The sequence below is a fragment of the Malania oleifera genome, chromosome 1, assembly GCF_029873635.1.
Source record: "Malania oleifera isolate guangnan ecotype guangnan chromosome 1, ASM2987363v1, whole genome shotgun sequence".
Classification (NCBI taxonomy): Eukaryota; Viridiplantae; Streptophyta; class Magnoliopsida; order Santalales; family Ximeniaceae; genus Malania; species Malania oleifera.
In genome coordinates, this window is record NC_080417.1 from 36,233,098 (window position 1) to 36,305,186 (window position 72,089).

The 72,089-nt window shown below is 35.8% G+C and overlaps 1 protein-coding gene across 1 annotated transcript; it reads left to right on the top strand.

The window, feature by feature from the left end:
- Window positions 1-13,028: 13,028 nt before the first annotated feature.
- On the top strand, window positions 13,029-55,538 carry LOC131146805 (uncharacterized). Its single transcript, XM_058096600.1, has 5 exons — window positions 13,029-13,631; window positions 16,909-16,990; window positions 47,431-48,243; window positions 49,365-49,625; window positions 54,687-55,538. The coding sequence occupies exons 1-5, from the start codon at window positions 13,214-13,216 to the stop codon at window positions 54,844-54,846; spliced, it is 1,734 nt and encodes a 577-aa protein (XP_057952583.1). The 5' UTR covers window positions 13,029-13,213; the 3' UTR covers window positions 54,847-55,538.
- Window positions 55,539-72,089: the final 16,551 nt, after the last annotated feature.

Sequence of the window (72,089 nt, forward strand, 5' to 3'; positions counted from 1 at the left end):
ACCGAGACCCAATTCACACATGTATGTCTTTGCTTCATAAAAGGACTTTGGAAGTGTTTCACCATCAGGTAGTGCTGCCTTAATGAGGCTTAAATGCATGTTGAATGCGCTCTGAGATAACCCATGTATTGTCTTTGCATGAAGCAACTTTATCAGAAACTCTAATTTTGAGAACTTTGTATAGTTTGGATATAAGGGCACCCATGCATCCCTCACGAGATTAGCAAATAGTTTACCAAGTCGATTTAACGTACTAGGATCGCAAGGTATGGTACCTACTGAAGTAGATTCATCACCGGTACGCGACACACTAACGTCTTCCATGTCCACTATAATCCCCCTTTGTAAGTCACCTAACATTTCGATTAACCCTTCCGAACGTGTATCACCACCTACTATATTTGCCCCCTTATCTTCATCATCATCATCATCGCTCTGAACTGCGTAATCATCACCATGGAACACCCATCTTGTGTACCTTTTCTCCATTACAAAGTGTAATAAATGTGAATAGACTAGATCATTGTGTTTGAATGTTATGTTTTGATATTTCTTGCAAGGAAACCTTATTCTACTAGCACCATCAGCACGAGGACGTGCGAACTCTATGAAATCATGTACCCCTTTCACGTATTCTGGAAAAAACCTACCCCGAGCGTTCATCAAACTCTTATCCATGTTCATTAATTCCCTATAACATGTTCAAGTAAATTGTGTTGATTGCATTGTCAGAATGTTTATGAAGCATGCATTGTGAATCCTATAATCAACCGCCTTCCATCTAAAGGGTACGGATCCTATCCCATTCAGGAATGTTGCAATTACATTGTGATCAGTTGCTCAAATTCCTTCGTCGTAGTCATTATAAATTTTAGCAGTATCTCCCCATGGCTCTCCAAGTACACAAGATGGGGGAAGTGCACATCGCCTGCTAGTTTTCCATCACTAACAAATTGTCACCACACCCCACTATGCACTCACAGAACACAAGTAGAGACGCGATCGAAATATATAATGACAATGACGAAAGCGTGAACGATGACAAGAATGTAAATACAACTTCCTATACTGTCCACATCGGACAATTCAATAATGGTTGAAATACAAACATCACTAATCGTAAATGAAACAAATAATCAACATGTTCAATTGATTATTAGTCTACATAATATGATTAATAATCAATTGAATTTTAACAATTGATTTGTCCCACATGTACGATGAGGCATGAATGTATAGTAACCATTCTTGAATGGGTCTAAGCTTCGATGCACATATAAAATGACAATAATTAATTTTGCATAAGGAGCCCATTATTTGGTATTCATAAGAAGCGCTAAACTGGACAATTTAAGCTAATTATATATACTTTCCATGAAAATCTCTATTTGAAAATCATAATCGTGGTTAGCTATCATTGCCAAAATTGTTGAATTCGTATTGGGCTAGGCTAGTCATTTGTGGGGATGGGCTGCCTGGCCCAATGTATACATCAAAATATATTCGCATTCGATTTGGGCCCTTAATGTTCACATTAGACTTTTATCACACGCTGGATGTCGTTCCCCATTTCAAGTAGTTCTCTTTTTATTTTTTTCTCTTTGTCCAAATACGATAACACACTGCACAACTTTTCCTATATACATGCAAAGCATGCTCCTTTTTCATGATATGCATTTGGTTTTTTTTTTTTTTTTTTTGCTTAATTACATGTTTGCTATATAAAGAGGGAATGAAATTAATACTAAGCACAAAAATAATTATTTATCAGAAGGTGGGGAAGAACTATTATCCTTAAAGTCAATTTTGCGTTTACGAAGAAAATATCTCGATGCATATAGTCACTGTGCACACGACCTCTAGTATCACACAACGAACTTGGTTTTGTCTAAACTCACAAAAGAGGTATAGGATATGTAGTGTCCTATAGTTGCCCAACAAAATGTAAATCATAAGAAGGAGTAGTTATTGGAAGCAAAAATGTTCTATGGCTTAAAGCTAGATCACACCTTTTATGCACAAAATTAAAATAAATAAATAAATAACATCTAGCATAATAAACATGAAACCATAAAAACAATAGCTAACATTTGAAAAATCATCATAGCTAAAATATTAAATTTAATAGTAAGACTCGATTTAAATTCACATAATAAAATAAGGTGGGAATGGAATAGTTATTTATAAGGTGAGTCTGTCTTAGTGACTAGGTTAGACTAAATACCCTCACCCTATGTTTGAATAGTCATTGAATTTGGATAAGATATAATAACAAATTGTATTAAAATTTATCCAGATTAACCAAATCTAAATCTAAGATTTAAAATTCACACTTCCAAACAAAACATTAATTAAACTATCCTTTATCCTCAACATTTACAAAGCATGGTATATAAGTAATTTAATAAAAAAAAAATTAATTTTATAATTTAAAAAACATTTATAACTATCCTTTATCTTCTCAATGCCATATCATCCCATAATAATAGGAGTAATGTGTTTTAAACATGGCTTAAAAAAAATATTTTTGCACCACTTTAATAAACTCAAAATAACAAAATATTCTATTAAAACTGACCAGACTGAAATATGACACATGTTACAACGAATCAACAATAATCTATGGGGGCATATGGTAACGTGAATGTAATGCTTGACTATAGGGAAGGAAATAAGCTGGCCAAGTAAATGGGGCTCATTCTAAGAATTTTAGTTATAACTATATATTTTTCATAATAACTCTGCCTTATGCATTAGAGAAGACCCTTGAAAGTGTCATTAGAGGTCTCTCGAGTTTTTTTTTCTCCCTAAATTGTAAATAATTGCCATGATTTATGAATCCATATATAGGTTAGATTTTTGTTTTTACTTTGCATCCTAAAATTGCAGCATTGACATATCAACACAAACCCATCAAGAAACAACAATAGCATCTCATTGTATCCCAAAAACATGCATTAGTAGGGCTCAATTATAATGAAACCCAACAAGCTACTAGTAACAGAGAACCTAAAAAATAAAATAAAAATTTGCAACTCACCTCCACGGCTCCACCTTTGGTCCTCTGCGTCTGTGGATCGTGAAGGAGCTTGATCCGTGAGGCTTGAGGGAGCTTAATCTTACCGTGGAGTAGTTGGAGGCTGGAGGTGTGGAGTCAAGTCGTCTGTGGAGCTGGGGATGACTGATACCTGTGGCTGTGGTCCGTGGAGCCTAGAGGAGATGACGACTCGAGCTGGGGATTGTTCGAACTTCGCAGGCTCGCAACACTAGCAGGCCCGGCACATAGCAGCGCACCAGAGGAGAGGAGAGGCGACTCAGGAGAAGAGAGGATTGAGATTTGAGAGAGTGAGAGCTAAGAGGTCAAAGATGAGGAAAGGGTAAGAGTCACGGCGTGGGTTAGGGGGCCTTAGGGTTTTTTTGTGTTAATTGAAGTCTGAAGTAGTAGTGGCGGTTTCAAAATCGTCACTAATGTCCTATTATTAGTGATGGTTCTCCCAAACCGTCACTAATACCCTTAACTAATTTTTTAAAATAATTTTTTAAATGAAAACACTAGTAGTGATGGTTCAAAACCATCACTAATACTCCCTTATTAGTGATGGTTATCCCAAATCGTCACTAATACCCTTAACTATTTCTTTTTTAAAATTTTTTAAATAAAAACACTAGTAGTGACGGTTCAAAACCGTCATTCATACCCCCTTATTAGTGACGGCTCTTCCAAACCGTCACTAATACCCTTAACTATTTCTTTTTTAATATTTTTTAAATAAAACACTAGAAGTAACAGTTTCAAAACTGTCACTAATACCCCATTGTTAGTGACGGTTCTCCCAAACTGTCACTTATTCCCTTAACTATTTCTTTTTAAAAATTTTTTAAATAAAAACACTAGTAGTGATGGTTCAAAATCGTTACTAATACCCCCTTATTAGTGACGATTCTCCCATACCGTCACTAATATCCTTAACTATTTTTTTTTAATATTTTTTAAATGAAAACACTAGTAGTGACGATTCAAAACCGTCACTAATACCCCCTTATTAGTGACGGTTCTCCCAAACCGTCACTAATACCCTTAACTATTTTTTTTTAAATATTTTTTAAATGAAAACACTAGTAGTGACGGTTCAAAACCGTCAATAATACCCCCTTATTAGTGACGGTTCTCCCAAAATGTCACTAATACCCTTAACTATTTCTTTTTTAATATTTTTTAAATGAAAACACTAGTAGTGACGGTTTCAAAACCGTCACTAATACCCCTTTATTAGTGACGGTTCTCCCAAACAGTCACTAATACCCTTAACTATTTCTTTTTTAATATTTTTTAAATGAAAAGACTAGTAGTGACGGCTTCAAAACCATCACTAATACCGTAGAATCGTCACTAATATTTTTCTGGAAAAATTTTCGCGGGAAAATTGTTTACCGCGCTAGCGCTATTTTTAGTGACGAAAGTATTAGTGACGATTCTTAAAAACCGTCACAAATACCATAAATACCAACTTTTAGTGACGAAATTGAATTTGTCACTAATACTTTCGTCATTAAAAACCAGTTTTTTTGTAGTGATAAATACATGTTGATTTTAAGAATTAAACAATAACTAGCAAGCACATAATATAAATTCCAAAATACTACTACTGAAATTTTCTGAAAGCTATTGCTAACAAAGCCAAGGTTTTTCTGATCTTTTTACATTGAGAATTTCAATTCTAAATTAGAAATCCGATAACAATTATATAAGCTTCATCTTTCTATTTTGATTTTGATTGAAGTATATTGTAATATTCAATTGTACTAATCTACTTTTGTTGAGAGTATTACTTGTACACAAATTGTTTTTTTTGTTTTTTAACGGTTCAAGATTGTTGAATCGTTGGACTAGCAAGAAGGGGTATTCTTGTTAGAGAGAGATTTGTTTTGACGGTTTAGAGGATTGAATAGTTGCCTAGCGGGAGGGGATTCTCGTTAGAGAGGCGAACACCACCTTTGAGGAAGAGAGGTTATAACTTTGGCTTAATAAAGAAAGTTGGAATCCTCACAGTGGTTGCTTGGGGCAAGGACGTAGGCCTTGGGCCGAACCTTGTAAAAATCCGGTGTCTCTCTCTCACTTCCCTATTCTCTTTAATTTTCTACATATATAAATTGTGTGGATGCTTACTTAATTGCTAGAAATTAATTTGTTATTGGGAATTGCGGAAATCTTAATTAAAGGGAATACGCTGATTGATAAATATCAAAGCTCATTAACTTATTGATTAGTTACACACTTAAATTCAAGTAACTTATTTGATATCAATGTTTGAATTTTGGAGGCTTGCTAAAATTTCTATTTTGTTTCATATTGTGAAATCAAGCTCACCTTGTTGATTAGATTGATATATTCAAAAGGTAAATTGAGTTTTGATTTAAATTGCCGAAAGGAATATTAATAAAGTTGCAAAGCATTGTAAAATAAAATCTCTGAAATTTTATTCAAGTTGATATTTTCATTCATAAAGATTTAATCTTAAATTGGTTCTTAGCTTTACTTGTGATTGCAAATCAATTATACTTGTGTGATTGTTGAATCTAAAATAGTTGGGAAATACTTAATAAAAAGATTTATAAAGAAATTTTTAAATCCCAATTCATCCCCCTTCTTGAGAGTATACCTTACTTCTCAACAAGAGTTCCCCAGAATATCTTCAATCCTCTCCCATATATGGATTTAGGAAAGATACAAATTGAGCGGAATGATTCACATGCCCATGAAGGCTCATGCCTCATAGGAGCTAATGCTAGTACACTCCTATCTAATCCTAGGAGGGTAGAGCTTGGGTATAGGGCTTGGGAAAGTGTGTGTTGGGCGCAAATGAGTGAATAAATGCAAATAAATAAAGCAGAAAAACAAGATAACTTTACAAAATGAAGGAATAGCAGATCTTGAAAAAGGGAACATACATAAATGTAGAACAATAACACATATATATTACAATATTCACAAGGCATACAAAGCTAATGAAATAAAGATAACTACCAAATAGGTTATACAATTATTCACAAAAAAAAAAAGGAGGAAGGCAACACATACAAGTGGCTCCACTCTCTTATGTCTCCAACAGAATCACAAAGTTGTCGATGTTGGGTCTTGCCTGAGGTGCTGATGAAGAGGGAATGACGATTCCCCAAACAAGAAAAAAAAATTCGGATGAAAAAGGGTAAAATTATTAAAAAGGGAGTTGCCACCTTTTAAAAAAAAAAAAAACATGGAAATGAATAAAAATCCTACAAAAAAATCTGCAAAAATCAAAAAATGAGTTCAAGACTACATTTGTGATAGGGGAAGGTATTAGCACCTCCTATGACATCCGTTAGCAAAATGGTTACCACAATTACATAGGTGTTGCTTTCGAAAAAGAAAAAAAAATGAAAGATAGAAAATGCCCCTTTGGTCATCCAATGATGAAATCACTGTCTAAACACTCCAATACGACTTCATGAAGCTCAAAGTATTGCTCTAAAAGGGATTGACCTCATAATCCTAAATTTTGGTGAAAATGAGATGTGGTGATTGTGATGACTAATAAATGACTAAAAACAATTGGTTTTGAAAACGTTGGACTTATACTGCCGACCTAGAAAACTAAAGTTTTTGAAAAAGGAAAACCCAGATTGTACTATTGGTAAATGAAATAGTGAGTTTGAAAAAAATGCTGATTTGAAAAATGTGATGAGATGCATGGGTTTTGAAAATTAAGGTTTCATTGTTGGGCTTATTTAAAATCAAGAAAAATGCCGCAAAAACATATTTTTGGGATTTTTTGAAAAATGTTTTTTTTTTAATTTCAATAAAGGCAAGAAAAAATATGCAGTAATACACACATACTAAAACACACAACACATGCATACACTAATATTACTAAACATATATATACTTGCATACATACACAATACTATATATATAGATACACACACACACACACACACATAACAACAACAACAACAAAACCAAGCTTTAAGTCCCACTAGGTGGGTCGATTATATGAATTTTTTTTCCGTTAATTTATACGATTGTGGACCATTTATTTTGACAAATTTAGGGATATTGAATCCTTATTCACTATCTCATTCCAAGTTATTTTAGATCTATACCTACCTTTTTTACTACCTCCCACAATAACTAACTTCCTCATTAACACACTATGTGGCCTACGTTGCAAGTGCCCAAATTATCTGAGTCATCCATCCTGTTGGAATTTGTGTGATCCCAAGAGGGGGGGGGGGTGAATTGGATATTTAAAACTTTTACGCTAATTTAAAACTTTTCGCCGATTCACCACAGTTCATATCCCATTCAACTTATATACTTGTATGTAAAGCGAGTTTAACGATAAAAGCAAACATACATGTGTGCAGTATCTTATTTAAATCAAATGTGTGCATGAGAATAATTTTGACATTAAATAAACATTCATATACATGCTGAAATTAAAGTGCAGAAATTTAAATAAGATGAAGAGAGCGACACCAGATTTATTGAGGTTCGGCCAAACCAGCCTACATCCCCACCTTGGGCATACCCCCCAAGGATTCCACTATACCTGCTCACTTAACCGGGTGGAGCAAAAGCCTTTTACATTCTCTCCTTACGGGGCGAGGAAAACCCCAGCTCAATTATTAGGCTAAGTCAAACTAGTCTTAAGTACGGGGCTGAGACTCCCCAGTTCAATTTCGGGCTGAACCGAACCGGTCTCATTTACGGGGCTGAGACTCTCCAGTTCAATTCACGGGCTGAACCCAATTGTTACATTAAAACCATTTTTGTACATGAAAATGTTTCTGAAAAAGTACAAGAAGAAATGTACACTTTAAAACTCTAAGATGTATGCACTCTTTTATTATATGATTTGAGCTCAGTAGAGTAACGAGTGCTTATCTGAATAAAATTTGCACACATGAAATGTATATGAAAAATGAGTATTATTATTCTTCTATACATATTTTTGAAAGTAAATAATATTTGGAGAAACTGGGAATTTTAAGCTTAAAAGAATTTGTGCAATAAGTAATTTTTCTTCCAAGAATATTTATCAAAGAAATAATCGGGAGAAATGCAAGCAATACTCTCAAAAATTGATCTTCAAAAAGTAAATAACAAGTGAGAGTATACGTGTAACAACCCGAAAAATAATAGTATTTAAATAATAATGAGGAAGAGAAATGGAAACAGAAACAGAAGGAGAAAAATTTCAAGAAATTGTCGGACTTCGTCGATGAATACAGGGATTCGTCGACGAAGGTCTTTAGGATCTCGTTGACGAGAAAATACCGAGTGAAGGATTGGGCTACTCTAAATTTCGTCGACGAAGGGTAAGGTTCGTCGACGAATTTATTGAAGGACTCGTTGACGAGGTGACGTGTCTCGTCGACAAATCTGGCCCTATAAGTAGTGAAAATAAGATTTTATCACATTTTTAGGCTTTTCTTTCTCTCCTCTCTCTCCCCTATGGACTCTCTCCCTTCTCTCTTCGATTTCGGTCTTGCAAGTCGCTGGATTGATGATCCAAAGCCACCACAACGCTCCTAGCAAAGTTCTCTACAAGTCTGCCGAAGCGGATCATTGGTGAAATGAAGTTGGAATTCATCCCAAATCCAGGGTAAGGTCTTTTATTCAGTTTTTGGCTTCTTGGCAATTGTAGGAAATGATGTAGGTTAAGAAATATTGATGTTTTATTCTGGGATTTATAGTTTTCAGGGTGTTGAGTGGAGAACCCTGCGGGTGTTAGACCCATTATAGTAGGAAATTTTTAGTGGGAAACAGGTAAGGAAAACATGTTATGCTAGGTTATATGAATATGTTTTTAGTATGAAATTATAAATGTTCCACCAAAGTATTGTTTACAGCAGGGATTTATTTAGTTTATCAAATGTGATTAATATGTTTTAAAATTACTATGTGGCTTGAGAATATAGATATAGTATAGAAACAAGGTTTACAGTATTTTCAGATATGTGTTTTACAGAATATGTAGACAGTGAATGTATTTTACAGCAATTACAGAAATACCATGATTATACAGTTTTACAGTACCATGACATACAGATTTACAGTTAATTACAGAGACACAGTGATATAGATACAATTTTCTACAGTGTCATGGTTTATACAGTTATTACAGAATCATGGTAAAATAGATAGTGATATATAGAGATGTATTATGTAGTATTAGACCTTGTTGGACCATACAGTTACAGAGCACGGTACCGTAGCAACATACAGTTTATAGAGTGCAACCACCTATTCAGATAATACGTGGTATAAAAGTCGATCGCATTAAGCCCATGAGTGGACAAGCTCCCTATCAGATATGGGTTGAGGAGGGCTGATCAGACTATGGAGTATAGTGATTTATTCCTAGTTGGCCAGTCAGGGTAAATCCCGCCTACAGGCCGCACAACCTTGTTATGAGGGGTTAAATCATGACACACAGTTATCCACAGGGAAGTTTACAGTTATTATTATGTTTATACAGCTTTATAGAAATAGAAAAGATATACATATACTAGCAATATTTTGAATAGAAACCTAAAGTACAGAAATGTTAAGCAATAGGTAAAAGATGAAGATTATATTTCTAAGTATTGTGCTTTACAGATTCAGTGATACATAACTATATAATAATAGATTTTCTCAGTATTGTAGCTCAATTGCCACACACTAGTAATAACATATTTCATCTTACTAAGTTTTGGCTCATCCCAATGTTGAATTATTTTTCAGGTGAACTAGTTGGGTGAGTGGACCAGACTTGCAGATAGAGAGGTCACAGTACTGCCTTGTCAGAGAGGGTGAGTATATTTTTGGGAGTATTTTTATATAGCCCTCATAGGTTGAGGATATTGGAGGAATAGTCAAATACGTGTATTTTGGGAAACCTGTAAGCACTCTGGTATTGTATATAATTATATATGGATATGTTTATTTGATTTCTGCTTCTTGCTGCTTAGGTTAATGATTGGGTTCAATCCATTATGGTATCAGAGCATGTTAAATATCATAGTATATATATATATATATAAAACCCAGTTAAATAGCAGGTCGTTACAATATGCATGTAAAAACAAATAATATGTCTAAAATAAAATACTCTCTTTAAAAATGATTTTGAGATAAAACAAATGAAAGAGAGTTGGAGAGATTTGTTTAAAATATTTTGCCCCAAAAGAATGATTTAAACAACAAAAACCTTTTTGGGGGAACTTTGATTAACAATCAATTAGAGATAAGATTTGGGTTAATTAAAGTTACTAATTTGGAGTTATGAGGGGGTATTTATAGATTTTCAACAAATCTGACCGTTGAGGGACACGCTCGCTATTTTGGAAAAGTTTAATTAAGTTTTAACTACATTTTAATGCATTTAAAAACATTCCAACCCAAGAGCTTCGGTCGACCACTTTTGTGGTTCGGTCAACCATGGAGCCAAGTTCGGTTGATCGGGTTAAAAATGAAGTAGCAGTTCGCTCAACCGGACTTAGTGTCCTAAGGGCGATTTTCCAATTTAGCGCGGTTCGGTTGACTAGGACATTTTGAACTAAGATGTTCGGTCGACCAGGGCGTTGGGACATCTCTTGAGGACTCTCGGTTGACCAGAGCGTTGGAGTACATTTTGGGTTCGGTCGACCAAGTGGTCAAAAAGTTGACTTCTAGGAGGTTCGGTCGACCGGGTGCATTTGAACTAATTGAGTTTGGTCGACTGTGCTATGGTCAATCTGTTGACCTGGTCCGGGTTTGGTCAACCGGGAACTTTTGAGCTAACAAGTTTGGTCGACTGAATGTGCACATTTAGTGCATTTCAGTCCCAATCCCTTTGTATATAAACCTTATTCATATAATGATTAAGTTTAAGAAGATAGGACATATTTTCATGTAGTATGGGGACTCTTAAGGTCAGTCTGGGTCATTTGAGGACACCGAAAAAATCCGATGTTGGTTGACCAAAGTTTTCATTTTTAGCCCCGATTTGGACCCTAAAGCAATTCCAAAAACTTTGTATGATTTTAGTCTATTTAGAAAAAGGTTTTTGGTGAAATGTGCTGATCCCTAGGGTCTATCTACGGTTGTTCTGAGCACTCAAACACATCATGCAGATACATGCATTATTACATACCAGAGATATAAAAAATTAAATGCAATTACATAAAATAAACGTCTTCTTCGTCTTTTTACTCTTTTGACTTCGTGAAATGCTTGATCGAATAACTTTTAAGTCCTGCAAGCTTTTATCACTGTTTCCTTATGTATGTGTTAAATAAATGGTCTTGTTCACATGCTAAATACACACATAAGAAACATGTGCTTTGTCATCATCAAAATAGGGATCAGACTCAAAAAGTCAACACATCCCTTATCTTATCTTCTATATAAGCTACACCTAACTTATCGTGAATATGTACATTCATTAATTTATATGAATATATATAAATACACACACACACATATATATAATCATATATACCCACATATACATACATTATATACATGAACACACAAACACACACACACAAACACATCCATGCCCATATCCTTACATCCATCCATGTGACCCACATGCACATCATGCTTATGCATCATACATCCTCATGCATCCATCCATCCATACATGCATGCATATATCGACCATGCATCATCATGCCTCCATACACATTCAAGCATGCATGCATCATGTCATAAAAAAAGACGCACATTAATGTAGAGTCATGCAGTAGACAAAATATATATGATAAACTAATAACCATACACATTCAAGCATGCATGCATCATGTCATAAAAAAAGACGCACATTAATGGAGAGTCATGCAGTAGACAAAATATATATGATAAACTAATAATAAATGACCAAAATTTGAGCAAAGAAGGCCTCAAGAATTTTCTAAAAATTTTCTTTATTTTTCAAGATTTTTCTGCAAATTTTAAAAAATTTAAGGATTTTTCTCACTTATTTATTTATTTTATTTTATTTTTAAATTTTTGATTTTTTGATTTTTTTTTTGGAGGGAGGCATGTGATAGTTTTTTATTGGCCAATTAAACAAGATTTGGATTAAAAATTTTGACTTTTGAATTCTTTCCTAAATCAATAGCTCCCATGATGATACATAGCACAAAAAGAAACATAAAATTAAAGACATAAGAAAGCACAATCCTATGTAGGTTTGGTGCCGCACCAGGGGGTCTGAAAGGCTCATTGGTGGCTGAAATTTCTATATAATAAAAAAAAAAGAAAAAAGAAAAAGAGAAAGCACAATCCTATAATATTATTAAAAATAAATTAGTTAAACTGCTCCAACTTCCTTGCCCTCTCCAAATTTCCTGTAATTTTTTTGAACCTTGCTTTCTTCCTTTATTTCTTTTCCTCTATAAAATTTTCACTTCTTCAGCCTCTTCTCAATCTTCACCATCTCGCTCCTGGAATTTCTCTCTTATGCTTCTCAATTTTTAGCTCTGAGAAGCCTTTGCTTTTTTTTTTTTTTCCTTCTTGGTAGAGTCCTGCCCATTCTTTTAATCTTTTTACCTCACTTTTCCATGTCTTTTTCTCAACATGAGAAATAAATTCTCCTTCACCTACTTTTCTTTACAAAGCTCCTATTTATAGGTCGAGGAGGAAGCAAGAAAGGGCCAATGTGATTTAGAGTGATTGATTGATTCATTGAGAGTGATTAATTGATTAGTTGAGATTAGTTACTGTGGAGGGTAATCGAAGGGGTAGAGATAAACCTAAAATAAGAAATAGTGAGTAATGATTTAATAACTCTGAATCTGTAAAAAAAAAAAGATCAATGCTTGCATAAATTGGTAGAAAAAGATTTATATAACCGATCCCACCTAATGAGATTTGAGACTTGATTTTGTTATTGTTATTATTAATAATGATATGATAATATTAATATTATTTTTAAAATTTATATAATTTATATTATATTGTATTAATATAGATTATTACATTATAATAAATACCATGTTTCTAAAAATCAGAATTTGATTTCAAAATAAGAGTCATCAATTAACAAAGGTGAGAATGGAAATCAACCAACTCATCATGGTGATGAGTTGATTCCCAATTACTATATTTCTCCCCTACTAATTACTATGCAGCTCCGCGTCCTCAACGGCACTTAATTTCAAGCGGCTACTGCCCTGGGAAGCAAGGGGTACCATTTGAAAAATGTCTGCAGAGCTTGGCGCCTCTACAAACCCTAGAAAATGGCGGTTCACTTGGGAAGCCCTTTCTCACAATCCCACCCTCAGACTACTACTCTTCGATTCGCACACCAAACCCGCCGACCAATGTAAGAATCTGAGCGTCGATTTGAATATCCAACAATCTCTGCTTCTGGTGAGCTGGCTGGAAGACGTTCAAGTCTCGCTTAGCGTTCCTATTCCTAAAGTTTTGGTTGACGTCGAATCTCCCATCAGTTTCAGAGCATTGGAGGATCACATCGAGGTTAAACTCGTTCTTCTTCTTCCCGTTGATCACCCTATCGTTTCCAACTTCGATTCCCTGTTGAACAATTTATCCGCATATAATTCTCAAGGGGAAGATGAATTATCAAACGAGTCACTGCCGCTTTCGTTGGATTCTGGTGAGTGGTCTGGAAATTGATTATCAATCGTTGTGCTTGTGGGTCGCACCTTTTTTTTTTGCACGTTGAAATTATGTAGTACTTCACTGTTTATATTTATTACTCGCTTACGAATTGAGTTTTGTTGCTAGCCCGTTATTGAGTAAGCCGAGTAGAAGTAATGAAGAAATTTAACTCAAAAAAAGAATACTACAGAAATGTGACGCCAGCAGCTCTAGAATGGCTAGGGACCCTAGCATGCCGTATGGCCTGACCCCACGTGCATACAAGGCTAGTTCCTGCTTTTGACAAGTAAACTAAAAGGATTCCACGAGCTAACCATAAGGAACAATCAGAACTCTAATAATCCTAAAACACCCAATTATAAAGAACAATAGGATTGGAAGTCAATAGCCCTCAAAAATATCTTTTAACTTACTAATGTTCTCAAACACCACCAGTTACAAAATCTAAATATGCCGAAGTAAATTATAAAACTCAAGTTCTTAACCCAAGCTAGTTCTAACACTCGATCCTCCACCTATGAACCCAAATAGTAACCAATTCACTGAAACTCTGCATTGCAGCTTTACAATTAGTAGTCTATCACAGCTAGCTGGACCAAGTACACATAAAAAAATTATTTAAAACACAAATATGGTTTGACTCAAAATGAGGAACTTTTCATCCAAATACATTTAAATCAAAAGCTTGAAATGACATATGAAGTAATAGTGTAAAATATATTCAATAATACAATATTTTGATATTAAAGTATCAAACATGATTAAAGGCTCATGTATTCTATTAGACAAGTTAAATAATATTCAGTAATTTAATAAATCATTATATCCAATGAAATTGAAATTCGATATTGGTAATTGAAATAGAGAGGCTCAAGTTGTAGTAGGTTATGACAACAATTGACTTCGTGACAATGCTCAGCAAACTACTATTAGCTCTGATGTCCAAGTCTAAAAGAAACTAGTTCTTGTACAATTTTTAACCCCCATTTACTATGACAAGGAACATGTTTATAAGTGTAATTATAATCTTATTGTTAGTACAAATGAATGTTGTTTTGATTTTTCCAACGATAAAAAGGTTCAAGAAAACATGTCATCTAAAGCACATCAAGGCAATTTTCATATTTGGCTGGATATTTTAATGAAACAGTATAGTTCCAAATGTCAGAAAGGTCATTGCTTTTCATTTTTCATTAAATAAGAGAGCAAAGATAATTTTCTATTGAAAAAAAAAAGAGAGCAAAAAATAATTTTCTACAGGAGCTCTTTCTAGAACACTGTGACACTAGGAGTGGTAGAATGTGACTAACTCATGCTATTCCACAATGAATCAAGCATCTGGAGTTGCTAAAAGTAAGAGCCTATGGAAATAAATGAACATCCATGACAAATAAAACAATAGAATTCAACACGGTGTGCTCATGCAACCCAAATAAACCTATGTCCAAAACTCATCCTGCCTGAATCCTGAACTCAAAACAAGTATAGCCCAATGTTTTCCATGGTACATAACACCTCAAACTCAATGGAAAAAAGAACACATAAAAATTGTTTAAAAATCAAAATCTATTTTCCGTATCATATACATTACTGCTCAATTGAATGCCGGTAGAGTATAAAGTTTAAACCATCACCTCCCACCGAAAATGAAAGAGAATGAATTTACAATGTCTAGATGCAACTTGGAGCCCCCTGACATAAGCATGGCTGCATGAGGCACCATGTGCTACCAACGTTAAAGATTCATTTTAATTTATTTTGAGAATTAATATAAAATTTAATTAAAGTCTTTTAAAAAAAATTTAAATAGGGGCCAATCTACATGATTCACTTGTGTGTTTGTGGGACCCACAAAATCCAAAATCTGATAAGATTTTTCCTTGCTTTGCTGTTGGTTTTTGGCAATTGTAAGTTTGTAACTTCTTCTATAGTGGTCCATTGCAATGTCCTACCCACTGCTGTGCGGGACTTGTGACATACTTTGCCATTGGACAAACTCCCAACTGGAAACATTTCTAGAAAACATTTTTCCAGTGGCTCAAAGTTTTCATATCACCATAAAACGTAGTGTGCTAAAAAAAAACTGAGCAATTTTGGTCTTGCAGAATCCTTGTCAGTAGAAAATTCCTTCCATACCAATTGGATTTTGAGAAAATGGTTGGCCATAGTCAAACTCAATGCAAGTCTTAAGGGGCAAAAAAGAAGAAGACAAACATAAAGCATCAAGAACTAGCCTAAAAATGTGATTAAGGTGCCACAATTCACTCTTAATCTGTGATTGTCTCTTTTCTTTCTCTCTCTCTCTCAATATTTAGGCTTCTATCAGTTCTATGTCAATAGGGGGGAGGAGGCTGTTAGCTTCACTTACACATTTTTACTAAAAGGCTTCTTAATTTAATAAATTTTAAAATACTTCTATAATAGGTAGAAGACACCTGTGCCCCTTGGCAGTAACATAATTAACATAAACATTTGGATTGGGTATAAAATATACAATATTAATCTCTATAATGTTTTATGCTATTCTCTATCAAGCAAAATAACTTTCCAAAGTCCTGTAGCGTAGTGCTCAATTTTGTGAAACTTTTGTTGATTCTGTTGACATTTTCTTGGCTATTAGGCAGTGTATATAATAAATATTTTGTGCAGGAAGTGTTTTTCTTTTTGGCCATTTTAAGCTTCAAGCACAGATCATAGACAGTTTTTTAGTGGGTAGAGTGAAGGCGATTTGTGTGATGTTTTGAACTGGGTGGAGCTTCTTGGTAGGCATTGAGGTGTGGCTTATAGTTTGAGGCTCCTGGATATCAACCCAACTGGTTGTCTTTTTTATTTTTGATTAGTTAATATTATCAACCGGAATAGCGCTAAACCTTTCTTTGCTTTTTGTTCTGTTTTTTTCTCTCTTTTTTTTTTTTTTTTCACTTTAATGAGGATGGAATTTCGGGGTTTTGGGAGGAGGAGTGTTTGGTTGATGGAAGAAAGGGTTCATAAACATTGTCGAATTGCCTGTGAGTATTAGACTGATTCTTCTTCAAACATCTCCTTTGAAAGGCTTGAATTTGTTCTAATATTGAACCCTGATGCATAAATGTGCTATTTGCTTGGTTGTTCTGTAATCGATGGATATTCTATGAATTCAGTTCTTTGTAGTCTGGATAAACGTTCTCAAATATATATATATATATATATATATATATATTTTAAAGGTGAACCTTCTCTTGCATATTGTTTATTAAATTGTTCAATTTATCTATCATGATTGTTCGATTCAGATTTAAAGAGCCTAACTTCAAAAGGAGGGGTGCACTTCCACTGCAGAAATTGCTCCACTAAACTGACTAAAAGGCCTATAAGGTAGATGCAGTTTCCTTCCAACACCCCTCCTCCTCATGGGGAGAGGTACTGGCTTATGACTTGGAGTTGTTTTACCTACTTTTCATCTGTATCCTGTTTATCTTTCCTTACTTTCTGTCATTTTAGTCATGGAGACCATATTTTCTTTCCGCAAAAGGTATGTGGATTATATTAGCAAAGGGAACTAAACAAAACTGTTACAACAAAGCCAAACAGGTATACCAGTAATAACAGGCCAAAGGCCAAAACAACAGCTTAACAGAAACATGAAACTCTAACTGAAAGGGAAAACTAAAACAGCCAAAGGATCTGCAGCAAACTAAACAAAACAGCTCTCTACAATTGAAACCAAGCCAGCTTCCTTTCACAAGCTGCTATGTCTGGTATTAACATCCTGAAGAACTTTGCAAATTATAGCTTCAGGATTAAATGCAATCTGATCATATATGAGAGAATTTCTAGCTCACCAAATTTGGTATATAATGGCAGTTCATGTCAGTTTTGAGTAATCATTCTTCCCTCTGAAAGAACATATCCATTCCAATTCTGATTTCCATGAGCTGCATCTTCTTCTAATACTATGTTTAGCATAAGTATCATTGTATATTTCCCTTGTGGCATCACAATTAAAAAACAGATGGTCTCTCTCTTCAGTATAATTGCCACAAATTCTGCATTTGGGGCAATTGACTAAACCCCATTTATGAAGTCTATCCAGTGTGTTAAGCCTTTTGAGAGTTGTCAGCCAAGAATATATGAATACCTTGGTGCATTGTTTTTAAATCATATTGCTGAATACCAAGTAATTGGTTCTTTTTATGCCTAATTTGATCCCGGGCTGAATGAAGAGAGAATTCCCCTGAAGATGTGCAAATCCAGGTTGATTTATTGTCGGCATCATATATTGAGATTTCTGCTAAACTGTTCTTAATTTGCACAACATTTTGAGTTACTCTCCTTGGCCAATTACATCTGTCATTTTTTTTTATAGAAGTTTATGACTTTTGCATTTCTTTGAATTCCCAACTCAATTGGTAGATGCTCCTTGAAGTGAACTCTTCTGTTTCTTTCATTGAATACTAACTACACTCTTAACTGAATGACTAACCAATTCCTTAAAATGAAAAAGGATTACAACAAAAAGGAACCTCTTCTACAACCACAAAAAAGAAATTTCTAGACTTCACATCGTATTGAATTGTTGGAATATAACAAAATCAGGGAATAAAGGTGTCCAATTATCATAGAAGAAGTATGCTTTCTTCCCATTTTCAATTTGTACTCTGAACCTACTGTAAACTAGCTGTCTGATCTTCAGGATTTTTTTCCATATTCATGTGCTATTTGAATTTGGTTAACAGACCAAATGCTATGCTCCTTCAGCTTATAAGTATGAATTGATACCATCCACAAGAAACCTTTTGCTGAAGCAATGCACCATAAGAGTTTTATAGCTGGTATCAATCTTCGGTTAGATAAAGATTTAAGGCCAAGGTGTCCTTCCTTCTCTAGACAACAAATATACCCTTCGAGTTCTACTCATTTCCTTTCCAAAGGAAAGATTTAAAAATTCTTTCCAAATGATCACATTTAAGTATAAATCAAGTATGGATGTATGCTCACAAATGGAGCATGAAAAAATAAATGATCACCCTAAGTATGAATGTGTAGATGTTTGCATGTTGATCATAGGCCTATGGATACCCTATATTGGGCATAAGAGATAGATGCTTAGGGATTGACGGATGCTCACAACTTGGGCATGAATAGATAGATGGTCACATTTAAGTATTGCTAATTGCTCTCACATCGAGTGTAGACTGATGAGCGCTTTATATTTGAGTATAAGAGATGGTTGCTCACAGGTTTAACATGGATAATTGCATGCTCATAGATTAAGCGTGGAGAGACAAATGTTTATAGAGAGAACATTTTTCCTAGGTGATGTCATGCCAATAGATTGAGCAAAAGGGATGTTCACAGATTAAGCATAATGCCATGAACAAAAGTTGCCTTAAACTAAACATGGATGGTGGGATAATGAGCGTTTAGAAAGGTATTCTAAATTGAACATAGGCGGTTACTGCAAGTTAAGCATAGAGGGTTTGAAGATCACAGATTGAGCTTGGAGAGGTAGATGCTTTTGGAGAGATCATTGAGTGTTGATGGTGTCATGCCAACAGATTTGAGTAAGAGGGACGCTCACAGATTGAGCATAAACAAAGGTGCTTTGAATTGAGCACAAATAAGGATGTTTCTGACTAAGCATAAGTGGATGCTTGCAATTTAAACATAGAAGGTCTCAAGCTCATAGATCGAGCATGGAAGATACGTGCTCGCAAATTAAGCACAGATGGATGGATGCCATAGATATGACAGAACAATGGGTTCCTAGGGATGTACTTGGTGGAGCATGAATGGATGCTCATAGGTTGAGGTCTCAAGCTCACAAATTGAGCATGGAATAGGTGCTCACAAATGGAGCATAGACCAATGGACGCTGCAGATGCAGGAAATGAGCTCATAGGGGGTTGGTCTCAAGTTGATCATGGATTGGCTTGATGCTTGCATACTAAGCCTAGATGGGTTAAGCACAAATTGGTGTTTATGAGTGGATAGATTCTCCCAGATGAGCACAACCAATTGAAAAGTAGATGCATGGACTAATGGGAGGATAGACGGGTGCTCATAGGTTGAGCCTAGCTAGCGGAGCGTGAGAATTGAGCATGAATAGTTGAGTTCTTGTAGATTGAGCCTTCACAATAAGGTGTCCTTGGATTTAAGGATCAATGGATGGATGTTCACAACTTGAGCATGGAATCATGAACACTCACAACTTAAGCATAGATGAGAGGGGTTCTTGAAGATCGAGCATGGATAGATGAGTACTTGTAGATTGAGCATGGGTAAAGGATGCTCTAGATGAGCACTAATGTAGGGGTGCCCCCTGCATTAAGGGGGGAAGGATGAGTGCTCATAGCTTGAGGATGGAATCATGAGTGCTCATAAATTGAGCATCAATTTGAGGGGTGTAAAGAGATGAGTGCCCACAGATTGAGCACAAATGAGAGAGGTGTTCCCCTAGATGAAAACATGGATGGTAGATGCCATAGAGTGTGAATATAACTGGAGTAGAACAAGGTGCAAGTGCCTCAATTTTTATTGAATGATGCACCCTAACTCTAGGATGTAATACTTCATAGATTAAAAATGATCACATCATTCATAATCAAGGGATTAAGCACACATAAGAAACAAACTCTGATACATAGGTATCCCAAGGTGGTAAACTCCCTAAGCATAGGTTTTGTACTCCATGGCTTTATCTTGTGGTTAGGATTTCTATGGCCCATTATGTGAGATAGGCTCTAAACCCTAACAGTCATAGGTTCCTAGTTTGTCTTTGCATTCGCTAAGGTTGGCAAAGTCCTTATCTGAACCCATTACAAGTTACAAATGGACAAGGTACATCCTGATTGGAATGTTTCATGTGCCCATTAGGAGACTCGTGCCTTTTAAAGGTCAATACTACCGCATTTTGAGCTAATTCTAAAAAGGAACAGCCCAGGTATAGGGCTTGTGAAGTGTGTGCAAGACAAACTTAGGAAACCCTCAACCCAAACACATGGCATGCAAGAGGTTCGATTATATATGCAAAGCACCTAAGTAAATATACGAGTATTTAGAAGGAATATCAAGACTTAATAGGTTAGACTCAAGGTAAGCGAGGTAAGCGAAGGCTTATCCTTGACTCGACTCTCTAATATCCCCAGTGGAGTTACTAAGTTGTCAACATGTTCCGAAGGCTTACCTTTATTGGGGTGAATATTCAAACCACCTCGATATTAGTGGTGAACTCGAAATGTGAAATTTGTATTTTGGGGATGAGATGTGGGTGAATAATATGTCAACGCAGTCACAACTAACCTAATTTATTCTAGGTGATGTTAGAATATCTTATGATTTACCATTGATAGATTGAAAATAGCTAACCTAGGGTCCAAGGAATCGATAGCCAATGATCTACGCACCAGAGCCAAGTTCGACAGTGCAGTTATGTGAAGGGAAGGTACTAGCATCCTCATACACTTGTTCTATAAATGGTTCTTAATTAACCTATGATTGTCTCAAATTCAACCCATTAAGACTCATTCTTTCATTTTGACATATATGGACCTTTAATATATTTGATAAACCCGCACAAGATGGCGTTTGTCCTCACGGTGAGATCCTCGAAGGTATGTGCGAGACACTACCTTGAGATCTATTGTAGGGTGAATTTTATGTATGAATGTGCTTTGGTGTATATTTACCCTCCATTAGATATTGTGTCAATCCCGCATAAGACAGTGATTACCCTTACCTTGAGATCCTCGAAGGTATGCACAAGACACCATGTTGAGGCTCGTCATCTGATTCATTAAACTATTTTAAGGTTTCTTTAAATGCAATTCAAATACAATCATACACGAGCGCATTCACAAAGGAAACAAGATATGTAAAGTAGTATATCCCATGTACATTAACTTACCTTAAGCATTCCAAAGAAGCCTCAAAGGCAACTATTGCTAGAGTTGAAAGTCAAACATTACCTAAACTACAACAACTAGAAGATCAAGCCTTATGTCCCACTAGGTGGGGTCGGCTATATGAATCCTTTTCCGCCAATTTATGCGATCATGGACCATTTCTTTTGATAGATTCAGGGATATTAAATCCTTAATCCCTATCTTCTCCCAAGTTATTTTAGGTCTACTCCTAGCCCTTCTACTGCCCCCCACAGTAATTAACTCACTCTTCCTCACTGGCGCACTATGTGGCCTACGTTGCAAGTGTCTATACCATCTGAGTCATCCCTCCCTTATCTTATCTCCTATAGGAGTTACACCTAACTTATCGCAAATATGTTCATTCCTTAATTTATCTTTCAATGTTATAGTACTCATCCATCTAAGCATTCTCATCTTGGCAACTTTTACTTTTTGGATATTTTGTTTCTTTGTTGCTCAACATTCTGATCCATATAGCATAGCTGGTCTTATAGCTATCCTATAAAACTTATTTTTTAATTTTAAAGGTATTCTTTGATCACTAAGCACGCTTGAAGTACTTCTCCACTTTACCAAACCTGCTTTAACTCTATGCATTACATCATCTTCAATTTCTCCTTTAGCTTACATAATAGATCCAAGGTATCAAAATCTACAAGTGCTATTTATTTGGTCATCAAGTTTAACTTTGTCTCCAATATTCCTCCTATCATTACTAAAATTACATTTCATATATTCTGTCTTATTTCTACTTATCCTAATACCTCTAGATTCCAAAGCTTCTCTTCATAATTCTAACTTAGCCTTTGCTCCGTCCCTAGTTTCATCAATTAAACAATATCATTTGAAAACAACATACACCATGGAACCTCCTTTTGAATACTCTTTAGTCAGTTGGTCCATCACTAAAGAAAAAAGGGCTCAAAGTAGATCCTTGATGTACACCTATAGTAATTGGAAATTCTCTAGTTTCTCCATCTATAGTCCTTATTCTAGTTATCATTCCATCGTACATATCCTTAATGACATCAGTATACCTACTATATACACCTTTTTTTTTTTCTAAAACCCACCATAGAACTTCCCTAGGTATTCTATCATATGCTTTCTCTAGGTCAATAAATATCATATGCAAGTCCCTCTTCTTTTCCCTAAACTTTTCCATTAATTGTCTTAAAAGATATATAGTTTCTGTGGAAGATCTCCCAGGCATAGAACCAAATTGATTTTTTGAGACCTTCGTTTCTAACCTTAATATTTGTTCAACTATCCTTTCCCATAGTTTTATCGTATGACTCATGAGTTTAATTCCATGATAGTTATTACAAACATTACCTAAACTAAAAGAAGATAAATTAGAACTTTCTAAAATAAAAGAGGCCGTCTATAGAAATAAAGAAACTTACCTAAATTAAAGAATTCTAACTTTCTAAACTAAGAAAGCAAAACACTAGTCAAAGCTTTATGTATTAGGGAATTGAATTATTTATTTATTTTTTTTTGTGATTTTTGCCAAGAATGGAAACCCTAAATTAAGAAAAAAAGACCCTACAAACTCTAAAAATCCTAGAAAAATAACCTACAAATTTTAAACAACCTTCCTTCAATTTTATGATTTTTTTAGAATTTTAAATTATTGAAGAGCAATTAAAATAGTTATAATTTTATGAATTTTAAAATAATGAAAATGAGGAAAACAAGATCTATATCGAGTTGCCATATTGTAAAAGGGACTATTATATAAAGTCAAAATACAAGTTTCCTAACTCACAAGATTCTAATATTACTCAAATAAGAAGGAAAGAAAGAAAGAAAGGAAATATAATAAAATTAACTCTTTATTTACCAAAGGAAACTTTTCCTTTTTGATTTGTTTATTTCTTTTCTTGGTCATGTAGAAAACTCTAATAGGTTAAAACACGAAAGAAAACCCTAGGACCTAAAAATCAACCATAGAATTTCTAAGAATTTTCTTAAATTTTATTTTTTATTTTTTAATTTAAAATATTAAGACACATAAAAACCATAATAACAGTAGTAATAATAGAAAACAAATTATTATCATCATCATTATTATTATTATTATTATTATTTGCAAATTTTCAGATTTTTGCAATTTTTCATTTTAAAATATACAGAAAGTAATAGATAATAAAAAAAAAGAAATAAATAATTTTAAAAATTTAATCGAGCCAAACTTGCTCCCCTTTCCCAAAACCCTAACATGAATCAATCTAGCTCACATTCATGAACATCAAATAACCACATGCTTACCCTAGATGACTTATTTTATGTGAACACTCTTTAAAAAATTGAAACTTTAACATTGCATGTGAGATGAAAATTAAATCTTCACTTGTTACATGAAGAATGTCATAAAAATTTTAACTTTAGCATGTAATGAAAGAAAATTTTCGAACCATTCACCTATTATACTCTTTAGTATTAATCTCAAACCCAAGTTTACGAAATCATTTAAATATGTATGAAGATGATAGATTTATCTTATTCTTCTTGAAGATTTTGGATCTTCCAAAACTTTGAGCAAGCTTTGGTCTCCTTCTAGACCCTTCCTTCTTCAAGTTTTAAACTTCCCTTTATTCGATGGAGGCTTCTTTGCTTTCATTCTCTTTCTTCTCTTGCTTCCAATTTCCCCCCTTGGAGTCTCTTCTTCAATTGAACGCAAAACCCCTTGTGATTCAACGTGTGTCCTCCTTTGAGTTGAACTTATGTTCTTCTTCTCTCTCTCTCTCTCTTTTTCTTTTTCTTTTTCTTTTTCTTGCTCTTTCTCTCTTGCTTTTTTCTTTTGCTCTCTTTTGGAGTGAACGTATACTCCAATTTTATGTGTGCTGACCCCTTTCTTTTTTTCGTAAGAGCCATAGCTTCTTATTTGTAAAGAAGCAAGGGAGCTTGCTCTAATCCATCAATTCTAAAAAATGCTCTTTTAGAACAAGGAAACCGCTTCCTTTTCCTAAATGGGCTTTTGGCAACAAGGAATAACTTTTCCAAATAGGAGCTTATCCTCATCTAGGATAACTCCTCAATTAACTCAATTAAGGCTCAATTAAGCCTTAAGAGTGCAATAAAAAGTTCGAATTTGAAATTCATGAAGAAAGACTTAGAGCAAGGGGAGAGAAACTTCAATTAGACTCTCCTGTTCTTCAGTTAAATTCAATCCAGACAAAATTAGGTGTCTACACTCATTAATGCTAAATTGAAAACGAAAATAGAATTAGAGTTTGAAATATGGTATACCTCGGCATTATTGTGTTGTAGGCTTGTAGCGATTGGAAATTGACCCACTTAAATTGTCCTGAGTTAACTTTGAATACATGTTGCAAACTTTAAAAATTTTCGTAGTTGTAGGTGTTAGAGATATGTAGAAAATGAAATGGTCATTTGGTCTTATGGTACAGTTTAAGACAATGTTTATTTTGATCTTATGAAAAAAATTCACAAAATGCTTGTTTATATGACATGATTATGGAGGGGGCAGAGGGTTTCAAAGTGTCATCGATCCTTCTGCGTTGCTTGAAGCTCTATGCGAGGGTTCGAAGTTCCTTTTTCATTTAGACTGTTAAAGCTTGATATACGTTGTAAGCCCATAACCTAATAGCTTAAGTTTTTAGGTAAAATGGTAATCTAACATGGTATTAGAGCAGGTTACTCAGAGGTCCTTGGTTCTAGTCTTGTCGCTTGTGTGTACTTTGTGATGTTTAAAAAATTTCCATATTCCTTGTAATTGGTGTTATCTATTGTGTGTTTATATCTCCACGTGCTATGGGGCTGCACGTGCGGGGGAGTGCTAAAACTTGATATACATTGTTAGCACGCAACCTAATAGCTTAAGATTTTAGATAAAGTGATAATGTTAGACAGACGATCTCTTTTTCTGTGAAGTTTCACAGGCATTGTCAAGGCTCCTCGCACAATGGGAGAATTGAGGGTTTTCATTTTGCTTTGCTGCCGATGGCTCCTATCTCCTATAGTGAAAGCATGGTGATATCTCTTCCCCCTTACTTTGGGAACTTATCCCTCCCGGTCTCTTCCCTGCGATATATCACTGCACCTTAATACCTCCATCCAGATCATTTCTGACCTGGATTGCTATTAAGGATTGAACATACCAGTCGGAACAAGCAGAATTTTCACCATCCAGAATCTGTCTCAACCAATAGAACCTGATTGAAAGAAGCAGGTTTGCAAACCTAGAGGCACCCTGTCTTCTTTACCTAACAAAAACCTAATGGTTTTCATTGTCCATCATGGCCAAAACATTTCCTATTAACCCATTTCAATCTGGCAACCTCCGAACACCATCAATATCTTTCACTAGACCCAGAAAACCATCATCCTGCCCATTGAAATCCTTTTCCTGTCATTCTTATACTTTGTAGGGTATCACCATGTCTCTTTCAGTCAAGATAGATGGAAAAGTGTTCTCTTTTGAATGGACGTGAGCTCGTAGAATTATGGAGCTGGCTGGGAATAAGTTTTCTTGCAGTGTTCTACTAGATAATGAGATTGAGTGGACCTAGGAAATTTTGGATGCAAAATACTGAATTTCCTTGGATAAAGAAGAAGAACTTTTCAGGAGGATCGCTGATTATCAGATTTGTGTCAAATTATTTAGGCAGGATGATTGTTGTCAACTGTCAAGACATTGTTATATTCTGGGGGCAAACTTTCTTTGAGAATTCCTGAGGGTAATGAAGCATCATGCTGGTGGATCTTTTGTAATTCATTAAAAGGAGGTGAAGGTCAAAGTCAGCAGAGAAATCAGAAAGTTTTGGGTTGGTCATGCAAAATGTGTGATTCCGTGACATAGAGTAGTGAGAAGTGAATAGTCTTATGTATAATGGGCTGCCTAATGAACCTAGTTATGCAGAGAGGGAGAAAGGCACAACACTTGATTGGATATGGGGAAATTCTGGTGGGTCTAGTTGGAATTTTTAGAAAGACAAGCCCATGAATATGGAAAGAATAGAGTTGTAGGGGAGAGACTCGTGGGCATTAATTAGGACTAATCTTGTTTCAAACTCTAAAAGGGTCCTGCCTACTACTATTACTGGAATGAAGCTTGGGCCAAAGATAGTGGAAGTAGACGAGAAGCTGTGCTCGATTTGAGCCTGGAGGCCTTGTTTTGAAGCCTGCTCTTCAAGTAGGCCCAAGAGATTTTAAATGGGCTGGATCAGTGAGTCCAGCTTGGGTGGAAAAGGAGACGTCCATTTCAAATAGACACTCATAATTGAATGAGGGATTTGACTCGAGAAGGTATTATTTAAGGAGAATAGGGAAGTGGAGATGTCGGTCTTCTTTAAGGGGGAGGAAGATCCTATGAAGATGGATAGGTGCAATCCTTCTAGTAGTTTGGGAGAGCCATAGACAATGTTTGAAATAAGGAAAGAAAAATTGACACAACAAAAAGATGATTGTTCCCATTCAAAAAATTGGCTCCCAATATTTGATAGAAATTGAAGAGACTGAAGGGGAAGAGATTAGTGAAGATGATGCAAACTCAAATTTAGAAGGTGATCTAAGCAGCTTTTGCAATTTTGACAAAGGTTTGCTAGTTGACCAGTTGAAAGGTTTGTTAGATATTGTAGAAGAAGAAAAATGAGCAGAACCTTCCAAAGATCTTTGTTTATATGAAAGGGAGGGAGAAGTGAGATTCCCTTTCGTGGAAGTCAACATAGAGGAGATGAGAGCTCTCTAATGTCTTTAGACACTAGGCGAGAGGGTTAGAAGATCGCTAAGCAAAGTTTTGATCAAAATTCAGCTTTTTTTTTTTTTTTTTTTTGTGGGGGGGGGGGGGGGGTGGGTGGGGGTTTGTCCCTTGTTTTTGGGCGTATTCCTAACAAGGGGTCTTTGCCCCTTGTTTTTGTTGCTGTTCCTTTTGATATTGGGAAGGGTTATGATGAAGAGACAAAAATTTCTTTAGATGATTTGAATCTTCAGAAGCTGGAAAAGATATTCTTCCTCTCCTTGTTAAGTTCTTTTCTCCTTTTGATGCTTTAAGCCATAAATGGGAATTTGCTGGGGGTGGTGCCTTTGATGTTGGTCTAGGGAATAGTGAGAAGGACTATAAAGGACCCAAATGAACATTTGAATGACATAGGTTTGAAATTAATGAGTCCTTGGAGCTGAGGTTAAGTCAGGGATGAGTTCTAAAACATATGAGCGGGGAAAAAAAAGGTTCAAAAAGAATTAAAAATTTGGTTTCTTCCATCAATTATGGGGGCGATAAGGAATTAGGTAATGGGGCTGTTAGGTTATGAAGATTATAAGTTGGAACATTAGGGGCCTAGGAGATGTTTGGATGAGAAGTTTGCTTAGGGAGGTTTTGCTTAGGAATTCTCCCTATGTTGTGTTAATCCAGGAGACTAAGCTTGACTTAGTTGATAGGGAGATTGTTAGAGGGATCTGGGAAGGCCTTAGTGAGGATTGGGTTTATGTACCATCTTGGGGGTTTGCGGGAAGCATACTCGTGTTGTGGGATACTCGTTTCTATTACTAGAGTGGATAGTCTAGTGAGATTTTTTTCTCCTTTTGTCTTGCTAGAAGTTAGAGACAAGGGTCAATGGTGGATTTCCTCTATGTATGGCCCTTCTAAATCAGCTCTTAGGGATTCTTTTGGGATGAACTTTTTTTTTTGTCTCTAGCTTTTGTTTGCCTAGGTGGATTATAGGTGGTGATTTTAATGAGGTGAGGTTTTTGAGGGAGCAGAAGGGGGTGGAAGGGTTACTGGCACTATGCAGAAGTTTGATTTGGTTATTAGGGAGTGTGGTTTGAGGGACCTTCAATTGGCCAATGCTAATTTTATGTGGTTGGTGGGTGTAGCTAGGGAGGTGGCTAGTAGAATTGACAGGTTCTTGTGTTCAGGTGTTCCCAAATCTCTCCCAAGTTGTGCTATCTAGACCCACCTCCAATATTTTCCCATCTTATTGGAATCTAGGAAGGAGCCTTGGGGTCCCACTCCTTTTAGGTTTAAAAATATGTGGTTGGATCATGGTTCCTTCTAGACTTTGCTAAGGAATTCTTGGTTTAAGGTTGGTGAAAAGGGGTTGGGAGAGGTTTAGATTTATGAAGAAGTTGAAGAAGCTGAAAGAAAAAATGAAAGAATGGAATACGGATGTGTTTCGAGATATTAGGATTAAAAATACTAGCATTTTAGGTGAATTGGATGAGATAGATAGAAAGGAAGAAAGCATTACTCTTTCAAGGGAGGAGGCGGAGGAGGAGGAGGAGGAGGAGGTTAGAAAGGTTTCTTGGAAAAATGAGTTGGAAGATATGATTTTCAAGGAAATGAGAAGTTGGAGGTAGAAGAAGAAGTTTAAGTGGGTAAGAGAGAGAAATTGTAATTCTAGATTTTTTTTAATAGGATAGCTAGTGGTAAATTGAGAAAGAGTTTAATTAGGGAGTTGGAGGCGGACCCAGGGGGGGGGGGGGAGATTATCTTGGATACTACCAAGATTGCCTTCTAGATCACTTATTTCTATCACAAATTGTTTTTGAGGAGGATGAGAGTAGGCCAATGGTGGAAGGGTTTGGGTGGCACCCTTTATTTGTTGACAAAATAGCTTGGTTAGAGAGACCTTTTAAGGAAGAGGTTAGATCTACAATTTTCAGAATGGAGAGGGATAAAGCTCGAGCTAGATGGTTTTAATTTAGATTCTTATCAAGATTGTTGGCTAGTAGCGAAGAATGACTTGATGAAGGTTTTCAACAAATTTTATGGGAACGAGGTTTTAAGCAAGAGTATTAATTTTACCTTCATTACTTTGGTGCCCGAAGAAAAGTAGGTTGATTAAGATTTTTGATTATAGGCCTATTAGTTTAGTATGTAGTGTTTATAAAATAATTGCCGAAGTACTAGCTAATAGGTTGAGCAGGGTGCTTGATAAGACTATTTCCAAGCCTAAAGTGCTTTTGTAGGGGTGGGGGGAGACAGTGGATTCTGTTTTGGTTGCGAATGAAGCTATTGAGGATATTAGGAGCAGGAAGAAGAAGGGATTCATCTTTAAGCTGGATTTTGAAAAGGCTTATAATAGAGTGAGTTGGAGCTTTCTAGATAAGATTTTTATGAGGAAGGGGTTTGGAGAGATGGCGAAGATGGATGAAAGGTTGTATGTCTAACGTGTTTTACTCGGTTATAGTAAATGGAGAACCTAAATCTTGGTTTAGGGTCATGGGGGGGGATTGGCTAAAGGGATCCTCTTCCACCATTTTTGTTTGCTTTAGTGGTAGATGCTTTAAGTAGGTTGGTTAGTGGGGTGGTGGATATAGGTTTAGCGAAAGGGTTTGGAAGTGGGGAGGGAGGAGATTATGGTCTCACACCTTTAGTTTGCTGACGATACCATCTTTTTCTTGGAGGATCACATGCCTTTTTTTTGAATATTTTGGGGCTTCTCCATATTTTTGGATTTCTTGAGTGTTTTTCTTTCTTTGATTTATTGGTCATTACCAATCACCCCTTTCCTCTCTAATGAAGCAATTTGGAAGGTCAAAGCCCCCCCATAAAATCAAAGTGTTTCTTTGGTTGGTTGTGCTTAATGGGATGAATACTAATGACCTACTGCAGATGAGGAGACCTTTAAAGGCTCTATCCGCTGACATATGTATGCTCTATTTTGATTATTCAAAATCAGTTTCTCATCTTTTCTTGCATTGCGATTTTGCATGGGTAGTTTGGGGTTAGTGTCTAAAAACACGACTCTTTTGGCCAAATGGCTTTGGTGGTTCCCTATAAAGGATTCTTCTTTGTGGCATAAAGTTACTAAAAGCAAGTTTGTACTTGATGGGAATGAGTGGGATACCGATTTGGGTTCTAGATGTTCTTCGGAAAGTCCGTGGAAAGCTATTTCTTAGATTTACCCTCTCTTTATTCCCAATGCTAAATTTGTGTTGGGCAAGTGGTTTAATATTCGTTTTTGGAAAGACCTTTGATTGGGGAATATTATCTTTTCCACCTCTTTTCCTTGCCTATTTTGATTGAGCTTAGGACAAAATGACTCCATTTCCTCTTTCCTTGTTGATCTCAATGGTCCTTTACCTTCTTGGAAATTTCATTTTAGGAGATCCTTGAATGACAGGGAAACAAATTAGTTATCTTCACTGTTGTTCTTGTTGAATAATTGTCAAGTATCCACATAAGCTAATAGCCAATCTTGGCTGTTGGATGCCTCGGGGTAGGGGTGTACACGGTTCGATTCGGTTGAGTTTTGACCAAAACCGATAACCGAACAAAAAAAAATCGGTTTTCAATATCTAAAACCGAAATTGAACCGCACGTCAACGGTTTAAAGTAACCGTAAACTGAATTTTTACGGTTCGGTTCGATTTCAACTCAATTTTTAATATAAAATTTATATTTAAAAAAATAAAAATAAAAGATCTGCAAGCCCAAGAGAGCCCAACCCTAAATCAAGCCTATCTGAATGTAGACAAGGCCTAAGGGTGGCCCATCCACACAACCTGAATGGTGGGCTTACTCAATGCAAGATAGAAAGGCTAGATGGACTTTTATATGGGAAGGGAAGGAGCTTCTATTCTTCCCCCAACCAATGTGGGACAAATAAACGGCCTGATCAGACCTAAGTGATCATAGAAACATTTCCACGAAGACAAATGTTTCTCACTAGGAGAAGGGCTCAAATGCTCAGGCAAATTTTCAGCGTTTAACCTTAGATCATCACAACACAAAGAATTATCATAGGATAATAAATTTGCTTCAACATTCTGATCAAAGACCATGCCCCTTAGAAGTTCGGCTCCACGTATAAACCATGTGATTCACACACTAGAGAAATTTAATAAAAAATGAGAGAACTTGTATTTGCTTGAGGCAAACATTTAAATTACTGATGTTAAATAAACTAAAGAAGCAGTAATTTCAAAATGCAATGAAACAAACTGCACGTGTAAAAAATCAGAGTTTTGAGGGGGAAAATTTGCAATGAACAAAAAAATAGCTAGATCTAGCATTAACATCTAATCAGAGGTGTGACTGGTGTCATCGTTTCCAAGTATCGTTTTGATCAAGAAGAAATGTAATTCGATCAAAGAGGCTAAGAGGAGACCCTAGCCACATCAAAACTGTAAAAAACAGAGAAGATCAATAGGAAAGCAGAGTAAGTGCGAGGGAATTAATGAAACCAGACCCGGGGGGAACTAATCAGCAAAAACGGAGGGAGTCGAAGAGAAATTGAACAAAAAACAGAATTGAAAAGCGAAAATATAGGTGAAATGGGAGGTACGAAGAGACTGAGATGGAATTTACCTTTGTTCTTGGCAAGAAATTGGTAACTGAGGATGGAAGGTGTGGGCGTTGGTGTGGGCATGAGCGTTGGCGTGGGCATGGGGGTGGGAGGGAGTGGGAGGTGTTCTGAGGGCACGACAGCTACCAGGAGTATGAGTGTCTCTTCAGTCTTCCCAATATTCAAGTCCCCAACCCAATAGCCAGCTCTTCCACTCCACCAAACTCGTCCCACATTGGCAAAATGGGGAGCATGAATCTCATGCATCTTATATAAAATCCTTTCCCACTCTCCGAGCAAGTTCAACAGCAACCCATATTTAATTGGTCAAAAAAATTAATTAATAAAATAAAATATTAAATGGTTTCAATTATATAATTAAAGAAATAATATATTTCACAGGACGCATATATATAGTATTAAAAATAATTATTTTAAAATTATACTCGGTTTTCAGTTATTTCAGTTCGGTTTTTAAGTGCAACCGAAACTGAAAGTCAGTTTTTTTATAAATTCAAAACCGGAACCGAAGTGGGTGTTGTAGGAAGCGGGAAAATGTTACATAAAGGAAAGCAGGTGTAATGTTTGCATTTTTTTCAAGCACACCATTAGTGAAGCGCAACATAGTGCTTATGATAATTTGTATGCTACACTAGATAAAGAAAGGGAAAGGGACATATAAATTGGCTAATGCTAGAGAAAGAAAGTGCAAAGACTTAGAATGTAAAATGTATTAAAGATGAGAATGACAATATCTTGGTTAAAGAAGAAGACATAAAAGAGAGATGGCGAGGATACTTTAATAAGTTGTTTAATGAAAGCCAAGTTGAAAGCTTAAAACTCAAAGTAACAAATGAGGAAAAAACCAAACATATGAGATTCATTTGCAAAATTAGAGTCACCGAAGTTAAGATGACTTTAAAAAGGATGAAAAGTGGGAAATCTATAGGACTAGATAACATCCCAATTGAAGCTTGGAAATGTCTAAAGGATAAAGGAAGTGTATGGTTAACTAATCTATTCAACACTATTATAGAAACCAAGAAAATGTCGGAGGAATGGAGGAAAAGCTTCTTAATGCCTATATACAAAAACAAAGGTGATATTCAAAACTGTAATAATTACTGTGGAATTAAACTTATGAGTCATATGATCAAACTATGGGAAAAAGTAATTGAATAAAGAATAAGAATAGAAATGAGGGTCTTAGAGAGTCAAATTTGGTTTTATGCTTGGCAGATTGACAACAAAAGCTATTTATCTTCTGAGAAGCTTGATGAAAAAGTTTAGGGAAAAGAAGAGGGACTTGCATGTGTTTCTATCAACTTAGAGAAAGCATATGATAGAGTATGTTGGGAAGTGCTTTGGCATTTTTAGAAAAGAAGAGAATATGTAGTAGGTGTACTAATGTCATTAAGGATATGTATGATAAGGTGACAACTAGGATTAGGAGTGCAAGGGTAGAATCTAGAGAATTTCCAATCATAATAGGCGTACTTCAAGGTTCTACTTTAAGCGGTTAGCTATTTGTTTTAGTGATTGATGAACTCACTAGGAATATACAGAATGAGATCTCATGGTGTATGCATTTTGTAGATGATATTGTTCTAATTGGTGAAAGTAAGAGCTGGTTAGAATCAACTTTAGAACTGTGAAGAACAACTCTAGAGTTTAAAAGTTTTAGAATAAGTAGAAACAAGACTGAATATATGAAATGTAATTTTAGCCTTGTAAATGAAGATAAGATTAAACTTGATAACCAAGAAATCAATAGCACTAGTAGATTTTGATATCTTGGATCTATAATGCAAGCGAAAGGAGAAATTGAAGAGATGTAGTATATAGAGTTTAAGCAGGTCAGATAAAATGAAGGAGTGCTTCAAGCTTGTTGTGATCATAGGATACCATTAAACTTAAACTAAATTTTCTATAGGATGGCTATAAGACTAGCCATGCTTTATGAATCAAAATGTTGTGCAATTAAGAAACACTATATTCAAAAAGTAAAAGTTGCTGAAATGCAGATGCTAAGGTGGATAAGTGGCAAAACATGAAAGGTTTAATTAAGGAATGAATTAGGAATAGCTCTAGTAGAAGATAAGGGAGGGTAAGCTTAGATGGTTTGGGCATTTGAAATGAAGGCCAAGTAGTGCTCTAGTGAGGAGGAGCAAGCTAGCTATTGTTGATGGTAGTAGAGGAAGAAGGGATAGACCTAAAATAACTTGGAATGAGGTAGTGAGCAAGGATTGAACAACTCTTAAGTTAGTTGAGGAAAATGCCTTTGATCGCGTGAATTGGCTGAAATGGATTCATATAGTTGACCCCAATCAGTGGGACTTAAGGCTTGTTGTTGTATTTTTGCATGTTTTAAGCTCTCGACCCTTCTTTAAAAGAGTTTTAGTTTATTTTGGATCTTTTAGTTCAATTTATTAACGTTCTTTAATAAGGGCAATAACTTTTACATTTGTTTTAAATAGCTATTGGTAGGGAATTATATGTTTTTTTTTGTCACTTATTTATCACATATGTGATAAATTAATAATTTAACCAAACACATTATGCACCCCATTAATCTATTAGGCGCTTAAGACATACAAATAATATAATGAATCCAACAAGTTCTATTATTTTATTTGTTAAATGTAAAAAAATAATAAATTTTGACGAACAAGTCATATTGTATAACTATAACCTAAGATTTAAAAATTATGAGATATAATCATAAAGTTTAGAAGTAGATAAATAAAATTCTAACAACTTACATGACAAGGACTAGAAAAGAATATAAGGTTGAAGATGAAAAATATAGAAAAGAAGTATCAAATTACTATTGCTATCAAAATAAATATTTTTTTTAGGGAACAAAAATGGATCTATTAATGAAAAGAATAATTACAGAGAAGGGAGGATAAGAAATTCTCTTAGTAAAAGAGAACTAACGAAGAAATGCAATTACATTATAGCTGCTGTCCAATTTCTTTGGACATCAGATAGCTATAAACCTTCAATACACATCACCCACAGCACTAAAAAAACTGCACTGACTAAAAAATTCCTCCCTATTTTATTCTTACCAAAGCCCCAAAACTTTACCTTCAAAAAATCAGAGATAGATTCTGCAGTCACCCACTCTTCTCCAAAAAACGAAAAGAGGTTGTTCCATATGTGTCTCACCACCTTACAATGAAGAAATAGATGGCTTGAACTCTCCTGTGAACCACTGCACATCATACAAATATCTAGACTAAGGGCTTTGTTGGTGTTGACCTAACATGACTTTCGAATCTTGTTTTGATGATAACAAATAAATGTTAATTTAACAAGTTTTGGTTTAAGTGATGATATTTCAGGAAACCTAGTATGATAAGTTCAAAAGGTTCAAGAATTAAAAGTTCAAGATCACAAGTGCTATAAAAGCTTATACTTCAACAACAAGGTGATCAAAAGAAAGCTCAAGAGGTCCAATATGGTCAAAACATATGGAAGCTTAAGGAATATTGAAGCTCAAGACAAAGAGGACTCAAAGCAAAGATATACATGAAGACTTCTAGTTTAGAGAATTTTTAAGTCTTTAGGAAGTCTTATGTAAGTAGTAAGTACTTCACTTGAATATCAAAATGAATGCTTTGAAGCTCATTAGGGTTTATTATGGACTTAGAGACCTTATTTTGAAAACCCCGGAAAATACTCATCAAAGCAAGTTTGCTAAGGTTTTTGGAAACAAACTTTAAAAACAGTATTTTTAACTGTTCAAGCGACTGACCCGTGTCTGGTCAGGCGATTGACATATTTGTTGAATTGAATTTTGACAGACAGTGAAGGATCAGACGACTGACCCTTGAGACCTCATGTGACTGACCCTGTTTTGAACTGAAAAATACATTGTATTTGAAGATCAGGCGACTGACCCTCGTAACGGCTAGTTTTTAAAACAGCATTTAAAGTTTCCAAATTGAGTTGCTTGTGCCCCAAACTTTATAAAAACTTGGGAAACACTCAAGTAACTTGGGCAACACAAATTTATTACTTTTTGAGCCTATAAATACATGGTTTCTCAAATCAAATTAAACACCAAGAATTGAAAATCTGATTTCAATCTATATTGCCCATACTCTCTCAAAGCCCTCTTGCTCACATTTACTTGCTGAGATTTTCTGAGAAAAACTGAGTCATTGATCACTGATCTCTGAGCACAACTTCTGAGTTTTGATTCAAATCAAAGGAAGAATTTGTGACATACTCTTTGAGCTTCAATTTCATTCTTCTTTGATATTTACTTTGAAGTATTGATTAGCTGTACTATATTTGTACTAATCTGCTCTATCTGAGAGTATTTCTTGTACACAAGAATTCTTTTTTGTTTTCTTGTTTTCTTGACGGTTTAGGGCTGATTAAATCGTTGTACCAAGCATGGGGATATTGTTTGGAGAGGTGTACTCTAGCCTATTGAAGGAGAGATTGTAAGGTTGCTCCTACCCGGAAAGGAGTGTTATAGTGGAATCCTTAGGTGGTGTTGTCTAAGGCGAGGACGTAGGCTGATATAACCGAACCTCGTAAAAACCTTGATCTCACTCTCTTCCCTTACTCTTTAATTTTTCTGCATATATAAATTGCGTGGTTGTTTATCTGAGTGCAGGAAGTTAAAATAGAGATTGAAAAAATTTTTAATTAAAGGGAGTACATTGATTGATCTTTTGTGGAAACCTTAAAGGGAGTACGTTGATTAATCATTTGCGGAAATTTTGATTAAAAGGAAGAGCATTAAATCCATCAATACAGGGCTTTTTATTAATCAATCGCTGAATCATGGAAGTGCTGCTGCAACTCATATATTGGCTAAGTAACTTGTATTGGTTTATTGATTGGTTGATTGGGTGTTGATTGACATTGCTGAAAGTTCAAGTTAATTTATTCATTCTTAAAGTTTTTAAAAGAGAATCTTGGTATCTAGCTGATATTAAAATTTAAATCATACTTTTGTGATTAATAAACTTACAAAAGGCTGTGAATTTGTAAAAAAAGTTAAAAGAAACTTTTAAAACCCAATTCACCCCCCTCTTGGGACTATACCTTAGTTTTCAGTTGGGTCTCCTGATCTCTACCACTTTATTTGTATAAATCTTATTGAGTATGAGAGTCTGAATGAAAGACCAGACCTAAATGGAACCTTTGCTTTCCAAACAACTTTATTTAACAAAGGGCTACAGTTTGTGGATTTTGTAAGATTTGAGAAAAAAGGCTTTGAAGAGAAGGACCCTGAAGTGTCCCTAATCCAAAGCCTTGTGTCCTCTCGCAAATTTGGCAAGAAAGAATCCAACAAACTCAGGAAACGAGTTAACTCATCAACCTCTCTCTCGTTGAGACTCCTAAAAAACGGGAAACCCTAAGAAAAAGAGCCCCCCTAATTGAAATAAAAAGCTAAAATTGGTGCCTCATGGATAGAGGGAAGTCTAAACAAACGTGGCACCAACAGCTCCAATGAAGACTCACCAACCCAAGTATTTTTTTTAGCAAAATAGTGTTCATATCATAATGTTACTTAATGCATATTTTATCATCCTCATTACAATCTTCGCCGCCTTCTCTTCATATAGCTTAGCAAGAATGCTTTATGAAAGGGAAAAAAGGGAAAAATGAGAAGAAAGAAGGGAAGAAGAAGAAGAAAGAAGGAAGAAAGAAGAGAGGAGATACAAGGTGGAAAATCACATGTTCGCTTTAAAATTCAAATTCAACAACTCCTACATGGCTTGCACAAACTAGTTATAAGAAAGCCTCTAACACGTGAAATTACTCATATACCCCTAAAATAAAAAAAAATATTTTTAAAAAAACCCTGAGTACACTTACTATTGTACTAATTAAATTAAATACACATAGTAAACTAATTAATTAAACACAATAACCCTTGTCCAGTTCTTATTTATTAACCTTCAACTAGGGTCAACCCCTAGTTTGGTTTCTTGTCCTACGTCAAATATCCCTAGTTAGAAAAAATTCAGCCTCAAATTTTGAAATGTCGGAGGATCAAAAGTAAGAAATGAACTTGGACTCTTCGAAAACCTGTGCTTGAGGGATGCAAGGGACGATGCTCTGCTGGCAGCACTATAGACTGGAATGAGGAAGCATCGATGAACACATTAGGGAAGATAAACTCAACAACCATTATCAAAATAGTTTTTTTTTTTTTTTAAACAATAGAAAGAGAAGAGATATTGTCAATAGAAGAAGAATTTACAAAAATGAAAATAAGACAACTCCTGAGAAAAATCCTGGAACGAACCAGAAGGAAAAAAACTAAAAAGCAACAAAAAAAAGAAAAAAAAATCAAGTTAGCAAATTCCTTCAATCTTGCTTAACTTTCAGAAAGCATACTTCCCTGAAAAAACCCAAACCCAACACACCTTAAAGTGCCCATATAGTAAATCTTTTCGCAACCAATTGCCAATTCAAATTCTTTCCCAAAAAGATCATTGCATTATGCTCCAACCATAGCCCCCACAACATTGTTCCATAATGCAGCCCTGTCCCTCCTCCTGCCAAGACCACAAATGAAGTAGTCGACAGTTCCTCCACCGATAGATGACAAGCCCAACTCTCTCATAACACCAAATAATTTGTTCCAAATCCTCCAAGCAAAATCACAATGCAAAAAAAGATGAGATGCTGTCTCAGAATTCTTGTAGCAGATCACACAAACATCTGGAGAAAGGGCCTTAAAAAGGTTTCTTGATCTGCAGCAAGTTATTGGTATTGAGTTTAATTAGCACAACCAACCAAATAAAAGTGCCTTAATTTTTGGGCATACTTTGACTTTCCAAATAATAGAATAGAGAGGGAAAAAAGAATTGTATAGGAACCAAACACCTTTCACACACATGTAAAGTAGTATTATCGATCCAAGATATGTGATATGTCAGAAGGCTTTGGGTGGGTTCTGGACGAAGTTGCATGTAAGTGACTCCATTTCTAGAAACCATATTCATAGGACATCTTCCATCAATGATGAATTGATAGAAATTTTCTCAACACTTAAGAAAGGTTTACAATGGTTTGGTATTATTATGTCCAGAGTATGACAAAAGCCATTCATTTTTCCAGGAAGCTGTTACCATTTTGCTGGATATATATATACTGCAACTATATATCACCAAAAGTCCTTAACGCAATTTGCTAACAATGCTCAATCTATTTATGCAAAATCACAAACTGACTTCCAGTTTTCAAGAAGTATCTTCAATGCCCCTTCTATCTTGAGTGTTGTGCTGAAATGAAACAAATTTACTTTGCAAATTCACAAAAAGCAGCAATAAAACTGGTTTTTTGATGCTGGCAGTGACACTTTTGCACTCTGTGTCAAATTATCGTGCTTTTTTGCTATATATCATGTCAGGACTGAAAATATGATGCTTCTAATCAAAGTCTCAGGGGGAAAACACCACTTCTTGTGGCTGGAACCAAGTTCTTGCAAGTCTGGCAGCTGCAGGATATTTTGGGAAATTTCCTCATTCATGTCGCTGGCGCGTGGGGTGTGTGAGCTTCCATCATGGGTCCTGCGATGATGAAATTTCAGGTGAAGGTAGATCAGGGTGTGGGGATTGCAATAGTGGTGGTGGTGTACAGAAATAATCCCAGGAAATTAGGGATTTAAGAAAGGCTAATGGCTGGAAATTTTTGGCCAGCACATGGGACTTCACTGTGATTGAACTGTGATGAAATTTCAGGGGAGAGGGCTTCAGGGGATTCTGTTTTCAGTGGCATGGGTGTTATTGCAATATGATGTCTGGAAATTAGGGTTTTGAAATCAGGATCGTGCTGTAATTTTTGAAGAAGTGCAGAACTGCTCTTTGGTTTATTTTTGAAGACTGAAATTTCATAGCAGAGAACAAGAAATCAGAATCAATAACAGGAGAAAAAGATCATAATCAAAGCAATATAGGAGTGAGGAGAAGCATAGAATGAAGAAGCGATAAGAAAGAAGATAGAAGAAGGGAGAATAGAGATTTATAGACAGAACAGAGGAGAAAATATGAAATGGGAATAAGGGAAAGAGACAGAAAAGAGGAGGAGCAGGAGAAAGAACCGAGAAACAGAAAAAACAAAGAGAGAGAAGATGAAAATATCAGAAATAGAGAGAGATAAAGAAAGAGTGAGAGGGGAAAATGGGGAATGAAGTGGAAGAACAGAGATTGATCTTGGGATCTGGTATTAAGTGATTCGGGACATTATCAAGGATCTGAAGCCATAAGAGAATGTAGCAGAGAAGGGAAGAAGAAGAAGAATAAAAAAGAAAGAGAGAGGAGAGGAGGTACAAGGGGGAAGTCACATGTTTATTTCTCAATTCAAATTCATCAGCAACTACTCCTACTTGGCTTTCACACACTATATATAAGAAAGCCTCTAACACATGAAATTACACATATATTCCTAAAATTACATTCATTATGAACAAGCCCCCAAATACACAACACTAATTAAACAGAAATAATAAACTAATTAATTAAACACAACAACCCTTGTTCAATTTTTCTCCATTAATCTCCAACAAGGGTCAACCCATGGTTTGGCTTCTTGTTTTACATAAGCTTCTCTCCATAATTCTAACTTAGGTTCGACTCTATCCTTAGTTTCATCTATCAAGACAATATCATTTGATAACTGTCTTGTTAGAAAATAACTTGAACTTGAGCATTACTTAGGATGTAGTGTGGTAATCCAAGATTTCTAAATGCAAAGAGGAAAACATGGCATTGATTAGCGCAAGCGTATAAGGCCATAGAATGGTGTAGTATACGGATATGGGAAAAGATTGTGCTGCCACTACTAGTATGAGCAATTGCCATGGTGCCCATTTGGTGCAGTACTTAGCCCTTTTTGACAGCAATGTGCGTAAAGACAGTAGATGCAACAACATATAGAGGAGATTGGTGATGGTGGGGAACTCGATTGGTGAGACAAAAGCAGCTGACTAGGTAAGAGGAACAAAAGCAGCTGGAAGTGATGTTTACCTTATCAAGTTGCTACAACAGTTGAAGGATAAGGAGGTCGTGACTCAAAGCAACATGCATTCTGATGCTTCCAGATATGCTGTAGAGTAGTGACCACTCAACAATGTTTTGTATTCAGGTGTATGAATTTTGTTTATAGAGACATGAACTGAAATAACCATGAATCCACAGACCCCTGTTGAAACATAGTTTTCAGTGATTAATTAGATACAAATCAGATGACCCTAGCGCACTCACAGTGCTAGAACAAATGTTCTATTGTTTCTTCATGGTGCAGACACACTGAGCACAAGGGGTTGTTGATTAAATGTTGACGATGCAATTGTAGTCATGTTGGCAAGTTTCCCATAAATAGCCTCCAGAGAAACACTTAAATTTTAGGTTGCTGCCAAAGATGTGTCAAATCCAATGATGGTGTAAAGGAGGATAATGAAGCCAAATGAGATTCCAAGCATAACTAATGAATGACCTAACTTGAAGATAGGTCTCTTCCTTTATTTATAATACAAATTGAATACATTCTAATGACAATATTACCCTTACTAACCCTTATTAATTAATATACTAACACACTCAATAATAATACTAATACTAAAACACACACACACACACATATATATCCTCTAACACTCCCCTTTAAGCAGGAGCATAAATTTCATATGTTCCTAGCTTGTTACAAATGAATTTAACACGAGCACCCTCAACGCTTTGGTAAACAAATCAATAAGCTGCATGTTCACTTCACATAAGTGGTTGCAATGAGCTTCTGCACAAGTTTCTCCCAAACAAAGTGACAATCAACTTCAATGTGCTTCGTTTGCTCATGAATGACTGGGTTGGAGGCAATATGAAGAGCAACTTGATCATCACATATCAACTTCATAGGATGAGAATGTGAAAAACCCAATTCTTCCAACATATTCTTCATCCTGACAATTTCACAAGTAGTGTGAACCATAGCTCTATATTCTAATTCAGAACCTAACCTGGCCACCACAGTTTGTTTCTTACTCTTTCAAGAAACCAAATTACCACCAACCAAGATACAATACTCGGTGGTGGATCTCTAATTGGAAGGTGATCCAGCCCAATCTGCATCTATATATCGATGGATATAAGTGTGACCTTTATCACAATATAAAAGACCTCTCCTAGGTGCACCTTTGAGATATCTCAAGATGCGAATTACTGCATCCCAATGACTTGTCCCCAAAGAATCTATAATTTGACTCACAACACTTGTTGCAAACGATATATCTAGCCGAGTAACTGTGAGATAATTCAACTTTCCAACAAGTCTTTGATATTGTCCAGGATTAGGTAGCAAATCACCCATATTTGACATTAACTTGCCGTTAGGATCCATGGGTGTATCAACCGGTTTAGATCCCAACAAGCCAGTTTCACCCAGCAAATCAAGAACATACTTTCTCTGTGACAACAATTTCGATACGAGATCTAGAGACTTCTAAACTCAAGAAGTATTTTCAATGGTCCCAAATCTTTGGCTTGAAACTTAGTCTGTAAAAAAAGTTTGAGACACTGAATACCTTTATCATCATCACCTGTAATAACAATATCATTCACATAAACAACAAGGATACTACCTGATTAAGTATGACGATAAAAGACGGAATGATCCACAATACACCATCGAAGACCAAACTTAAGTACTACAACATTAAAACGTCCAAACCGTGCTCTAGGAGACTGTTTAAACCATATAAAGCCTTCTTGAGGCAACACACTAAGTATGACTCCCCTTGAGCAACAAATCCATGTGGTTGCTCCATGTAAACCTCCTCCTCAAGGTCACCATGCAAGAAGTCATTTTTCACATCTAGCTGATGCATAGGCTAGTGACAAGTAGTTGCTAAGGAGATAAACAATTGTATTGATATAAGTTTGGCACTCGGAGAAAAAGTATCAGAATAATCTGGACCATACACCTGAGTGTGTCCCTTAGCAACAAGACATGCCTTTAGATGAGCCACAAAACCATCAAGGTTGACTTTCACAGTGTAAATCCAACGACAACCAACCACAGACTTTTCAGGAGGAAGAGGTACCAAGTCCCGAGTACCATTGTCATGTAAAACGTTCTTCTCTTCAACCATAGCATTCCTATACCCAGAATGTGTTAAGACTTCCGAAATAGATTTAGGGAGGGTAGTAGATGATAGAGCAATAACAAAACAATAATAGGAGGGTGATAAGGAGCCATTAGAAACATAGTTGGAAATGGGGTGTCGAGTACATGTGCGTTTACCTTTCCTAACAGCAATATAAGGATCAACATCATGGGAAGCATGATCATCAGATGAGGAGACCAAAGACGTGATAGTAGAAGCTAAAAGGGACTCTCCTCCTTGGGGCCGTTGTCGTGAATACACCTGCAAATTAGGATGATGAAGACGATGAGGACTCGAACTACATGGAGACTCAGATGGTTGGTTGGGCAAGGAAGTCAACGTAGAATCTGGAAGATTAGGCAATGGAAGAGACTCATTGAGTTCAAAAGCTCTAAGTGATTGGGTGCAGTAAGGTGTTGACTCGAAGAAGGTAATATTAGTAGAAACAAAGAAGCAATGCAACGTAGGACTGACAACGATATCCATTTTGAGTATATGAGTAGCCTAGAAAGACACATTTTATAGCACAAGGATCCAACTTATCCATCCCTGGAGTTAGTTGTTGAACAAAGAACACACACCCAAATATATGAGGAAGAGAAAATAAAGGTGAATTATGAAAGAGAATGGAGTTGGCTATTTGGCCACCAGGAATAGAGGATGACATTCTTTTGATCAGACAACAAGCAATAAGCACAACATCACTTCGAAGCACTTTAGGTACATGCATTTGATAAAGTAAGGTGTGAGTGATTTCAAGAAGATGTCTATTTTTATGCTCTGCAACCCCATTTTGTTGAGGAGTGTGGGCACAAGATGAGTGATGAATAATACCAAATGGAGTCATATAAGTAGTGAATTGTGCACTGAAAAACTTTTTAGCATTCTCACTTCGAAGTATTTGAACCATCAAACTGAATTAAGTCTTTATTTCAGAACAAACGACACAAAATACATTAAATAACTCAGAATGATCTTTTATTAAATATAACCAAGTCATTCTTGAATAATCATCCACAAAGGTTACAAAGTTTCAAAAACCCAACTTGGACACGACCCTGCTAGGACCCTAGACATCCAAATGAACTAACATAAATGGGCTTACAACTTGTTCATTGAATCAGGAAGCAAAAGAAACATGATGGTGCTTTCCCAGTTGACAAGACTTACAAGCGAGACTAGACATAAAACTCAAACTAGGAAGAAGACATTCTTTTCCGATAAAGGATGACCTAGTCAACAATGAGTTTGAAAAGGTGTGGCAGCAGAAGTGCAAGCGGTAGAAGGAGATAGCAACTCAAAGTGATATAGTCCACCAGCTTCATGCCCTCCGCCAATCGTCTTCCTCGTCTTCAAATCTTGAATAACCACAGAATCAGGGAAGAATGTCGTAGAACAATTCATGGATTTAGTAATTTTGCTAGCGGGCATAAGGTTAAAAGAAAATTTGAGAATATACAAAATTGAAGGAAGAGGAATAGAAGAAGTGGGATTTATAGACCCAACTCCCTTGACTGCAGTAGTAGATCCATTAGCAAGAGTAGCACAAAGTAAATTTGCAGGATATTGAAGAATGGAGAAACGCGAAATATACCTGTGATATGATCAGTGGTAGTGGAATCTATGACCCCAAGGACTAGGACAAGAAGTACTGGCTGACAGGCATACTGTGTGATTACCTGTTTGGGCAAGAGATGCAATGGGATAAATAATTTGCAATACTCCCATCTCCTTTTGTAATTGAAAGTATTCTTGGGATAAATCATACACACGTCTAATGTTACTGGAGTATAGAAGTTTGACATAATCCCAAATCTCTTTGCTCGTATCTAGATGCATACACATCCGTGCAATCTGTGGTTCCATTGAATTGCATAAAAGAGAAACAATCAAGGCATCTTCTTGAACGCACTCATCTGTTCTCATCTCATCAGAATACTCAGATTGGTGCAAGCGGTTAGATTTCCTTAACCCTGCTAAATAAATCCGAACAGCTTTAGACCATTGAACATAGTTCTTTCCATCCAACTTTTGAGTCATTTTTTGTGGCAACGATGTAGGAAACAAATTTTTGGGATTTATAAATTCCATCCCAACACTCACAAATTAACAACCACACCAAAAACGAGAAGAATGATCAAAACTAATCGGGATAATCACAAACTGAACAATCAAAACTAATTGGGACAATCATAAACTATGTGAAGCACCAACACAACGACAGACAAGTTGAACAACTCACTGACGGATATAGCATTGCCATAACAATCAGTAGCCACACCAAAAACAAGAAGAATGATCAATAATCGGGACAATCAAAAACTATGTGAAGCACCGACAGAACCACAGTGGGTGAACAACTTATCGATGGTTATAGCACTGCCACAATCTTACAACTGAACATATGAATGCTTCCATGACTCTAAAAGAATCACAAATAAGCCTTGACAAACCCTGAATAGAAATGAATGGAATACCGCTAGTGCATGGTAAAAAAAAGGTTGAATTTTTGAGTGAAAGACTAGCCTAACAGCTTGATAATATAGCCTAAAGAAGGAAACAAAGCATGGTAGAGGAAAAAAAGAAGAAAAAAGTGGCTGGAACTTCATTCACACACTGGCGGGTGGGGTTTGCCTTGTCGGCATTTGGTTGGCGCGTAGGGTGTCCTCCGGCGATGAGGTTTTGTGGGTTGGGTTATCTGGCCCCATGGGGGGGGGGGGTTCTGTTTATGGGTATATGGTTGGATTTATGGAATAATATAGGATGGAGGTGGATCTAGAAAGAACAACCACATGAATGGTGTTTTTTGGTGACGACTGACGGGAATAGGGTTTAGGTTGGATCACGCTCTGATTTCATGTCAAAGATTTGATTAAAATGAATGACCTAATTTGAAGATAGGTCTCGTCCTTTATCTATAATACAAATTAAATACATTCTAATAAGAATAATACCCTTACTCTCACTAATTAACATACTAACACCATCAATCATAATAATACTAAAAGACATATAACCTCTAACATGATGGATGGACTTAATAGGAGGATACAAAATGATGTTTCAGATGATATTGTCTTGATTGATGAAACTAGGGTTGGAGTAGAGTTTAAGTTAGAATTCTGGAGCGAAGCTTTAGAATTTAGAGGTTTTAGGATAAGTAGAAATAAGCTAGAATATATGAAATGTAATTTTAGTCATAGTAGGAGGATTATTGGAGAAAAGGTTAAATTTGATGGTCAAGAAATCAATAACATTAGTAGATTTTGATACCTTGGATCTATCATGCAAGCTGAAATAGAAATTGAAGAAGATGTAATGTATAGAGTTTAAGTAGGTAGGGTAAATTGGAGAAGTACTTCAAGCATGCCGTGTGATTGTAGAATACCCTGAAAATTAAAAGGGAGGTTTTGCAGGACAATTGTAAGACCAGCTATACTATATGGATTAGAATGTTGGGCGACTAACAACATATCGAAAAAGTAAAAGTTGCCGAGATGAGAATGCTAAGATGGATGGGTGGTATAATGTTAAAATATAAATTTAGGAATGAAATATAAATTAAGGAATGAAGATATTCGTGGTAAGTTAGACATAACTCTTGTAAAAGATAAGATACGGGAGGGATGGTTTTGATGATTTGAGCACCTAAAACATTAGCCAAATAGTGCGCCGAGAAGGAAGAGTGAGCTAGTTATTATAAGGGGAAGTAGAAAGGGTAGTGGTAGACCTAAAATAACTTGAAATGATAGAGTAAGAATTTAATAGTCCTGATTTTTTCGGAGCAAATTACTTATAATTTTGTAAAACTGGAAGAAAAAGATTCATGTAGTTGACCCCACCTAGTGGGACTTGAGGCTTGGTTTGTTGATGTTGTATTGTGGGGTCTTCTCTTGATGTTTTTGTCAACACCTTACGATGAATATTATTTTCATCCAAGAGTTAGCACACTTTTGATGATCATATATGTTGTATTGGTGATCGTAGTTTGGCTAGAAAGAATTGTATTTGTAATTCCATTATTGATATAGTGAAATTTGCTTGATTTCAGTCCATGGTTTTCTCCTTCCTCCTTGAAGTGTTTTCCATGTAAAATTGCTCGTCTCTGGTGGGTTGGCTGTGGTTATTTTGTTGCGGTTGTTCATGTTTTTAATTTGTGTAGGCTCGATTGCTTGGTGAACCATTGTTATTTCCATTTAATATGCACAAAGCGGTGCACATAAATTTCTTTGGATTGGTATCGCGGTGTCACCTAAATGGTAATCCACACATTTAATGTTTTTTTGGGTACCTCTTAGGATTCATGTATGTGATTTATTTCTCAGATGTATAGGAACCTCAAATGTTTTTGACAAGTGCCAGTTTTAACGATGTCATATCAAATTTGACATGTGTTCTTAGTTATTATATGTATGTGCTCAGCCACATGCTTCTCAAAGTTGTTAATTTGTGTGCAACTATTTGATATCACTGCCATTTTTGTCCGCCTAAATGCAGAATTTTTTCAGAAACACCTTCTGTAAACTGGCGGGAGGTGGCTGACAATTGGTTTGGGGCTTGCTGCTGTTCATTTGGAGGTATAAGTGAGAAGCTGGTGACTAGGTATGCAGATCTTTATAAATGCGAGGAGAGTATGTGCCTATTAAATAATACATCTGTTCTTCTTAGCAAGGATGATCTTTTGGAATGTAAATTTGCTGACTGGGATAAAGTTACGAAATATGAGTCTGAACCATGCCCCCCTATTGATAATGGTCCAGTTGAAGCTGCACGAGTCTCTGGAGGTAATCATGGAACAGCGGAATGCTATGATAACGATTTTGCTGGAGAATCTTGCTTTTTGCATCATAAGAAGGAAATCCCTGCTGAAAATGCAGTGTGTGAAGTGTCAGAAAAAGAAATTATTGTTGATAATTTATCTTGCACATTTACAGAAACAGAGTTTTCTAAAAACATGGTGCCGGCCCAATGTTGCATTGATATGATGAATCTTGTAGTAGATCATGGCAGTAAAATATGCACACATGTCACGCCTGAGTTTCTGGAGGAGCAAGAATTGAAAAAAACTACTGAGCTACCAGAGAATCAGAGATCATTCCTTAATGGCTTTCTTGGAAACATTTTTATGGCTAGAGCCTCCAATATTTCAAAAGATATTCAGTGGATTGAATATTTTTGCCCTTGGTGTTCATTTTCTTTGGGAGCATACCCTTGTGTTAATGGTAATGCACCATTGGATGGGGGAGTTCGTTTGTTCAAATGTAATATTTCCACTTGCTTTCCAGTTGGTGGATCAGATGATATCTTCAGGTAAGCCAATGGTTTTCTATCTTATGTACTCTGATAAATAGTGTATCTTTGAAATAAACAATAATGAGTAGAATTTCTGTTTTTGTCTTCTTCTGCTTTATAAATGATATACTTGAGCTAATTGTTCGGTTAAAAATGGGGAGAGGGGGTATTATGGAATTCTTAAGGATGTAATGGAAATACAAAAATGTAAAGTATCCCTCAATTTTTCAGGTGGGGGTTTTATGATTGTGTGGTGCATAGGACTGGAGGATGAGGTTTGAATGGTCCAACCATTGGGAGGGAAGATCTTGATTCATAAATTTTGGATTGGTGAATGTTAGGATCAATGGTGGAATATCTTTTAAGGCTAAAAGGATTTCAGTTATGACATAGAATTATAGCATTGGTGATTGACTTGGCAGCAAGACTACCTACTTTTCTGAAAGGAATCATAAACACATTTTTAATGCTTTCTTCTAGTTTTCTGCAGTTGTGCCTTGAATGCCTTTGTTTTGTCTTACCAGTTCATTTGCTATCAATATTGTAATGTGGATTATGCTTTTTTTTTTCCCGTGCTATTTTTTGTTGATTTTATTTAGCTATTTATTTATTTATTGAGCCTTGACGTAATGGTAAGGATGTCACACTCAAACTTGAAGGTTAGAGGTTCATGCAATGGGACCAGCCTCTATGAATATTAAGGTAAGGCTGCAGGCATTTTCCCTTCCCAAACCCTTGATATGGCAGGGAAAAATTCTGCATTCGGTGTTGCATTTTGAGAAAAGAGGAGGTTTGGCAGAAAATCATGTCTTGCTGTCAATAATTTGGTTTTAACCTTATAGAATGGAAGTAGTTCTCATTTACTTAGTTATAGACCTCCTCCTGAAATCATTAAAATTTTCAATATATAGATATATGATTGTCATTTTTCACAGTTGGTATATGTCACTGACTCTTAATTAAAGGATGAATACCTCCCTTATTGATCCCTGTTTTGCTATTTACTGGATTATCTTCATTTGAAATTTTACTGATTATTAGTTAGTATCTGTGTTACGGAGGTATTGCTCTCAGAAAGAGGGGAAAAAGAAGTATCTAGTTTCAAATTTTTTTATTTAATAAGTTTGACATGGGGACAGGAAGTATACCTTGGAAAGAATGTTTGCATACCAGCTGCTGGAAAGTGCAAAAGATGAGTTGTCATTCAGGACTGTGATTAGTGATCTAAAAACCAAATCTCCTATGATTCAAGTTGTACTTGTAAATGCGGATTCCTGGTGTTGTAGTGGTTATGCTTTGTGCGCAGAGGGCAATATGGAACCACTTCCAAAGATAAATTTGCATCCTATCATCAAGGTGCTGTTTTCTGATTGCAGCAACAATGTGGAATCTCAATCAAGGTTGGTTTATGAATTAAAACTTTCTTTGCTCTTTTCCTCATGCTGTTTCCTTTTCCCTTACATATCACATTCCTTGAAGTGTTGCACGAAAAATACGAGATTTATTTGCCTTTTTGTAATAACCATTTAATGCATGGTTGAAGACATACGTCAAAAAATGGAAATACAAGGTGTTAGCAAGGTCCTGGCATGTGCTCCCATGACTAATAGTAGTGAATTTCTCTTCAGCTTGAAAAAGCATGTGTACTGTGGATTCTGCTTACACGAGTTTCTACATACCGGTTGACTTGCTTTGAAAATGAGCTGATGAAATTGGAAAGTGTGATCCTTTGCTTTTTGAGGTGCTTTGTTCATCATGCCAGTGGCACTCATTCACCAAGTTAGCTTGTGATTATATATATAGTGGAGTTCTGGAGTCCATCTTGATGTTGGAGATTTGGAGTATTCAGGAATCCCACAGAATAGTAGGTTAGCAGATCAATGTATTAGATGGGAAAAGTTTTTAAGCATTATGAGATGAGGTGTGAGAATTTAATTTTTTAGATAAAAAAATATGTAAATATGTTACGTTTTTCTTAAAATGAATTACTTGTTGACTTTTTTTCTAAAAAAAATTCCTTGAATTCATTAAGTAAATCTTGCCCGGGAGAGTAATATGAATACAAAGTTCAAATTATTTTCATGATTTGAGATGTGTCTCAATGATTTTGGAAAAGTTGGGATTGAAGAATTTTAGGGATCAACTGGTTACATTCCTTTCTTATAAACATGTGGTTAAAATTTTATGACTAAATCTAAAGTGAGATTCCCTTACCCAAAAATGCGTGTGCCTCAACTCAAAAGGCACAAGTTGTGCCTTTTGTGCCTTTTGTATAAATGTGTAAGCTTTAGAGTACAATCTGTTGGCTTTTTTGGTATTTGGTAGAATACAAGTTTTGGAACATACAAAATTTTTCAAAAACTACTATAGCATGATTTTTTAATTGTAGCCTAGCTTGATTCGCTCTAAAAATTGTATGCTTTATTTATTTTTTAATGCATTTGTATTAAAAATGGCGTGTGTGGTTTCTACTAGTTGTAGAGTGATTAAGAAATTTGTCTATGTAAAAAAAAAGGCAAACATGTACTTTGCTTGTGTAACATATTCTTTGTAAATACAGTCGGTCCCAAACCCGAATAAAAGAGCAAGATTGTGTTAGGTAGTTGATAGTCAGCGTAAAATTTTGTTAGATCTTATTATTATGGATTCGTACCAAATTTACATAGGTCAAGGGAATAGATTGGGTCAATATTAAAGGGAGAAGATGAATACGTTAGCACAAGAAACTAATATTAGATTAGCAACTTGGAATATAGGGATCCTTATGAAAAAAATATGGAAATAGTGAAAATAATGTTTAGGAGGAAAATTAACTTAATCTGCCTTCAAGAGACGAAATGGGTAGGAGAGAAAGAGAAATTGAAAAATTAGGATTTAAAATTTGGTACATTGGTAAAGAAAAACGTAAAAACGGGGTGGGTATTATTGTAGACAAAGACCTAAAAGATAATGTAGTAAATGTTAAACAGAGTAGGGGATAGGATCATTAAAATGAGGATAGCTTTAGGCTTGGAGATAGTGAACATCATTAGTGCATATGCTCCCTAAATAGGACTAGCATAAAATATTAAAAGACAATTTTGGGAAGATATATATAATATTTTACGAGGGATATCAATGTCAGGAGCTGATTTGAATGAACACATTGGAAAGGGTAATGTAAGATATGAGAGAATACATGGAGGCCATGAATATGGAGATAAAAATGAGGTTGGTGATACAATTTTAGATTTTTCCATGTCCTATGATTTGGTTATATTGAATACTTGCTTTATAAAAAGAGAAAAACACTTAATAACCTTTAAGAGTAGATATAATAAAAGCCAAATAGATTTCTTGTTAACTAAGGGCGGAGATTGTCTATCTTGTAAGGATTGTAAAGTTATTTTAGGTGAAAGTTTGACTACACAACATGAAGTTTTAGTATTAGATACACATAAAAAAAATGGGAGAGAAGGCGTAACATAAATCAATGCAAGAGAATTAGATGGTGAAACTTGAAGGGAGATAGTATAGTAAAATTTAAAGATAAAATGATCAAAGGGTGTGATTGGACAGCAGGGGATAAGGTTGATGCAAATATTGCTTGTAATAGAGTGGCAAATTCTATCGTAAGGATAGCAAAAGAGGTTTTCGGCGAGTCCAAAGAAAGATACTCGGGTAGTAAAGAAAGTTGGTGGGATCAAGAAGTCCAGAGGCCATTAAGCTAGAAAGAAATTGATGTTAAAAAATATGGTAAAATTGTAGAAATATAGAAAATCTTGAAAAATATAAATAAGTAAGAAAAAATGTAAAAAATAATTATTAGTGAAGTTAAACATAGAGCTTATGATACTTTATATATTAAACTAGATACAAAAGGAGAAAGCGACATTTATAAATTTGATAAAATTAGAGAAAGAAAATGTAAAGATTTAGGTGATGTAAAATGTATATAGGATGAGAATGATAATGTCTTAGTTAGAGAAGAAGACATAAAAGAGAGGTGACGGGGATATTTTGATAAATTGTTTAATAAAAAACAAAATAAAAGATTAAACTTGGAAGTAATAAATGAGGAGAAGACTAAAAATAGAAGATTTGTTTTGCAAAATTAGAGTCCTTGAAGCTAAGATGACATTAAAAAGATGAAAAGTGGGAAATTTATAGTACCAGATAAAATACCAATTTAAGTTTGGAAATGTTTAGTGAATAAAAGAATTAATTGGTTAACTAATCTATTCAACACTATTATAAAAACCATGAAAATACTAGAAGAATGGAAGAAAAGTACATTAATACCTTTGTAAAAAAAGCAATATTCTAAACTATAATAACTATTGTGGAATTAAGATTATAAGTCATACGATAAAATTATGGAAAAAGTAATTGAACATGGTATAAGATTAGAAACAAAGATTTTAGAGAATCAATTTGGTTTTATGCTTAGGAGATCAACAACGTAAGCCATTTATTTTTTAAGAAGTTTAATGGAAAAGTTCAGGGAAAAGAAGGACTTGCATATGATTTTTATTGACCTAGAGAAATTTATGATAGAGTACCTAGGGAAGTTATTTGGTAGGTTTAAAAAAAAAAGGGAGTTTGTAGTAGATATACGGAGGTCATTAAGGATATGTGTGATAGAGTAGTGACTAGCGTTAGGATTGTAGGGGGTGAATTTATAGATTTTCCAATCACAATAAGTGTATATCAAGGTTTTACTTTGAGTTCTTATCTTTTTACTTGGATATGTATGATAGAGTAGTGACTAGCGTTAGTATTGTAGGAGGTGAGTCTAGAGATTTTCCAATTACAATAGGCGGTCATCAAGGTTCTACTTTGAGTCCTTGTTTTTACTTTAGTAATTGATGAACTAAGAATCTCCAAAATGAGATCCTTTGATATATGTTGTTTGCAGATGATATCGTGTTGATTGATGATAGTAGGAACGGAGTGAAATTTAAGCTAGAACTTTAGAGAGCCACATTGGAGTCTAAAGATTTGGGATAAGTAGGAATAAGATAAAATATATGAAATGTAATTTTAGTAATGTAAGGAGTAGTAATAGAGAGAAGATTAAACTTGATTATTAAGAGATTAATAACGCTGACAGATTTAGATATCCTGGATCTATTATGCAATCGGGGAAATTGAAGAAGATGTAGTAAATAGAACTTTAGAGAGTCACATTAGAGTCTAAAGGGTTCAGGATAAGTAGGAAACAAGGAATAAGATTAAAACAGACTGGGTAAAACGGAGGAGTGTGTCAAGTGTGTTGTGTCATCATAAAATATCCTTAAAACTAAAAGGAAAGTTTTATAGGATAGCTATAAGGCCAGCTATGCTTTATGGTTCAGAATGTTGGACAACTAAGAAACAATATGTACAAAAAGTAAAAATTGTTGAGTGTGAAATATTAAGGTAGATGAGTGGTTTAACATTAAAAGATAAAGTAAGAAATGAACATATGTGTAATAAATTAGGCATAGATTTGGTTGAAAATAAGATAAGGGAGGGGCAGCTTAGATGGTTTGGGAATTTCAAACGCATGCCTAGTAGAGCACCCGTAAGGAGAGGTGAGTTAGCTATCATGTCTGACATGAAAAGGGGTAAGGATAAGCTTAAAATAACTTGGAATGAGGTAGTGAGTAAGGATTTAATGGCCTTTAATCTAATAGAGGAAAACACTCTTGATCAAGTGAATTGACGAAAAAGGATTCATGTATCTGACCCCACCTAGTGGAACTTAAAGACTTCTTGTTGTTGGTAGTTAAATTGAGCCTCTAAGCATTTTTAGCATGCCCTCATCTTGAGGCAAGCGTTGATTGAGCCTTTTAAAACACTGGGGCTTTTAATGTTTTAATATGGCCTGGTTTGGGTTTTTGACCAATTTAGGTTGGGTTCAAAGTTTAGAACCAGCTGTCCACGCAACCCTCCCAAAGGCTTCTTTTCCCCCTTTTTATTGTGTGCGCTTGGGGGAGCTGGGGGGAGGGAAGGGGAGAGGATCCTGCAGTACCAGATAATGTATTTACATGAATAAATTTACAAAAAATAAAAAAAATAAAAAAAATTTAACACCCCATTTCCAATTCTCATGCAATTTTGATTGTGGTGAGTTTTGGGCACACATTGGTTTAAGTTTAGAGACTGACTGACACTGGAATAATGGACTAAAACATTGCCACATTGGATCAAGTTTTGAAATGCCCAACAATCCCCCCTCCCCCCTAAAACCAAATCACTAGGATCTAACATTTAAAATTGCTAGTAAATCAAGGTCAATCAAATGCATTGTGTCTGATTTTCGTGTATGCCGTGAAATAAGATTTAAAAATAGCATGCCTCTCAATTTATTTTTTGTTATATCGCCATGGGTATTTGAACTATGTTATAACTAAAAGTAAGTTAAGTCTTGGATTGTAAGGTGTCCAAATATTTAGTTCATTTCTTTGTCAATTTATGTTTACTTGTGTTTGATGCAGGTTGATAGAAGAATGGGTTATGAAAAATCTTGCAGATGAAGTTTACATGTTGACACATCAAATAAAAGAATTGGTTGTATCCTTGGATTCAGGAAGGAATATTTATCCACCTTCATATGGCTTCCTGCAGGGCTTGGCTTTGTCATACATTCAGAGGTAATGATAATCTCTTGTTTTGATTCTTAGATCCTGTTTGAGTTTCAGAATGATAAAGAAAAGTGATTCCACTGGAGAAGTGATGGTCAATGGGTTCAGAAATGAAAAGCTGAAGTGCTTTTTTCTTGAGAAATGGAAGAAGTGATTCCGAACCTGAAACAGTTGTAACACCTACTTTTATTCTGTGATCGGTTCATCATGGGTGTGCAGTTCAAACTTCTAATATGAAAGCTCATGTTCTCTGAACACATTGTTTCAAATGCTGGACCCAGATTAGTCAAGAAATGACACGAAGGCAATTGACTCTGGCCCAGGTTGCATAGTTAAAAGCTTATTTTTGTCCCCAACTTGACCGAAGCATTGGCAAACAGATTACAGATCAGTTCTTTCTGCTCCCAACTTCTTGTTCCCAGCATAAGCAGAAGGTACCTTATCATTAATGTTTTGATAGATTTTTGCCCAATTCTTTTATGATATTATTTACCCACAATCTTGTCAGATCAACTCCCTTACAGTCATGATGTTTCGAATTTTTCACGCTAAGAAAAACTACCTAAGCAATTATGATTGCTCGAATGCAATGACTTGCATGTTTGTATATATTTTTGTTATTTGTGGAGCTGATGTGGAGAGGTTTATGTGTACTTATGTTGATTATAAGAAAATAAAAATATAAGCTTATGTTGCAAATGCAAAGTCCTAATTCCATGTTCCAAAGGTGAAATTTTCAAATAGATGTAGATGTTTCAACAAGTGACTCTTTGATGTGCTGGTTGGCATTTGTGACATTTCCCTTTGACACCATTTCAAATTTAAGCAATGAATTTCTTGTTTCCGAATTCATTGGTAAATTGTATGGCCAATGCATTCCTTTGGTCAGTCATTTTCACAGAAAGTGGAACTAGAACAGCAACTCTAATTTCTTAGAAAAGAAAAGAAAAGAAAGGAAAAGAAACTGTTGGAAAAAGGTTAAAAAGGTTATTAGAATAAAGAAGGCCTTCTGGGAAAAGGTCATCATAAAAAAGCCTGCTTTGCTTTGCCTAGTATGATTGCTCATTAATCCTCTCGATTTTTCTCTGTACTTATGTCAACTTTGTATTCTTGTTTCTTTATGTGGAGGTGTGTAAATCAACTAAAATCAAACTTCCCTATATTACGAACTGCGTGCCCAAAGGTTTTTCTTATTAGCAAATTTCACTTACTCCAGAGATCTTGAATTTGTATTGGTTTTGGATGAGATGCAATATAAAATTGAATTGAAATTTATTGAAATCCATCCAAATTCAAATTCAAAATCAAAATTCATGTTTCCAAACACCATCTTAATATTGAGTTTTTAACTATTTCTATGGATATGATTTTTGGCCTTACAAATAAAACTAGAACTAATTAGGGGGTGATTAAGACATGACAAACTATCATTTGCTACTTAATTATCTTTATGTTAATTTTTTTTATTGAGTACTAAGAAGGATATTAAGAGGCTATTTGAATCAATGTTGCTGTTTAGGGAAAAAGAATTAAAAGAAAATGAAAGGAAATTAAATTTTTTATTATATGATTCAAAATTTTAAAAAATGTAAGTTAATGTTGTGTAAAACTAATTTTTGTTAATGATTCATTATATATTTTATTTTCTTAGCACTTGATAATCAAACAAAGACAGTAGTTTTTTATTTTATTTTTATTTTGCTCATGTTTTTGAGTTACAAATGAGGCATGAGTATTTGGAAAATTATAATAATAGGAAATTACTTTTAGGTCTTTATTTTTGTAAACTTTCCAATAAAAATTAATGCTTACTTATAATTTGTTTGATGAAAAGAAAAAAAAAAAAAAAAACAATTTCATTACTATACTAATTTAGATGACACAATGATATCATACTTGTATCATCCTTCATACTCCCTTGATAAATGTTAAATATTTGCATTTCAAAATGATAATCAAAAACAAAATTACCCAAATTTTCTACAAAAAAAAAAAGTCATTTTGTGGAATCTTGTTATAGCTTACGATCAAATTTAAATCAAATGTAATAGTAAATGGTAAACTAGCTAAACAGAAAAGCGTCAAAACACAAACATCATTATGTTTGTTTAATTTTGAAGCCCAAGATGAGATAATTACTCAACGTCATATTCATCGACTGTATTTCTACAATCTGATCAGAAGCCTTTTATGGTCCCAGAATCAAGCCTACGAATGGGATACGCTGTACAACCTCTTTACATGGCCAAGATACAAGTCCTCACTGCTGAAGCACCTCTGTGAAATGAATGACATATCTAATATATACATATAAGTGTGTGTGTGTGTGTGTGTGTGTGTGTGTGGGTGTGTAGCCCGCTAGACCAAAAAATTTATTTCCACTTAATAGGCCCATCAATTTGTAGTCACAAAGTTGCAGATAGAATTTGCCTTCGACCCTAAACGAAAAAGGCCCATATATGTCAGAGGGCCTTAAAAGCTAATGGTTGAAGTTATGTACTCAACATTAACTATTAATTAATTGTGCATAAAATGTGGTAATTGATAATTATAAATAATGAAAGAATCATATAATATTATTTTTTTTAAAAAAAAAACTTGATATTTGTTAAGAAAAAATTTAATCAAGAAATCTATAATCACAAAAAAAATTATTTCTAAAAAATTAATACATAAAAATAATTATTCTTTACGAGGTAAGATTAAAATCTCACCCATCAAGCTGACTGTATATCCTAATTAAATTTACTAAAGTGATACATAACTTGCAAGGTATAAACAAATACAACTCGCATTCATTTGAGTTTTAGCATTTGCCATTTATTACCGCGACAATGCTAGATTGATGAGTTTCAAATACTAGCTAGCTAGGGGAGGGGTGATTTCTTTCTTTGTTTCGTTTTTTATTTTTTTCAATAAGCATTTTTTTTCCCTATGTGTGCATTCAAGTTTTTTTATGAAAAGGTAAATTCATTACAGAGGAAGAGATGAGCAAGCGGCTTGACACTTTTGAAAGGGAATACAAGAAAGAGAAAAGAGGAACTAGAATGGAGGAGGGCAAGAATCATCCTCCTATATAACATGAAAAAAATACAAGAGAACTCCTCCCAATGTAAATTAGACAGAGAGATATTTGATCTAGTCCAATGGAACAAATTTGATAAGCATCTATCATACACATTTGAGACTGTGGAATATTTCTCCCTAAAGATTTTCCCATTCCTCTCCTTCCAGATCTCCAAACAGATTGCTGCTGAAATTGCTACTTTCAATCTTCTAAGAAACCTCTTAAGTTTAGAGAAACTCCATGTGAAGAACATTGAAACCAAAGTATTTAGCATGACCATATGATTAAATGGGCTTGGGCAAATAAAGATCCAAATTTGCCTTTTGAAGTGGCGGTGGAGGAAGAGATGATTGACCCCTTTGTTTTCCTCCTTGCAAAGAGCTCACATTGAGGCCAACCTCTAGCCTCTTTTTTGTAGGTTATTAGCCGTTAGAATTCTATTACTCTTCACTAGCCAGAAAACGCTAACTTTTTAGGGGATGAAGGTGTTCTAGAATAGATTGAAGGACAGACTTAGGTTATTATGAGTGTCTTTATGAAGATGTTTGTACAAGCAAGCCACCGCGAAGCCTAGGAGCTGGAAAGATTTCATGAGCATGAGTTGGAATCCCCCCTACTAACTGTTGCATCGTAAACCAAATTGAGCAACTCGATTACTTGGTTAACCTCCTTGCCTCTAACTTGCCTATTAAAAGATAAGTCCAAGACTATTGTAGAAAAACTTAATATTTCTGTCACTTTAACATCCTTCGTCAATATAAAAGGTTTGAAGAGTGTCTGTATTGCTATCGACCCTTAAAGACATGTGGAATGTCAGGAACCACTTAGTCTCATCGAAGCTATGAAAGCCTAGGCTGCGTCATCTTACAGACATTTGTCACTTTGCGCATTCTCTGCCATCAATCGATTAATTCAAGTTAATTAAGAGATGTTGATGGATGAGTGTGGCAGCAGCGTAAGTAGAACCATTTGAAACGTGTGCGTAAGGATGAGGCGGCATGCATGCATGCAAAGTAGAAGTAGAACACGCTCACTACCACCGGCGCCAACTTTGAATGCTTAATTGCCTTAGGATCATAATATATTATGCATAAAACCCTGCACGACTACGTGCCCTGCGAGATGCGTGCATGGCGCAGAAGAGCGCAGGTAATGATGTGTTTCAGAGCACTGACCATTACTACAGGTGTGACCGCGGGCATGCCAATGGTAAGTGGCGTTGTAGTTCTTGGCATTAGCTCTGCCTCCGTACGAGTGCATGCATGCAGGCATCCCTTCATTATTGTTTTTCCTTACTAATGATTTATTTCTTTATTTCCTTATTTATTGCTCTCCTTATGTATATATATATATATACATATACATATACATATACATAAACATTTCAAGGAAAAAGTAATAGTAATAATAATGAATTTGCATGCAGTGGGATACTCTATTAACATATACTGTTTTAGTTAGTTTAACTAATTGTTAGATTAGTTGTTAATTCAGTTCTTAATTCAGTTTTTTTACTTGAATTAGCTCATGTACTAGTATAAACACTGATACTCTGTATATTCATTTGGTAATCAATTCCGGAATAATACAATTTTATTTATTTAACATACTCATACTCCGGAAGATGACCTAGCTGATCAGTCAGGGGCTAGCGCTGAATCTGAGGCTGAGAATGGCAGTGGGATCACAAGCAAGGAATTAGGGCCGACGAAGAAGGAGAATAGTATTACCATTATAGAGGAGATCAAGAAATCCGATCATGCAACCACCACCGCTACTGCCACCACCACCACCACCACCATCACTAGTGGGAAGAGCAAGGAAAGGCTCACCATACGCATTCATTTAAATATTAGTCGATGATCATGCCGCAATAAATAATTAAGAAATGGGAGGTCTTGCATGTATAGTAGCTAGGATGTGCATCGCCTGTGGTTGTGTCCTTCTGCTGAATATGGTGTTTGATTACGCGTACTAATAATTAACAAAATCTTCCTTTAGTTAATCCTTGCCGATAAGCTAGTAGTGCTTTCCTTTAATCTTTATTATTATTATTATTTGAATTCTTTGAATCTATCTGGTCTATGTATTCGGCCATTTCAAATATATATAAAATTTAGATGCACATACAATTGTACGACTCATCTCTGCACTAGAGAGAAATTAAAAATTTTGACTTACAAAGAGAGCCCAGGCTAGAATATTACTTGTACGTATATGTGTGTGTACATGTTATGATAAATCAATCTTGATAAAAAAAAAAACTGATTTCATTGATTAATTCAATGTCTATACAACTATGTGTATATATATACACTCTCAACTCTAACAATCATAACAAATTGATACATGAATTTGGTAAGAATTAATTAACTAACTAAAATACATGCTGTCAATATAACAAATTTTCTGTTCTACTTGAAGTTTGCTTACTTGTCTGGATAGCTTTGATGCATGAGTGAGCTGCTGCTATCCTCTGGCTTTTCATACTCCCCCTCAAGATGGACTAATGAAGAATAAATGTTAAACAATCCCATCTTGGATAGCAATTCTGAAAATTGTTTATAATCCAATGCCTTAGTCAACAAATCTACCAATTGACAATGGGTTCTTACATGATTCAATTTAATCACCTTAGCCAACACCTTGTCCCTTACAATATGACAATCAATCTATATATGTTTGGTCCTTACATGGAAAACTGGATTGCACCCTATGTGCAAAGCTGATTGGCTGTCACAAAACAACATTGCTTCTCTATCATGCCTAATCTGCAAATCCCTTAGCAAATAAAGAATCCACACGATCTCACAAGTTGTTACAGCCATAGCCCTGTACTTTGCCTCAGCCGAAGACCTTGATACAGTAGCTTGTTTCTTTGATTTCCAAGAAATCGATGAATCTCGTTCCAAGAAAAATGCAGTATCCTCTAACAGATCGTCTTGTGTCTGAGTATGATGCCCAATCTGCATCATTGAAACCTTTGACATGGAGTTCTGATTTTGCAGAAAAAAATACTCCTTTCCCTGGTTCATTTTTAATATAATGAATTACCTTAAGAGCAGTTGCATAATGAGGTTTTCTAGGTTTTGCCATGAACTAACTGAGCTTGTGAACAACAAATGTAATGTCAGGTCTAGTAATAGTTAAGTATAATAATCTCTCAACCAACCTTCGATACCGACATGGATCATTTAACACATCACCTTCATGTTTGCTAAGTTTAAAAGCAGGATCCATAGGAACTTTGGTTGGTTTGCATCCTAGTAGACCAACATCTTCCGAAATTTCTAGAGCATATTTTCTTTCACACAAAGAAATGCCCTTGGCTGTTCTTGCTACCTCCAAACCAAGAAAATACCTCAAGCCCCCTAAATCTTTCAACTTATACCTCTGGTCTAGCAAGACTTTAAACTCCTCAACTCTCTTTTGATCATTGCTTGCAATTAGAACATCATCAACATAAACGAGCAACACAATAAATGAATCTCCTTGCTGCCTAGATTGAATGAAACCAAGATCAATTAAGGTAGTTGAGAACTTAGAAAACCACATTCTAGAAGCCTGTTTAAGACCATAGAGTGATTTATTGAGTTTACAAACCAATTGAGGCTGCTCCCCCTGGATGTGAACAACCTGAGACCGCTCCCTCTTGCTGTGAAAATCTGGTGGAAAAGACATGTAAACCTCTTCATTCAAATCTCTATGAAGAAATGCATTATTTACATCAAGTTGGATGAGAAACCAACCTTTCACAGCCGCCACAACAAGTATAGTTTTGATAGATACCATTTTAGCAACTGGTGAGAAAGTATCAATGTAATCCAATCCCTCCTTTTGAGTGAAACCTTTGACAACCAGCCTGGCCTTATACCTCTCAATAGAACTATCTGATTTGTATTTCACTTTAAATACCCACTTACAACCAATGAGCTTCTTACCAGGTGGCAAGGAAGTAACCGTCCAAGTATAATTAGCTTCCAAAGTTGAAATCTTAGCATCCATGGCTGCTTGCCACTTGGGGTTACCCACTGCTTGGTGATAAAAAATAGGTACAAAGATGGAAGAGATGGCACAAAAAAAAAAAACTTATATAAAGGGGATAGATTATTATAAGACAAATAAGACTGAATGGAATGAAAAGTACTTGAAACATGTATAGAGGATCTTGTAATGGCAGTTGATGTGACTTGATTATAGTGATAAGCCTCAAGGTAAGATGGTGGTTTAGTATGCCTGGTAGACCTTGTAAAAATAACAGGCTGGTTAGATGTGTTAGAAACACCATGTGGATCAAGAAATTCATGAATATCCTCATCAAAATCTTGATGGATTTGGACAATGGTGTCATAAGAAATAGGTAAAGAAGAAAAGGGAATGGAGAAAGGGACAACGGGAGACTCAGAATAAGGAATGGAAGGAAAAATAGGTAAAGGAATAAGATTGTTACATTTAGAAGAGCTATATGAAGCAAATGGAAAACTTGACTCATGAAATACAACATCCCTAGAAAGAAAAATTGTAGGAGAATCAAGATCAAAGAGTTTATAACCCTTGACATTAAAGGGATATCCTAGAAAAACACACTTTCTTGCTCTAGGAGTGAATTTGTGTTTATGAGGAGTGAGATTGGTAGCATAACATAAACAACCGAAAAGCTTAAGATGTGAATAGGAAGGAGGTTTGTGAAATAGAAGTTCAAAAGGTGTTTTATGATTTAGAAAAGGGGATGGAAGTCTATTTATTAAGTAGACTGCAGTGAGGATACAGTCACCCCAAAAAGAAATAGGAACATTGGATTGAATTTGTAATGCCCTAGCAGTAGCAAGTATATGTTGAAGCTTTCTCTCCACAATTGAATTTTGTTGTGGGGTGTAAACACAACTAAATTGATGAATAATTCCTTTAGAGTTGTAAAAATCATTAAAGAAAAATTCTAAGGCATTATCAAATCTAATGGATTTAATCTTGGTTCAAAATTGGGTGAGAATCATGTTATAGAAAGACACAATAAGTGGTCTGACTTCAGATTTATTTTTGAGCAAAAAAACCCAAGTTGCTCTAGAAGCATCATCAACAATAGTGAGAAAATATATGTGACCATTAGAGGTTAAAACAGAAAAAAGACCCCAAACATCCATATGAACAAGATCAAAAGGATGAACAAATTTATTATTATTGAAAGGAAAAGGAATTCTTTTCTGTTTTGCCAAAGGGCAAACAGTACAAAGTTTATTACAATAATTCTTAAGAAAAGGTAAAACACTGCTTAAAGAATGAACTTTTACATCAGAAGGGTGCCCAAGCCTTCAATGCCAAAGTGAAAACACATTTGAAGAGAGGGAAGAAGAGCGAACAACAAAGAAAGCCTTGAGAAAGGCTTGAATCTTGTTATAAGTACAAACCATCATGCATTTTGCCCATTCCAATCGTGCTCCAACATGTAAGGTCCTATAGAAAACAAAATTGTGACAAAAAAACCAAACATACAGGTTGAGATTTGGTTAAAGCACTAACCGATAAAAGATTAAAAGTAAAATAGGGTACACAAAGAACATTGTGAAGGCTTATGTGGGAAGAAAGTTGAATGGTGCCAATGTGTGTAACAATAACTGCTTCCCCATTAGGCATTTTAACCATAGTATGTGAAATATCAGTATAAGAAAACATTTGAATGGAACACACTATGATCACTTGCACCAGTATCAATAACCCATGTATGAAGATCATAAGCTCATTTGTTAACAACTTTAGCAGAAAAAATAGAATGCCTATAGTCAATATAATTACCCGCAACAACATTTGATGGACAAGTCACAACATTAGCAACATGAAGTTTGTGATCTTTAGGTAATTTTGGAGTAGAACAAGAACTAATTAATGTCAGAAGCTGTTGGTATTGGTCATGAGTGAAGACTGGAGCTTGAGATACAAACTTTGATGAAACAAAATCAGTAACTCCAGTAGAATTATTTCTTTGAATGAGTTAAAGATTAGATGAAACTTGATGAGCAGCGGCATTTTTATTATTCTTGAACTTGAATCCTGGTGGGAAACCATGCAACTTATAGCATTTGTCCACAATGTGGCCTAACTTTCCACAATGAGTGCATAAAGGCCTTTCTTTGCCTTTAAAATTGGTTCCTGGGTTCTTGGTTACTAAGGTAGTGGATTCAACTCTAACAACATTATGCACAGATCTCTGCATTTATTCTTGAATGAACAAAGAATGAACCTTATTGGTAGAAGATAAAGATCCATCAACAAGATTTAGTTCTTACTTGAGAGAAAGCATCATTCACTCCCATTAGAAATTTTATGGTGGACTCCTTGGCTTGAAGATTCTGCAACCTTTGATTAATCCTACACACACATTGACCACAAGTACACTGAGGAAATGGACTCAAATTCTATAATTGATCCCACAAAATCTTGAGCTGAGTGAAATAATCAGTGAGTAATTGCTCTCCCAGATGAATCTCAGCAATTTGCTTATGAATATTGAAGATCTTGGCCCCATTTCCTTGACTGAAATACAATTTGAAGCTCAAGATTAGAATTCACCAAGTCCCTTTTTCTCCAAATGAGAAATCAGTATGTAGAACTCAGGGATTGATGATCGTCACTTTCAAAATGTCAGCACTTTCAGATTGCAAGTAGTTAAGCAAGTAGTGACTTTGAATTCAAGAGAGCTTTAGAGTAGATTTTTCAATTCTTGGTGTGTTTTTATTTGCAAAACCATGTATTTATAGGCTTTCAAAAGTATTTTCGTGTTGCCTAAGATTATTTGGAGTATCTTCCAAGTTTTAGGAAATTTGGAGCACAAGAAACCAATTTTAAAACATTTAAAATATTTAAAAAATTTGACCGTTAATAGTGTTCAAACGACTGAACCTTCGGGGTCAGTCTTCTGAAGTTCCTTAAAACTTTGAAAATCTTGAACTGAACACAAGGTTAGACGTCTGAAGTTGGGGTTCAAACTTTTGAAGTTTCGGGTTCAGACACCTAAAGTCAGGGTTCAGTCTTCTGATGTGCTTTTGCCTGTTTTTATGTTCCACAAATATATTTTCAGATGACTGAACTTAATCTTTGGTCTTCTGAAGTAATTCTTCAGACGACTGAACTTAAACTTCAATCTTCTGAAGTTGACTCTTCAGTCTTCTAGGTCAGTGACTTCGGTCTTCTGAACTCTCCATTTTCTAGTTTTTTCATTTTAGTTTCTGTTTTGCTCTCTTTCTTTACTCTTTTATAAAACATTTTCCAGGGTTTTAAAATAGGTCTCTAAGTCCACGTATTTCCCCTAAAGAGTTTCAAATGATATTTCAATAGATATTCAATTTTGAAGTACTTACATTGCTCATCCTAAAACCTTATACTCTAAGCTTAAAATCTTCAATGACATGGTCACTTTAAAATCCCTTGGACTTTAACTTGAGTTGGTTTTAGATTCCTCATGCATTGATCGATTTGGTGTTGCTTTGAGCTTCTCTTGGATCACTTGTTGGTGAATATAGCTTGAAGGTCCATGATGATCCTTATTGTCAATCTTGAAACATTATTACTCAACCATTCCAAGTTAGATTATCTTTTATTTGTTATCACCAAAACTGATTGAAAAACCCAGATAGGCCAACAACTTCCATCAACACCACACAGTCACCATGAACATACACCCACATGGTCACTTCCTCGACACTCCATAGCTACGTTCATCTTGGTCTTTCAAAGCTTGTACGAAGGATTTACAGTGTGATCTAACTACGTGTGGAACAATGTCAAATCATCCAAACAATTCTCTTGGTAATTTCAACACTTGTGTAGTAAACCGACCCCGAGAAAAATAAATAAATAAAATTAAAAAAATAAAATAAATAATAATAATAAATAAATAAATAAACATAAAATAAATCAATAAAAAAAGAGATATTTTGGAGAAGATATTTTGAAAAGAGATATTTTGAAAAGAGATATTTTGAGATATTTATATATAAATATCATGGAGGAGATATTTATTTAGATTACTTAAGGGCTCAGTTAGGTTTTATTCTAGAAATTCTCTCTCTCTCTCTCTCTCTCTCTCTCTCTCTCTCTCTAAGATCCTTCGCTATTCGTTGTCCGTTTCCAAAAACAGAGGGTACTGCGTGGATCAGAAGAGGAAACTCTACACTTCTAGTGGATCAGATCGTCGTTTCGGAGAGTTTCGAGTTTTCCCAAGAATTGAGGTAGGAATCTGATCCTAATTTTGATTGGATGTTTGGATAACAGTAGAAAACATATTAAGGTTATGGTCTGTGGTTTTAGGTTTTCGGGATCTCAGGTTGTCGATTTGGACCGTTTTCATACGAACTTTCATTTCGAGTATAAGGTAAGGGGAACTTGATTACAACAGCTATTTTGAAAAACTAAACCGCTAAAAAGCTAGTTTATGTTATTATGTATGATTTAACTGCTTATTTGTGAAATTCTACTGAGTAGAAATGCCAGTTTGACGATTTTACGATTTTTGATAAAAACAAGGATTTCAATGTGTGATCTCCAAATTTAACAAATATTGTTTATTTGTGTTTATACTATAGTAGGAGAAGCTCGAATCCTTTATTTATTTAGTTAAACTATGTATATTGAATTTCTATCATTTAGCGGGTTTTTGAAGCAAATTTGTGTGATATATGTTGAAATGGAAATGAATGTATTTTCTATACTACTGATATAGAATATGGGAATGAAATTCCAATTTGTTATACCGAGAATGTGAAAAATTGAGGCCGGTGATACATCGAATTGAATCAGTAAACAAAGAGGGGTAAACTGAGTGGAAAGACATCAGTTTGAACCAGCTGGGATTATTTCTATACTATTGATATAGGGTTGAAAAATACTTTCTTTGCAGAGTTGAAATAAACTACTGTTATATGATACGGAGCGATATCGTAGCTACATGTACACGTGCAACCACACGTATTAAAAGATGTGGGTACCAAGATGGTTGGCTAACAGGGTGAAACCATTGGCTGATATTGGGCCAATGGGGGCAGTCAGATCATAAGTAGGTACTCGACAGTGCCTGCACGAACAGGGCATTGGACGAGTATCAGTGCACAAACCGGGCCACAGGGTAAAACTGGTTATAGGGATATTTTGTTGTTGGTCATTTGATAAATCATTAAATGGTCGAAAGACAGATGTGAGAATTTTGTAATATGAATAATGATATACCTGATGCATTACTGTATTGAAAGTATTTGATTTATATTCTAAATGTTGAATGAAAATATGCATGTATGCAGTCACACACTGTTGTAACTCCTTCTTCCTTACTGAGAGGTGTCTCACCCTATCATACAACCTTTGTTTTCAGGTCCATCAGTACGTCGGTCCTAATAGCTAAAAGGACTGGGGAGATTTTTTTTGGTTAGCTTACGTAAGCATCTAAATCTTGTATTAAACCTAGATGAAAGTCCTATTGGAGGATTGTAATAACAAGAATTTTATCCTATGTATGAGTTTATGAGAAATGGTGTGGATGTATTAGTAAACTTTGGTATATGTCTAGTATAAATCCCAATGGATGTTTATGTCTTTCCGCAACATTTACATCATAATTATGTATGATTTACACCCGTATGTCCCTATTTAGGGCGGGTTGTTTCCATATCTTGAATAGGTATAGGTATTATGCTGGGTCCGTATAAAGGGTTGGGTCGTTACAGTTGGTATCAGAGCCCGTAACCAGCCGGAAGTATGATTTGATTCATGTTGCCTAGTTAGGGATATGTGCTAAACTAAGAAGTTGCTAGTTGTTACAGTCTAGAATATACCAGAGTATAAGACATGAATATGACCTTGAGTTTTGTTTTGTATACCTGGAGACGAAAACAATTGGCAAACTTCTATGTTTTTTTGGATCATTCGAAGGATTCAAAAAATCATGGCAATCTATTGATGGTGTTGTTTCCAAGTGGAAGGGCAAAGCTTGAGGTAGAATGATGATGTTAAATTAATGGAGCACATCGATATTCAGGATGTGGATTTAAGGGAACTGAGTCTATAGTATGATAGTGTTAGTTGATGCTTAGGCTATTACCTTCTAATGGATTTTCGTAAATATTTTTAGGATGGAATCTAGGGATATCACTGCCAATTTAGGTGGTGGTAGTAGTGAGGGTGTCGGTCCTGAGGCTGGTAACGACTCTACTAGTGTGTTACGTGAATTCGCACAACAGCTTATGGCTGAGGTAGTACGTATGAGTAAAGGGCAGGATCGTCCTATAACTGAGTTGGGTTGCTCCATTGAGCAGTTCACCAGATTGAATCCCTTTGCTTTTGTGGGCAGTGCAGATCCAATTTGGGCTGAGAATTGGATCTAGGAGATCGAGAAGATCTTAGATGTGTTAAACTACACCGAAAAGCAGAAAGTCACCTTCGCCACGTTTAAGTTGGCAGGGGAGGCTGAGAGATGGTGGGGGTCGGTAAAGCAAATGGAAGAGCACCGACCAATACCAATAGTATTGACGTGGGTCCGATTCAAAGAACTCTTCTTTGAACGATATTTTTCGGCCACGGTTAAAAACGCAAAGATGGAAGAATTTATGAACCTGACGCAGGGATCGCTGATAGTGCAGTAGTACGCTGCCAAATTCCAGGAGATGTCTCAATTTGCTCCATTCGTAGGTCTTGATGAAGCAAATAAATCTTGGAAGTTTCAGAGGGGTCCGAGGAGTGAGATCCGTAAGCAGATGGCGATCTTGCAGTTGCGGGACTTTGCTACGTTGGTTGATAAAGCCACGGTAGAGGTGGAGTGTTTACTAGAGGATGCAGAGGTTCAGGTTATGAAGAAGAGGCCAGTGCCTCCTAATTATTCGTCTGGTGCAAGACATGGTAAGTGGAAGAAGAATAGTAGTGGTACGTCCCAGAATGCCGCAAGTATTCCACGTTGCTCTTTATGTGATAAGAAACACCAGGGGCAGTGTTGGTTGTCTACGGGAACCTGTATGCGGTGTGGTAGACAAGGACATCAGATGAGAGACTGTCCGAGGTAGAGGAATGATGGAGTCACGTAGCACCAATAAAGAGGGAATGCTCCAACACAGCGTGGCGGTCAGCAGGGGGTACTACCCAGGCTAGGGTATATTCTCTTACTCCTGGTGACGCTGAGAACGCTGGTGACGTGGTCACAGGTACCATTTATGTGTTTTTTCATGAAGCTGTAGTACTTTTTGATTTTGGGACTACGCATTCTTTTATTTCCCGTGATTTTGTTAAACTATGTGGTTTGGAGGTGCAACTGTTGGATTATGAACTGGTAGTGACTACGTCGTCTAGGTCTACAGTCGGGTGTAGTAGGTTAGTCCGTAACTTCCCTGTGGAAATTCAGGGAAGAATACTACCAGTTAACCTAGTGGTCTATGACATGCATGATTTTGATATCATCCTTGGGATGGACTGGTTGTCGGCCAGTTATCCTAGTATTGACTGCCGCAAGCGGGAGGTGTTGTTTAAACCACCAGGGGAGCAGGAATTCAGATTCCAGGGGTCATGTGTGCATTCTACACCACGGATCCTTTCAGCTTTGCAAGTTAGGAGGCTACTCCTAGATGGTTGCCAAGGGTATTTGGCGTTTGTGAAAGATATGCCAGTTGAAGAAAATAAGTTGGAAACAATTGCTGTAGTGTGCGAGTTCCCTGACGTGTTTCCAGAGGACTTGCTAGGGTTACCTCCGAACAGGGAAGTGGAATTCGCGATAGAGCTAGTTCTAGGTATGGCACCGATATCGAAAGCTCCGTACCGTATGACTCCAGCTGAATTGAAATAACTGAAGGAACAACTTCAGGAGCTCCTAGACAAGGGGTACATTCTTCCTAGTGTTTCTCCTTGGGGAGCGCCCGTTTTTTTTGTTAAGAAGAAGAATGGGTCGATGAGGATGTGCATCGACTACAGAGAACTGAACAAGGTGACGGTAAAGAATAAATATCCGCTACCTCAGATCGATGATCTGTTTGACCAGCTTCAGGGCACATAGATCTACTCTAAGATTGATTTACGATCTGGGTATCACCAGCTGAAGGTGAAAGCAGAAGACATTCCTAAGACAGCGTTTCTAACTCGGCATGGCCATTTTGAATTTATGGTTATCCCTTTTGGTTTGACTAATGCACCTGCAGCGTTTATGGATTTGATGAACAGGATCTTTCACGAATATTTAGACCAATTCGTCGTGGTATTTATCGACGACATCCTAGTGTATTCTAGGAGCGCTGTAGAGCATGAGGGGCATTTGAGGCTTGTCTTGCAAACGCTTAGAAATAAGAAATTGTATGCTAAATTGAAGAAGTGTGAGTTCTTGCTAGAACATATTGCGTTTCTTGGTCACGTCGTGTCCAAGGAAGGTGTATCCGTGGACCCGAGTAAGATTGAAGCAGTAGTGGACTGGGCGAGACTGAAGAATGTTCAGGAAGTCATAAGCTTTTTGGGTCTTGCAGGTTGCTACCATCGTTTTGTGGAAGGGTTCTCCAGTTTAGCAGGTCCTTTGATGCGACTCACGAGGAAGAACGTGAGGTATGTTTGGAATGAGGAGTGTGAGTTGAGTTTCCAAGAGCTGAAACAGCGACTGGTTACTGCTCCAGTCTTGACCATTCCTTCAGGGGATGGTGGATTCGTTATTTATAGTGACGCCTCTAAGAAGAGTCTTGGCTGTGTTCTAATGCAGTAGAGTAGAGTAATTGCTTACGTTTCTTGGCAACTTAAAGAGTACGAGAAGAACTACTCAACACATGATATGGAATTAGCAGCGGTAGTGTTTGCATTAAAAATTTGGAGGCATTACTTGTATGGTGAAAAGTGCAAGATTTTTACTTACCATAAAAGTCTTAAGTACTTTTTCACCCAGAAGGAGCTGAACATGAGACAACGCAGGTGGCTAGAGTTGATTAAAGACTACGACTGTGTTATTAGCTATCACCCAGGAAAGGCTAATGTGGTAGCTGATGCTCGAAGTCCGAAGTTTGTTGATGCGTCTATTTCAGTGATTAGAGTTTAGCACCAAATTTGTATGGACCTGGAAAGGTTGGGCTTGGAAGTGGTAGAAGGAAATCATCAGGCTGTCCTTGCCAGCTTGGTGGTGCAACCGACCTTACAGGAGAGGATCCGTGTAGCGCAAAAAGAGGATCCAGAGTTAGTTGAGGTTATGGAAGGAGTTCGGAATGGTTTAAAGCTGGAATTCAGTATTTTTGGTGATGGGATATTGAGATTCCGCAGCAGGGTTTGCGTTCCGAATGATGCTGTGATTAAACGGGTTATTCTGGAGGAGGCACACTGTTCGCTCTACACTATACATCCTGGTAGTACAAAAATGTATCGACATTTGAGGGAATCTTTCTGGTGGTTTAATATGAAAAGAGAGATCGCCCAATTTGTAGAACAGTGCCTGACGTGTCAGCAGATCAAAGCAGAACATCAGAGGCCGGCAGGACCACTTCAACCACTCGACATCCCTGAGTGGAAGTGGGACATTGTCTCGATGGATTTTGTAACGGGTTTACCTGCGTAATGCATAGGCAGAATACCATATAGTTATAGTAGATCGGTTGGTAAAGACTGCGCACTTCATTTCAATTAGAGTCAGCTACTCTCTGAATAGGCTGGCAGAACTTTATGTGCAGGAGGTGGTACGACTCCATGGTGTTCCTATATCTATTGTTTCAGATCGAGATCCACGTTTTACATCTCTTTTCTAGAAAAGTTTACAGGATGCCTTGGGATCGCGATTGATGTTCAGTACCTTTTTTCACCCGCAGACGGATGGACAATCGGAGAGCACTATTCAGACGTTAGAAGATATGTTGCGGGCTTGTATACTAGATTTTGGTAATAGTTGGATACGATATCTACCGCTTGTTGAATTTGCATATAACAACAGTTACCAAGCGAGCATAGAGATGACACCTTATGAGGCTTTGTATGGTCGTCGGTGTCGATCTTCGTTGTACTGGGATTAGGTAGGTGAGCAGTAGGTACTAGGTCCAAAACTGATTCAGCTGACCTCTGCAAAGGTCGCATTGATTAGGGAAAGAATTAAAGCAGCTTAGAGTCGACAGAAGAGTTATGATGATACTCATCGGTGAGAGTTGGAATTTGAAGTAGGAGATATGGTATTCTTGAGAATCGCTCCGATGAAAGGGGTGATGAGATTC

Bases quoted from the DNA above. Each gene is read 5' to 3' on its own strand.
- LOC131146805 (XM_058096600.1), top strand. From the start codon at position 13,214: ATGTCTGCAGAGCTTGGCGCCTCTACAAACCCTAGAAAATGGCGGTTC. The intron at 13,632-16,908 runs GTGAGTGGTCTG...TGTTCGATTCAG, and splicing joins GCCGCTTTCGTTGGATTCTG to ATTTAAAGAGCCTAACTTCA. The intron at 49,626-54,686 runs GTTGGTTTATGA...TGTTTGATGCAG, and splicing joins AATGTGGAATCTCAATCAAG to GTTGATAGAAGAATGGGTTA.